This window comes from Bos grunniens, chromosome 6 (assembly GCF_055505025.1).
Source record: "Bos grunniens cultivar Pamir isolate PY7600 chromosome 6, Bosgru_T2T1.0, whole genome shotgun sequence".
NCBI lineage: Eukaryota > Metazoa > Chordata > Mammalia > Artiodactyla > Bovidae > Bos > Bos grunniens.
The window spans coordinates 93,155,133-93,217,527 of record NC_141170.1 but is presented as its reverse complement, the minus strand read 5'-3'; the positions used below and the strand labels follow the sequence as shown (position 1 = coordinate 93,217,527).

Sequence of the window (62,395 nt, the reverse complement as noted above, 5' to 3'; positions counted from 1 at the left end):
AGACTAGTAAAGGATTTCATTGATGAGCCAATGCTTGTTGCCAAGTTTTCACATCCCCTAAATTGTATCCTTGAATGTGTATTAATTAATAGTTGGTATGTAGAAAAAATAAGTAGTGGCCTTGGTGTTAGTAACTTTAGACCCTTAAGGTAATAAATTCTTTCCTTTGTTGTAAACCCATTACACATCCACCCTATAGGAATGCAATTTTATCTTTGGAAGATGGCACCAAACCTTAAAATAATTACTCTTAGAGAAAATAAGTCTTTGTTGATAAGTCCTTGTCAAGAGTCATAAAATGTTAGTAGGCCTTCTGGCCAGAAGATGATGTAAATCACCTAAACCATTTGTATACGATAAATTTGCAGGAAAGAAACCCTGGTTTTTGATAAGAATCAAAGACTGCTGACTTTGCATCCCCTATTATCGTCTATGTGTAACTTAGGGTATATAAGCCCCTATTGAAAATAAAGCTACGGGCCTTGCTCACCAACGCTTGGTCTCCCCATGCCATTCTTGCCTTTAAATTCTGGCTGAAGTCTCCATCTGGAGCACGGAACCCACCATGCTTACTAATTATGCCTGGGCTTCTAAGACCCACTTGAGCAGGTGTCTAGGGTGGGGCACCTTCCGCTATTCGAGAGGGCGCCTGCGGCCTACGTAAGTGGTGCAAACTTCTTGTCTTGAAGTTTTATTGGTCTCCCGCGTAAACCAAGCTACTCAGCCTCTTTTCTCCACTGAATTTTCCTACTGAGCTATCCTCATTCTGTTATTCTTTATATCTCTAATTAGAATATAAATAGTCACCTAGGCCGTCTCTCCTTCGAATACCCTGGATCAGCCGGGACTGGACCCCGGCAGCTTTGGGTAGTATACTCATTTTCACTATATTGATTCTTCCAATCCATGAACATGGTATATTTCTCCATCTATTAGTGTCCTCTTTGATTTCTTTCACCAGGGTTTTATAGTTTTCTATATATAGGTCTTTAGTTTCTTTAGGTAGATATATTCCTAAGTATTTTATTCTTTTCATTGCAATGGTGAATGGAATTGTTTCCTTAATTTCTCTTTCTATTTTCTCATTATTAGTGTATAGGAATGCAAGGGATTTCTGTGTTGATTTTGTATTCTGCAACTTTACTATATTCATTGATTAGTTCTAGTAATTTTCTGGTGGAGTCTTTAGGCTTTTCTATGTAGAGGATCATGTCAGCTGCAAACAGTGAGAGTTTTACTTCTTCTTTTCCAATTTGGATTCCTTTTATTTCTTTTTCTGCTCTGATTGCTGTGGCCAAAACTTCCAAAACTATGTTGAATAGAAATGGTGAAAGTGGGCACCCTTGTCTTGTTCCTGACTTTAGGGGAAACGCTTTCAATTTTTCACCATTGAGGATAATGTTTGCTGTGGGTTTGTCATATATAGCTTTTATTATGTTGAGGTATGTTCCTTCTATTCCTGCTTTCTGGAGAGTTTTTTATCATAAAACGATGTTGAATTTTGTCAAAGGCTTTCTCTGCATCTATTGAGATAATTATATGGCTTTTATTTTTCAATTTGTTAATGTGGTATATTACATTGGTTGATTTGCAGATATTTAAGAATCCTTGCATTCCTTGGATAAAGCCCACTTGGTCATGGTGTATGATCTTTTTAATGTGTTGTTGGATTCTGATTGCTAGAATTTTGTTAAGGATTTTTGCATCTATGTTCATCAGTGATATTGGCCTATAGTTTTATTTTTTTGTGGCATTTTTGTCAGGTGTTGGTATTATGGTGATGGTGGCCTCATAGAATGAGTTTGGAAGTTTACCTTCCTCTGCAATTTTCTGGAAGAGTTTGAGTAGGATAGGTGTTAGCTCTTCTCTAAATTTTTGGTAGAATTCAGCTGTGAAGCCGTCTGGACCTGGGCTTTTGTTTGCTGGAAGATTTCTGATTACAGTTTCAATTTCCGTGCTTGTGATGGGTCTGTTAAGATTTTCTATTTCTTCCTGGTTCAGTTTTAGAAAGTTGTACTTTTCTAAGAATTTGTCCATTTCTTCCACGTTGTCCATTTTATTGGCATATAATTGCTGATAGTAGTCTCTTAGGATCCTTTGTATTTCTGTGTTGTCTGTTGTGATCTCTCCATTTTCATTTCTAATTTTATTGATTTGATTTTTCTCCCTTTGTTTCTTGATGAGTCTGGCTAATGGTTTGTTAATTTTGTTTATCTTCTCAAAGAACCAGCTTTTGGCTTTGTTGATTTTTGCTATGGTCTCTTTTGTTTCTTTTGCATTTATTTCTGCCCTAATTTTTAAGATTTCTTTCCTTCTACTAACCCTGGAGTTCTTCATTTCTTCCTTTTCTAGGTGCTTTAGGTGTAGAGTTAGGTTATTTATTTGACTTTTTTCTTGTTTCTTGAGGTATGCCTGTATTGCTATGAACTTTCCCCTCGGCACCCCTTTTACAGTGTCCCACAGGTTTTGGGTTGTTGTGCTTTCATTTTCATTCGTTTCTATGCATATTGTGATTTCTTTTTTGATTTCTTCTGTGATTTGTTGGTTATTCAGCAGCATGTTGTTCAGCCTCCATATGTTGCAATTTTTAATGGTTTTTCTCCTGTAATTGAGATCTAATCTTACTGCATTGTGGTCAGAAAAGATGCTTAGAATGATTTCAATTTTTTTGAATTTACCAAGGCTCGATTTATGGCCCAGTGTGATCTATGCTGAAAAAGGTTCCGTGTGCACTTGAGAAAAAGGTGAAATTCATTGTTTTGGGGTGAAATGTCCTATAGATATCAATTAGGTCTAACTGGTCTCCTGTATTGTTTAAAGTTTGTGTTTCCTTGTTAATTTTCTGTTTAGTTGATCTATCCATAGGTGTGAGTGGGATATTAAAGTCTCCCACTATTACTGTGTTATTGCTAATTTCCCCTTTCATCCTTGTTAGCATTTGTCATACATATTGTGGTGCTCCTATGTTGGGTGCATATATATTTATAATTGTTATATCTTCTTCTTGGATTGATCCTTTGATCATTATGTAGTGTCCTACTTTGTCTCTTTTCACAGCCTTTGTTTTAAAGTCTATTTTATCTGATATGGGTATTGCTACTCCTGCTTTCTTTTGGTCTCTATTTGCATGGAAAATCTTTTTCCAGCACTTCACTTTCAGTCTGTATGTGTCCCATGTTTTGAGGTGGGTCTCTTGTAGACAACATATATAGGGGTCTTGTTTTTGTATCCATTCAGCCAGTCTTTGTCTTTTGTTTGGGGCATTCAACCCATTTACATTTAAGGTAATTATTGATAAGTATGATCCCATTGCCATTTACTTTATTGTTTTGGGTTCGAGTTTATACACCGTTTTTGTGTCTCCTGTCTAGAGAATCAGATCAGATCAGATCAGTCGCTTGGTCATATCTGACTCTTTGCGACCCCATGAATCGCAGCACTCCAGGCCTCCCTGTCCACCACCAACTCCCGGAGTTCATTCAGACTCACGCCCATCGAGTTAGTGATGCCATCCATCCTCTGTCGTCCCCTTCTGCTCTTGCCCCCAATCCCTCCCAGCATCAGAGTCTTTTCCAATGAGTCAACTTTTCACATGAGGTGGCCAAAGTACTGGAGTTTCAGCTCTAGCATCATTCCTTCCAAAGAAATCCCAGGGCTGATCTCCTTCAGAATGGACTGGACTGGTTGGATCTCCTTGCAGTCCAAGGGACTCTCAAGAGTCTTCTCCAACACCACAGTTCAAAAGCATCAATTCTTCGCTGCTCAGCCTTCTTCATAGTCCAACTCTCACATCCATACATGACCATAGGAAAAACCATAGCCTTGACTAGATGGACCTTTGTTGGCAAAGTAATGTCTCTGCTTTTGAATGTGTTATCTAGGTTGGTCATAACTTTCCTTCCAAGGAGTAAGCGTCTTTTAATTTCATGGCTGCAGTCACCATCTGTAGTGATTTTGGAGCCCAGAAAAATAAAGTCTGACACTGTTTCCACTGTTTCCCCATCTATTTCCCATGAAGTGGTGGGACCGGATGCCATGATCTTTGTTTTCTGAATGTTGAGCTTTAAGCCAACTTTTTCACTCTCCACTTTCACTTTCATCAAGAGGCTTTTGAGTTCCTCTTCACTTTCTGCCATAAGGGTGGTGTCATCTGCATATCTGAAGTTACTGATATTTCTCCCGGCAATCTTGATTCCAGCTTGTGTTTCTTCTAGTCCAGCATTTCTCATGATGTACTCTGCATATAAGTTAAATAAGCAGGGTGACAATATACAGCCTTGACGTACTCCTTTTCCTATTTGGAACCAGTCTGTTGTTCCATGTCCAGTTCTAACCGTTTCTTCCTGACCTGCATACAAATTTCTCAAGAGGCAGATCAGATGGTCTGGTATTCCCATCTGTTGAAGAATTTTCCACAGTTTGTTGTGATCCACACAGTCAAAGGCTTCGGCATAGTCAATAAAGCAGAAATAGAGAATATCCTTTAGCATTTGTTGGAGACCTGGTTTGGTGGTGCTGAATTCTCTCAGCTTTTGCCTGTCTGTAAAGCTTTTGATTTCTCCTTCACATTTGAATGAGATCCTTGCTGGGTACAGTAATCTGGGCTGTAGATTATTTTCTTTTATCACTTTAAGTATGTCTTGCCATTCCCTCCTGGCTTGAAGAGTTTCTGTTGAAAGATCAGCTGTTATCCTTATGGGAATCCCCTTGTGTGTTTATTGTTTTTCCCTCGCTGCTTTTAATATTTGTTCTTTGTGTTTGATCTTTGTTAATTTGATTAATATGTGTCTTGGGGTGTTTTGCCTTGGGTTTATCCTGTTTGAGACTCTCTGGGTTTCTTGGACTTGGGTGATTATTTCCTTCCCCATTTTAGGGAAGTTTTCAACTATTATCTCCTCAAGTATTTTTTCATGGTCTTTCTTTTTGTCTTCTTCTTCTGGGACTCCTATGATTCGAATGTTGTTATGTTTAACACTGTCCTGGAGGTCTCTGAGATTGTTTCTTTTAATTCATATTTGTTTTTTCCTCTCTGATTCATTTATTTCTACCATTCTATCTTCTACTTCACTAATCCTATCTTCTGCCTCAGTTATTCTATTTGTTGCCTCCAGAGTGTTTTTGATCTCATTTATTGCATTATTCATTATATATTGACTCTTTTTTATTTCTTCTAGGTCCTTGTTAAACCTTTCTTGCATCTTCTCAATCCTTGTCTCCAGGATATTTATCTGTGATTCCATTTTGATTTCAAGATTTTGGATCATTTTCACTATCATTATTCAGAATTCTTTATCAGGTAGATTCCCTATCTCTTCTTTTGTTTGGTTTGGTGGGCATTTATCCTGTTGCTTTACCTGCTGGGTATTCCTCTGTCTCTTCATCTTGTTTATATTGCTGAGTTTGGGGTGGCCTTTCTGTATTCTGGCAGTTTGTGGTGTTCTCTTTACTGTGGAGTTTCCTCACTGTGGGTGGGGTTGTACAGGTGGCTTGTCAAGGTTTCTTGGTTAGGGAAGCTTGTGTTGGTGTCCTGGTGGGTGGAGCTGAATTTTTTCTCTCTGGAGTGTAATGAAGTGTCCAGTAATGAGTTATGAGATGTAATCGTTTTGGAGTAACTTTTGGCAGCCTGTATATTGGAGCTCAGGGCTGTGTTCCTGTGTTTCTGTAGAATTTGCATGGTATGTCTTGCTCTGGAACTTGTTGGCCCTTGGGTGGTGTTTGGTTTCAGTGTAGGTATGGAGGTGTTTGATGAGCTCCTGTCAATTAATGTTCACTGGAGTCAGGAGTTCTCTGGTGTTCTCAGGGTTTGGACTTAAGCCTCCTGCTTCTTGTTTTCAGTCTTATTTTTACAGTAGTCACAAGACTTCTCCTTCTATACAGCACCATTGATAAAACATCTAGGTTAAAGATGAAAAGTTTCTCCACAGTGAGGGACACCCAGAGAGGTTCACAGAGTTACATGGAGAAGAGAAGAGGGAGGAGGGAGTTAAAGGTGACCCGAATGAGATGAGGTGGAATCAATAGAGGAGAGAGCAAACTAGCCAGTAATCACTTCCTTATGTGTGCTCCACAGTCTGGACTGCTCAGAGATGTTCATGGAGTTATACAGAGAAGAGAAGATGGAGGAAGGATACAGAGGTAGCCAGGAGGATAAAAGGGGGGAATCAAAAGGAGAGAGACAGATCCAGCCAGTAGTCAGTTCCCTAAGTGTTCTCCACCATCTGGAAAACAGAAATTCACTGAGTTGGGTAGAGAAGAGAGGGGGTAGGGAGGAGACACAGGCGACCTGGTGGAGAAAAAGGAGAGTCCAAAGAGGGAGAGAGCAGTCAAGCCAGTAATCTCACTCCCAAGTGAAATTGGGTACTGAAGATTGGGTTCTTAAAGGTACAAAATTGATAACAAATACCAAAAAGCAAAGATTAAAAATCTAGAGTAGAGTTTGGAATTTCAAAAATACAATATTAAAGAAAAGAAGAAAAAAATAAAAAAACAACAAAGTCACAAAAAATATTAAATATATATATATGAAGTTTGCTTTTGAAAAATAGGGTCTTTTTTTTTTTGCAAAGTAATAGTAGGTTATAAAAATGAAAATTAAAGGAGTAATAGAGGACTTAAAAGTTTTATTAAAATTAAAAAAAAAAAAGAATGATCATAAAAATAGTAAAAATATGTCTAGGACTTTCTCTGGTGTTGTTATGAGCAGTGTGGGGTCAGTTCATTTTCGGATAGTTCCTTGAGCCAGCTTATATTTCTCAAGATCTATAGGCCCCTTCCTATGTAGTTGGTACTAACTACAGGGTTTTAATCTATTGCACCTGTCACTTCCAAGGTGGTTCCCTCGGTTTTAGCTTCTTCTGTTTGCTGGTCTCTTCAGTGTCTGATTTCCGCCCTGACACAATAGGGGCAGTGGTGGACACTTTTTTAGGCTCACTTGTTCAGTCGCGCTGTGGGGAGGGAGGGACACTGCAAACAAATAACACTGGCGTGTGCTAGCTGTGCCTCAGCCACACTGGGCCTGCCCCCGCTCATTGCCTGTGTACCCTCCCTGCCCACACTGCTCAGGCTCTAGGTTGCTCCACTGGGAACCATCAGAGGCTGGCCCTGGGCTGCATGCACCTCCCAGGTCTAAGCTACTCAGGTTCAGGCACTCAGGTAGTCCTCAGAGATGCAGACTCATTTGGGCCTGTGTTTTGTGCCCTTCCCAGGTCTGAGCAGCTCAGGTGATGGGGTGTTTGGCGAGTGCGGTCGCTGCAACTTATCGACTCCCCCGTCCCCGCCGCTTGGTTTTCTGGGTATACAACTGGTGCACCTTCTCAGGTGGATGTTGACCATCCAGAACCCCAAGAAGTCTTAGTTAGCAAAGAAGCCTGTTTACAGTTTTGTAGATAATGTCTCTCTGGGGCTGCGATTGCCCTCTTCTGGCTCTGGTTGCCTGTCACTGGAGGGGTATGGTCTGCAGCCGGCTATCTCTGTTCAGTCCTTTGTTCTGTAGCAGGCCTGGCGGTGTCTTAGGTTAGGGCTGGCTTTTTGCGTGGTAGTTATCCCACAGTCTGGTTTGCTAGCCCAAGTTAGTTCCCTCAGATTGCACTCAGGGCATTCAGGCCAGATCCTTATTCTAAGCAACGCAGCCTGTGCCTCCCTGCCCAGCCCCCGCTTGCTAGTGGCAGGTGCAGGCGTCTGCACTGCTTCTCCACTGGGGGAGTTACCGCTGGGCTCATAATCTGTGGGTTTTAATCATTTATTTATTTTTCCTCCCTGTTATGTTGCCCTCTGTGCTTCCAAGGCTCGCCACAGACTTGGCAGTGAGAGTGCTTCCTGGTGTTTGGAAACTTCTCTCTTTTTAAGACTCCCTTCCCGGGATGGAGCTCCACCCCTCCCTCTTTTGTCTCTTTTTTTGTCTTTTATATTTTTTCCTACCTCCTTTCAAAGACAATGGGCTGCTTTTCTGGGTGCCTGATGTCCTCTGCCGGCATTCAGAAGTTGTTTTTTGGAATCTACTCAGCGTTTAAATGTTCTTTTGATGAATTTGTTGGGGAGAAAGTGGTCTCCCCGTCCTATTCCTCCGACATCTTAGGACCACCCCCTGCATTTTTTAAAGAAAAGGTGATGTCTTTCTCTTATGTTTGATCCTTCCCATCCACTCAGGATTCTTTACAAGCTTTAATGAAAGAGAACCACAGCTCCCAACCTAAACATTTCCTGCACAGACCACTGTATCCCACAAAGACATGCTCTCTGGCAAAGCCAATAGGACCTGCTCTTGTCTTTACCAGCTCTACTTTCATGTTCTTCCCCTTCCTACCTTCCAATTTCACCCCAAAACCCCAGAATAAAGACAGCATGGATTGATTAATGACAAACTGAAGGTGAAAAGAAATATCACTGGAAGAGTACATGAGTTGTTAACCAACAGGGATTTTAAGGAAACCAGAAAGGCAAGCAAAGCAAGCAATGTATACAGGACAAGAGAGGAAAAGATAGCAATCTCATTGTTAACCAGTAGAGCTTTTGACCCCTCTCCAACAACCTACACATTTGATCACATCTTGGCTCCTGTATCATCCTTGGTGACTGTTAAATTCTCCTGCCTTACAGAAGGAAACTGCCAATTTTGCTACACAAACTGACTTCACTATTGCCTCTACAGTTAAAGTCACAGGTCTTTAAACCAGTCATATCCTGATGTTTTATACCTTTTCTAGAAAATTTTTCTACTCCTTAGGTATCAATTTTATTAATATATTATAATATCAATCTTATTAATATATTGGACCAAAGACGACCTAAAGACTTCCTATTGTTTTAATTTTAAAATATTGTTTTAATGTTGTTCCTTAACATACTTTTGTCATCATCCCTCCCCTGATGGTGCTTTCATTCACTCCCTGGTTTCAAATCTTCTGTGCTAATGCCCTCAAGTCTACATCTCCAGCCCAGGCCTCTCTCTGGAACTCTGACCCTATAAGCATATTTGCCTATTTGACACTTCTTGGTATGTAGCTTTCTAAAAAGTCCATAATCCAAACCCAACAACACACTGAAAGGATCATATAACTTGATCAAGTGGGATTTATCTGGGATGAAAGGATTTTTCAGTATCCACAAATCAATCATTGCAATACACCACATTAACAAATTGAAGAATAAAACTATATCATCACCTCAATAGACACAGAAAAAGCTTTTGATAAAGTTTAATATCCATTCATTATTTTGAAAAGCTCTCAATAAAGTGGGCCTAGATGGAAATGGCAACCCACTCCAACATTCTTGCCTAAAGAATCGCGTGGCCAGAGGAGCCTGGTGGGCTGCTGTCCATAGGGTCGCACAGAGTCAGACATGACTGAAGCAACTTAGCATGCATGAATGCATTGGGGAAGGAAATGGCAATCCACTCCAATATTCTTGCCTAAAGAATCCCATGGCCAGAGGAGCCTGGTGGGCTGCCATCTACGGGGTTGCACAGAGTTGGACATGACTGAAGCAACTTAGCAGCAGCAGCAGAGGAAACATATCTCACATATCTCAAAGTAATAAAGGCCATATGTGACAAGTGGGTTTCACAGGTAACATCATACCAAAGGTGAAAAACTGAAAGCATTTCCTCTAGAATCAAGAATAAGACAAGGATGCCAACTCTCATGACTTTGTCCAACCTAGTTTTGGAAATCCTAGCCATAGAAGTCAGAGAAGAAAAAAATAAAAGAAACCCAAATTGAAAAGGCAGAAGCAAAATTGTCACTGTGTGTAGATCACAAGACACTATGCATATAAAGTCCTAAAGACACCACCAGAAAACTGCTAGAGCTTATCAACGAGGTCAGTAAAGTTTCAGGATATAAAATTAACATACAGCAATCTATTGCATTTCTATACATTAGCAATGGACTATCAGAAAGACAAATTAAGGAAACAATCCCATTTACCATTACATCAAAAATAACATACCTAGGAATACATCTACCTAATGGGGCAAAAGACTTGTACTCTGAAACTATAAGACACTGATGAAAGAAATTGAAGACAACTCAAACAGATGGAAAATATACCGCATTCTTGGATTGGAAGATAATTTTAATTACTTCTTTGAAACAATAGCTAATGAGAGTTTCTGTTTGTTGTTATAGAGTTTTGTTATTGTTTGGCTGACTGATTTTTGTTCAAATCAGTATAGTTAAATTTTAATCTACTTCTCAGACTATATGTTTTGCACAATTTCTACTCTTTGGAGCAAATAGGAATCTTGTTTATAGCCTAGTGAGGAATTTTTTATGTCTTCCATAAATGTTCAAAAAAAGAGGTTAACTCTGTAAGCAGAGTATATAGCACATATAACTTTATTATACACACATATAAAATTATTTTATTACTCAAAATCTTTACATATCAAGTATATGTGTGAATATTAATAAGTAACATGTGTTTCAATCAGATGGGGACCTTGTTAAAATGTAGATTCTGATTCAGTAGGTATGGGGTGGGTCCTGAGATTTTTCATCTCTAAAAAACTCCCTGGTGATGCCCATGCTGTTGGTCTGTAGACCTCACATTAATTAGCAGGAGTTAAAGTCATTGTTCATTTGTATTTTGTAATTTGGAGCCCAAGAATTCTCATGGATAAAGAGTTTCAATCTGTATGCATTCCTCTTTCTTACAGCAGATTAGCACTTCCAACTTCTCATTGTTTGCTTCTATCATTTTCTCTATAATAAAACTTGTAAAACATAATATTATTTAATGCCAGGATATTTCTTGATAATTCAGCTTTCCTCTTATCAATACAAGATGATCCTCTTTATCTGGTCTCATGCTTCTTCATTTTGAACTCTATATGATATTTATGAAACCATCTTTATTTCTCTTTGTTTGAATTTGCCAAATACATGCCTAAAACACAACAGATGCTCAATAAAAGATTCCCAGGAAGTGCAGTGGTAAAGAATCTTCCTGCTAAGCAGGAGACATAGGCTTGATCCCTGGGTTGGGAAGATACCCTGAAGGAGGAAATGGCAACCCACTCTAGTATTCTTGCCAGGAAAAACATGGACAAAGAAGCCTGGCAGGCTACAGTCCATGGGGTCACAGAGTCAAACATGGCTGAGCGACTGAGCATGCTCAATAAAAATTAACTGAATGAATAAATCATTATTACCTATTATTTATTCTTTTATTTTTAATCATCATTTGTCTTAAGAAGTTTTATGTTTCTTTTAACCAACTGTAGGGTTTCTTGATGAGTGTCTCAAGTTTGTTCTTTAGGTTACTGATTTACTGTCAAGAGTATCAGTTCTACTCTCTGCTGCTGCTGCTAAGTCGCTTCAGTCTTGTCCAACTCTGTGCGACCCCATAGACGACAGCCCACCAGGCTCCACCATCCCTGGGATTCTCCAGTCAAGAATACTGGAATGGATTGCCATTTACTTCTCCAATGCATGAGTGAAAAGTGAAAGTGAATTTGCTCAATTGTGTCTGACTCTGTGCGACCCCATGGACTGCAGCCCCCCAGGCTCCTCTGTCCATGGGATTTTCCAGGCAAGAGTACTGGAGTGGGGTGCCATTGCCTTCTCCATTCTACTCTCTACTGCTTCCATTTTGAGGGGATTTTTAAACTTGTGTGTGTGCATGTGTGTTAGTAGCAGAGTCGGACATGACTGAATATTCCTGGCAAGAATACTGGAGTGGGTTGCCATTCCTTCTTCCAGGGGATCTTCCCAACCCAAGGATAGAATGTGCATCCCCAGCATCTCCTGCATTGGCAGGTGGGTTCTTTACCACTAGTGCCACCTGGGAAGCCGTTTTAAACTTGTGCGTGCGTGCTAAGTCACTTCAGTCGTGTCCAGCTCTTTGCAACCCTATGGACTGTAGTCCACCAGGCTCCTCTGTCCATGGAATTCTCCAGACAAGAGTACTTGGTGGGTTGCTGTGCCCTCCTCCAGGGGATCTTCCCAACCCAGGGATCGAACCTATGTCTCTTGCGTCTCCTGCACCGGAAGGCGGATTCTTTACTGCTGAGCCACCAGGGAAGCTCTTTAAACTTGTACCTATAGCTTATTGTATAAGTTTCCCACTCACTCAGATACCACTTGGACTCCAACCTTTACCTTAGCCTCATTCTGTAGCTAAAGCTAATTTAGGTGCTTAGCTCCTAGTTCATTTTAGGCAGACTAGCAACGTAACTGCCATGCAGAATGCAGTTTCTATTTGAACAATATTATGCATGGGACTAGACATTTCTGTGAACTCTTCCTACACTCTATCCACATTTGCAACCATTTTGCTTAGGTCACTAAGCACCTAAGGTTGCCATGTGCCTTTTCCAGACCCCTTTCATTTCACACATAGCATTTATGGAAAAGCCTGGGTGGAGAAAGGGAGGCAGTAATGTTGTAGGACCTGTCCAGGACAGTAGAATAATTATAATGAACAAAGTCAACACTTCATACTTCAGGAATGGCCACTTTTCCCAGTCGTCTGTACAGCCCTTCAAGTTGAAAAAAAAGCACAGAGAAGAGAGGTAAAACAAAATACATTCTTATTTCCTCTGTTAAGTTACAATATGGTTCAAAGGCTAAAGTACGAGGTGTGTCTCAAAGTCTACACTTCTCAATACAAACAGGAAATCTACTCTGATTTGATATGACATCTACTCTGATTTGACAGGAAATCTACTCCGACCTTTTGGATTTCTACTGTGGATGACATTTTCTTTCTTTCTTTTTTTTTTTTTTTAATCTTTGTTGGCTTGGTTGTATGGAGGGGTAGCAGGCATGGCTACTTTCTATCATGTTAACCCTATAACTGAACCCAGGGATGCAATGCCTAGACCCCGATATTACTGAGGTATATTAGGAAATGCACGGAGTTCCCATTTCAGATGTTTCATAAACTCTACATGACCTGAGTAAATTGCATAATCTCATGTAGGACCTTCAATTTTATTATATAAAAATAATGTAAACCAAAGGATCCCATCCAACCATTGAATGTTTGTGACAAAACCTCAAAGTAAAATAAGAGTTTTCTTCTTCCTACAAGGTTTTAGAGTCAGAAAGACCTTATAGAGTGGAGGTGCTCAAATTATCAAGAAGCACAGAACTTTAAATTCACCATATTCTTTATGGAATATTATATAATGTTGATATTAAATTCAGAGTCACTAATTATGCAGTTCTGAATTACAGAATAAATATACATGTGGGAAGTTCAAAAGTTTGTTTATGTTAGGGAGAGAAAGCACTATAATCTCTTGCTTAATTCTACTTTCTAATATTACTTCCATGTTCTATTCTTTTCAAGTACTTATTACTTTTGGAAGTTTCACAAACTCACATTATGATTAAGGGCTCAGGAACTTTGCTTAATCCTGCACCTCTTTCCTGTCTATCTTTCAAATTGGATTCTTAACTAGAACTCTTCCCACAAAGTAAACTCCACTTCTAACTAGGGATATTTAGGAAGAATAACAATTTACTCCATAACTTTAGGAAATAGAGGAAGAGGGGACCCATTTTATCGTCACTACTACTCTGACATCTAAGCCAGACAAACATTTTACAGCAAAACTAGAGTTCATAAACACAGACACAAAAATCGTTAACAAAATATTAGCAGATCAATAATATGTAAAAATGATAATGTCATAATCAAGTGGGATTTATCCTAGGAAGGGAGATGCTTTAGTATACAAATGTTGAACGTCCTTGGTGGTGCATTGGAGAAGAATGTTCCATGCAGTGCAGGGGACACTGGTTTGATCCCTGCTGTGGAAGGATTCCACATGCTGCACAGCAACTAAATCCTGTACTATAAAGCCCAAGAGCCATGACTACTGAGCCCACATGCCTAGAGCTTGTGCTCCGCAATAAGAAAAGGCATCGCAATGAGAAGCTTAAGAGCTGCAATGAAAAGTAGCCCCCACTCATTGCAACTAGAGAAAGCCCACATGCAGCAACAAAGACCCAGCACAACCAAAAAGAAATAAAATAAGTAATTTTTTAAAATATATACAAATATTGATGTAATTAACCACAGAGTAAGTGTAATTCATAACAGGGTAAAGGAGAAAACTCATATGACTATCTCAACAGATGCAAGAAAAACCTTTGACAATATCTAACATTCATGCATGATAAGAAAAATCTCTGAGAACTATGAAAAAATCTAAAGCTAGTTCATACTTAGTTTAAGACCATATGCCTATTTGGAACCAAGGCAAAGAACTCCATTCTCACCATTTCAACATTGTGCTGAAGGTCTAAACAAGTTTCTTAAGACCAAAAAAAACAAAAAGCCTCAATATTAGAAAGGATGAAGTTAAACTGCTTGTATTAACAGATATTGTGACTATATACAGAAAACACCCTAAAGGAATGCACAAAGAGCTTCCAGACTTAGGAAGTGAATTTAGCAAGGTTAGTGAATATGTATGTCAATATACAAAAATCAATTATATTTTAATATAGTAATAATTAAACGTTGAAAAATAAATTTCATTTACATATCATTCAATATATGAAATACTCAGGGATAAAATGAACAAAATATATATATAAGAATTATACCCTCAAGTATGCTAAACAGTGCTGTTAGATACTATTGATGATATTAAAAGGAGAGATAAAACCATGTTTATGAATTAGATGACTCAAGTTTGTTATGATATAATTTGACCCCAAATTGATTTATGGAGTTAATACAATTCCAACCAAACTCACAGTGGGCTTGTTTTGTAGAATATGACAAGCTAGTTCTAAAACTTGGATGAAATTTCAAAGGACATAGAGTCTCCAAAACACTTTTGAAAAATAAGAACTTAGTTGGATGACTTATGAATTATCATAATGCTATGTCAATCAAAATAGTTCAGCATTAGCACACCAATAAACAAATAGCCATAGAACATATTAGAGATTCCAGAATCCAAAAATAATACACCCATGTGTGTTTGTGCATGTGTTTAAGTAAAAGTGCCAAAGTAATGTGACAGATAAAAGGAGAGATTTTCAAGAAATGGTGAGGGAATAAGTAGCTTATGAAAACAAATGAAGCCCAGAAAAAAAAAAAAAGGAACCTCAATGTCCTACTATACACACACGAAAAAGCAGAAATAGATGTTTTTCTGGAACTCTCTTGCTTTTTTGATGATCCAAAGGATGTTGGCAATTTGATCTCTGGTTCCTCTGCCTTTTCTAAAACCAGCTTGAACATCTGGAAGTTCATGGTTCACATATTGCTGAAGCCTGGCTTGGAGAATTTTGAGCATTACTTTACTAGCGTGTGAGATGAGTGCAATTGTGCGGTAGTTTGAGTATTCTTTTGCATTGCCTTTCTTTGGGATTGGAATGAAAACTGACCTTTTCCAGTCCTGTGGTCATTGCTGAGTTTTCCAAATTTGCTGGCATATTGAGTGCAGCACTTTCACAGCATCATCTTTCAGGATTTGAAATAGCTCAACTGGAATTCCATCACCTCCACTAGCTTTGTTTGAAGTGATGCTTTCTAAGGCCCACTTGACTTTACATTCCAGGATGTCTGGCTCTAGGTGAGTGATCACACCATCATGATTATCTTGGTTGTGATCATGGCATCTGGTCCCATCACTTCATGGGAAATAGATAGGGAAACAGTGGAAACAGTGTCAGACTTTATTTTGGGGGGCTCCAAAATCACTGCAGATGGTGATTGCAGCCATGAAATTGAAAGATGTTTATTCCTTGGAAAAGGAAAGTTATGACCAACCTAGAGAGCATATTCAAAAGCAGAGACATTACTTTGCCAACAAAGGTTTGTCTAGTCAAAGCTATGGTTTTTCCAGTAGTCACGTATGGATGTGAGAGTTGGACTATGAAGAAAGCTGAGCGCTGAAGAATTGATGCTTTTGAACTGTGGTGTTGGAGAAGACTCTTGAGAGTCCCTTGGACTGCAAGGCGGTCCAACCAGTCCATCCTAAAGGAGGTCACTCCTGGGTATTCATTGGAAGGACTGATGCTAAAGCTGAAACTCCAATACTTTGGCCACCTCATGCGAAGAGTTGACTCATTGGAAAATATTCTGATGCTGGGAGGGATTGGGGGCAGGAGGAGAAGGGGATGACAGAGGATGAGATGGCTGGATGGCATCAATAACTCGATGGACATGAGTTTGAGTAAACTCTGGGAGTTGGTGATGGACAGAGAGGCCTGGCGTGCTGAGAGTCATGGGGTTACAAAGAGTCGGACACGACAGAGTGACTGAACTGAACTGAACTGATACTCACACACAAAAATCACTTAAATTGGATCATAGACATAAATGTGAGTGGTAAAACTGTATAATTTCTAGAAGACTTCATTGGAAAATTTTTTGCATATTGACTCATGCAAATATTTCTTAGAATACAAAACCCTACTTATAAAGGAGCAAATTAATAACTAAGAGATTACTGAAATTAAAAATTTATACTCCTCTAATAACACCACTAAGGAAACAAAAATGCAAGACAAAGAATGGAATTAAATATTCTCAGCACATACCTGGCAAAGTACTTGTATCTAGAATATACAAAGAACTCTTGCCAACAAATAGGATGAAAATAGCCCAACAAAAATAACTAAAAGATTTAAACAAGTCACAAAAGAAATTATACAAATGGTCAATAAGAACAAAAGGCTCAAAAAATTAGTGTTGAAGTATGTGAAAATTTAAACTACATTGGAATAACACTGAACTTAACTAGATTGGCTTAAATTTAAAAGACTGTCAATAGCAAGTGTTGATGAGGATGTGGAACAATTGGAATTCATGTACACGGTTAGTGGGAATGTAAAATGTACTTTGGAAAACAGTGTGGCTATTTCGTTATGAAATTCAACATCTCTCCACCATATGACACAGTGATTCCAGTCCTGGATATTTATCCAAAAGAAAGAAAACATATGTCTTCAAAAACACTTGTCTACAAGTGTTTATAGTGGCTATTTTCACACTAGCCAAAATTGCAACTGAAATGTCCATCCCCTAATGGATGGGTAAACAAATCCAGTAAATCCATACAGTGAGCTGCTATCTCACAATAAAAAGGAACAGAGTACAAATATACACAACATGTTCACATCTCAAAAACATGATGATGAAGAAAGAAGCTAAATGTGTGAGAGTTTGTCCTGGCTTGATTTTATGTATATACGAATACAGAACAAGCTAAACAATCTATACTAAGAGAGAAAGTGGTGGCTGCGCAGGTCAGGAGGGCCTAGAGGAGCTATCCCATGTTCAAGATCAGGAAGGGTGGTGGTGAGGAGATACCCCTCATCCAAGATAGAGAACAGTGGCTGCGTTTTGCTGGAGCAGCCGTGAAGAGATACCCCCCCCCCCCAAGGTAAGAAAAACCCAAGAAAGATGGTAGGTGTTGCAAGAGGGCATCAGAGGGTAGACACACTGAAACCATACTCACAGAAAACTAGTCAATCTAATCACACTAGTACAACAGCCTTGTCTAACTCAATGAAACTAAGCCATGCCCCTGAGGCAACCCAAGATGGCTGTGTCATGGTGGAGAGATCTGAAAGAATGTGGTCCACTGGAGAAGGGAATGGCAAACCACTTCAGTATTCTTGCCTTGAGAACACCATGAACAGTATGAAAAGGCAAAATGATAGGATACTGAAAGAGGAACTCCTCAGGTCGGTAGGTGCCCAATATGCTATTGGAGATCAGTGGAGAAATAACTCCAGAAAAATGAAGGGATGGAGCCAAAGCAAAAACAATACCCAGCTGTGGATGTGACTGGTGATAGAAGCAAGGTCCGATGCTGTAAGAGTAATATTGCATAGGAACCTGGAATGTCAGGTCCATGAATCAAGGCAAATTGGAAGTGGTCGAACAAGAAATGGCAAGAGTGAATACAGACATTCTAGGAATCAGTGAACTAAAATGGACTGCAATGGGTGAATTTAACTCAGATGACCATTATATCTACTACTGCGGGCAGGAATCCCTCAGAAGAAACGGAGTAGCCATCATGGTCAACAAAAGAGTCCATAATGCAGTACTTGGATGCAATCTTAAAAACAACAGAATGATCTCTGTTCGTTTCCAAGGCAAACCATTCAATATCACAGTAATCCAAGTCTATGCCCCAACCAGTAACACTGAAGAAGCTGAAGTTGAACGGTTCTATGAAGACCTACAAGACCTTTTAGAACTAACACCCAAAAAAGATGTCCTTTTCATTATAGGGGACTGGAATGCAAAAGTAGGAAATCAAGAAACATCTGGAGTAACAGACAAATTTGACCTTGGAATACAGAATGAAGCAGGGCAAAGACTAATAGAGTTTTGCCAAGAAAATGCACTGGTCATAGCAAACACCCTCTTCCATCAACACAAGAGAAGACTCTACACATGGACATCACCAGATGGTCAACACCGAAATCAGATTGATTATATTCTTTGCAGCCAAAGATGGAGAAGCTCTATACAGTCAACAAAAACAAGATCAGGAGCTGACTGCGGCTCAGATCATGCACTCCTTATTACCAAATTCAGACTTAAATTGAAGAAAGTAGGGAAAACCACTAGACCATAGGGGTATGACCTAAATCAAATCCCTTATGATTATACAGTGGAAGTGAGAAATAGATTTAAGGGCCTAGATCTGATAGATAGAGTGCCTGATGAACTATGGAATGAGGTTCGTGACATTGTACAGGAGACAGGGATCAAGACCATTCCCATAGAAAAGAAATGCAAAAAAGCAAAATGGCTGTCTGGGGAGGCCTTACAAATAGCTGTGAAAAGAAGAGAAGCGAAAAGGAAAGGAGAAAAGGAAAGATATAAGCATCTGAATGCAGAGTTCCAAAGAATAGCAAGAAGAGATAAGAAAGCCTTCCTCAGTGATCATTGCAAAGAAATAGAGGAAAACAACAGAATGGGAAAGACTAGAGATCTCTTCAAGAAAATTAGAGATACAAAGGGAACATTTCATGCAAAGATGGGCTCGATAAAGGACAGAAGTGGTATGGACCTAACAGAAGCTGAAGATATTAAGAAGAGATGGCAAGAATACACAGAAGAACTGTACAAAAAAGATCTTCACGACCCAGATAATCACGATGGTGTGATCACTGACCTAGAGCCAGACATCCTAGAATGTGAAGTCAAATGGGCCTTAGAAAGCATCACTTCGAACAAAGCTAGTGGAGGTGATGGAATTCCAGTTGAGCTATTTCAAATCCTGAAAGATGATGCTGTGAAAGTGCTGCACTCAATATGCCAGTAAATTTGGAAAACTCAGCAGTGGCCACAGGACTGGAAAAGGTCAGTTTTCATTCCAATCCCAAAGAAAGGCAATGCCAAAGAATGCGCAAACTACCACACAATTGCACTCATCTCACATGCTATTAAAGTAATGCTCAAAATTCTCCAAGCCAGGCTTCAGCAATACGTCAACCGTGAACTTTCTGATGTTCAAGCTGGCTTTAGAAAAGGCAGAGGAACCAGAGATCAAATTGCCAACATCCGCTGGATCATAGAAAAAGCAAAAGAGTTCCAGAAAAACATCTATTTCTGTTTTACTGACTATGCCAAAGCCTTTGACTGTGTGGATCACAATAAACTGTGGAAAATTCTGAAAGAGATGGGATACCAGACCACCTGACCTGCCTCTTGAGAAATCTGTATGCAGGTCAGGAAGCAACAGTTAGAACTGGACATGGAACAACAGACTGGTTCTGAATAGGAAAAGGAGTACGTCAAAGCTGTATATTGTCACCCTGTTTATTTAACTTCTATGCAGAGTACATCATGAGAAATGCTGGACTAGAAGAAACACAAGCTGGAATCAAGATTGCTGGGAGAAATATCAATAACCTCAGATATGCAGATGACACCACCCTTATGGCAGAAAGTGAAGAGGAACTCAAAAGCCTCTTGATGAAAGTGAAAGAGGAGAGTGAAAAAGTTGGCTTAAAGCTCAACATTCAGAAAACGAAGATCATGGCATCCGGTCCCATCACTTCATGGGAAATAGATGGGGAAACAGTGGAAACAGTGTCAGACTTTATTTTTCCGGGCTCCAAAATCACTGCAGATGGTGATTGCAGCCATGAAATTAAAAGACACTTACTCCTTGGAAGGAAAGTTATGACCAACCTAGATAGCATATTCAGAAGCAGAGACATTACTTTGCCAACAAAGGTCCGTCTAGTCAAGGCTATGGTTTTTCCTGTGGTCATGTATGGCTGTGAGAGTTGGACTGTTAAGAAGGCTGAGCGCTAAAGAATTGATGCTTTTGAACTGTGGTGTTGGAGAAGACTCTTGAGAGTCCCTTGGACTGCAGGAGTTCCAACCAGTCCAGCCCATTCTGAAGATTAACCTTGGGATTTCTTTGGAGGGAATGATGCTGAAGCTGAAACTCCAGTACTTTGGCCACCTCATGTGAAGAGTTGACTCATTGGAAAAGAGTCTGATGCTGGGAGGGATTGGGGGCAGGAGGAGAAGGGCACGACAGAGGATGAGATGGCTGGATGGCATCACTGACTCGATGGACGTGAGTCTGAGTGAACTCCGGGAGTTGGTGATGGACAGGGAGGCCTGGCGTGCTGCGATTCATGGGATCCTGAGGAGTCTGACACGACTGAGCGACTGAACTGAACTGAGCTAAAGATAGAAAGATCAGTGGTTACCTGGGGCTGGGTGTGTGTAGGTAGACTGGCTGCAAAGGGGCATGAGGGAATTTTTTAGGAAATTTTCCATACTTTGTTTGTGGTGGTAGATTTAGAGGAATATTAATTGAGCAAGACCTATCAATGTGTAAACTTGAAATGGGTGCATTTTTTGTATAAAAAGTTTATATCAATAAAGTTAATGTCATAATAAATAATGAAATAAATAAATAAAAATGGCTTAAAAATCCTCATACTTGGAAATAATCGGTGACTTGAGTATTATGTACCCTGGAATATCTCTATAAGAGAGGAAGGTTCTGTGTGTCACACAAATAGGTCATGATTCCTCCAAACCCTTCCTGCTATTTATTTTTGTTTGAGCTTTGGTGGGGGCTGGGGGGTTGCTTTTAACTCTCTTTCATAAATAGAGGAATAGACTTCACTCTAGCTTTCTTTTAACTTCTACTTTCCCAGGGCCTGAATTTAGACTGCAGAACTAGTCCTTAAGATATTTTTTGACATTCTTTGGTTGCCCTCCCTGCAATTCACATTACAGACAAAGCATTCTAGGAGGATATTTATTTTTGACATTAGAATAAACAAATACTAATTCTGTTTTGAGGCTCCAGCGATCTACCTTAAGGTAATTGGATACCACCAAGGTTACCTGCAATTTCTGGGGAGTGGTGGAACAAAAACAGAATGCTTACATAAGAAAGATCTTGTTCTTTTTCTGGTTTGCTTTCATTGAAAAGAACATGGCACCCCACTCCAGTACTCTTGCCTGGAAAATCTCATGGACGGAGAAGTCTGGTAAGCTGCAGTCCATGGGGTCGCTAGAGTCGGACATGACTGAGTGACTTTACTTTCACTTTTCACTTTCAAGCATTGGAGAAGAAAATGGCAACCCACTCCAGTGTTCTTGCCTGGAGAATCCCAGGGACGGGGAGGCCTGGTGGGCTGCTGTCTCAGGGGTCGCATAGAGTAGGACACGACTGAAGCGACTTAGCAGCAGTAGCAGCATAATATGTTAAATATCCTATCTAGATAATATTTAACACATATGTGCACACTAGGATTTTTTTTTTAATTCCCCTTAGCATGCAGCTTAGGCTAATAAATAAGTTCTGGTTTTGTAGGGTTGTGTGTGCCAGCAGCACACAGAACATCTTCTGGACTGTAAGTTAAAAAAAGAAAATCAAGTCCACACATAAGACCATTAATCTCATTGAGTTAATCTCAAATTCACACACCAATTTGATAAAGCTACAATATAACTATTGTACTTCTCACACATTTTAATTTCAATAATTTTATCTATTCTCATGCAATGGCCCATTTCCAGGTTATTGCAAGTTTTACACAAATAAAATTGACATACTTCAACACAATCATGACTTTAAAATCTTTCAGTGAATATTTAACAGAGGTTTTGTAATAATCAGTTCCTATCAAAATTGAATATTTTGTAGTTAATTAATATAGACTTTGACTCATTCTAACACAGCTTCTGAGAATAGTTTCCTTATGAGTCTATTTAATTTTTTAAGCTACATTAACCTTTGCTCTTTCTAATCCTACTTAGTTGTATGACTCATAAAATAGTAAAAATTAGTTAAGTGTTCTTCCACATTACTCTTTTTTTTTTTTTTTCAATTTTTACAATATTATTGGAATAGGTCACCACTGTAGAAAATATTGCTCAAATAATTAACATAAACCTCTAACTCTTGAAACTTGAAAAGTTTTCTTTATCCCAAGGAAGGCTTTTGTAACTGACTAAACCTAAATTTACTTTTTTGGGCTCCAAAATCACTGCAGATGGTGACTGCAGCCATGAAATTAACAGATGCTTACTCCTTGGAAGGAAAGTTATGACCAACCTAGATAGCATATTCAAAAGCAGAGACATTACTTTGCCAACAAAGCTTTGTCCAGTCAAGGCTATGGTTTTCCTGTGGTCATGTATGGATGTGAGAGTTGGACTGTGAAGAAGGCTGAGCGCCAAAGAATTGATGCTTTTGAACTGTGGTGTTGGAGAAGACTCTTCAGAGTCCCTTGGACTGCAAGGAGATCCAACCAGTCCATTCTGAAGGAGATCAACCCTGGGATTTCTTTGGAGGGAATGATGCTGAAGCTGAAATTCCAGTACTTTGGCCACCTCATGCAAAGAGTTGACTCATTGGAAAAGAGTTGCTGGTAGGGATTGGGGGCAGGAGAAGAAGGGGACGACAGGGGATGAGATGGCGGGATGGCATCACTGACTGGATGGACGTGAGTCTGAGTGAACTCCCGGAGTTGGTGATGGACAGGGAGGCCTGGCATACTGCGATTCATGGGATCCTGAGGAGTCTGACACGACTGAGCAACTGAACTGAACTGAAACCTAAATTATATCTAGGCATAAGTACAATGACACTAGAACACTCCTGAAAGTGAAAAATGAGCTATCAGTAATAACACTGGGACAACAGTAACTGTCTCTGGCAAACTGAGATCTTTTATTACCCAGCTATAAATGTTCAAGCAGTAACACAAGTCTTAAGTGAACCATAAATTTATCAATCATCATATAAATATCATTCACAATGTATCAGGGGACTAGCTAGGATGGTAAGCAAAAAGTTAGGGCCCCTATTTCCTTGAATATAAGTTGTAACCATTTGGAGGAAATCAATAGAATTTCTTGATCTTGGAAATCAAATTTGTCATTGCTGGAAGCCAGGAGGGTGCTCTGAGATGGTACCCTACTGCATGACGTTACTAAGGCTCTGTTCCAACCCATCTGTGTCCTCACCACTAGAACTAAGAACCAAGTGCCAACATTAGGCTTGTAAATGCCCCCAACCCCTAAGAAGATAGTACCATGCTCTGCAAACCCTGACACTGCCACCTGCACCTTCATTTTAAGAGGGGATTTGAAGCTAGAGGGAGTAAATACACAAAGAGAAAAATGGAGAGAAGGGCAGGGAGAGAGAAAATTAGAGTACCAAATCAAAACATTCAATGTCTGAGTAGTAGGAGTTTCAGAATCAAAGAACAGACAAAGCAGAGTGAGAGGGGGCAGAGAGGGAAGAACATTAACAAAGCAACATAACTAAATGTTATAGAACTGAGGAAGTTAATCTTCATATTTTTAGTAGTCACTGAATGCACCTGAAATAGAGGGCAATGAGGGCATGGCAACCCACTCCAGTATTCTTGCCTGGAGAATCCCATGGACAGAGGACCCTGGTGGGCTATGTGGTCCCTAGGGTCACAAAGAGTCAGACACGACTGACGCAACTGAGCACACATGCACACACTATAATTTGTTACAGCAGACACAAGAAAGCAACCCAACAGATAGACCTGACCCCAGATGCAGAGCACACCCAGGCCATCCTGGAGCAAGTCAACCACTGCAGGAGAGACTTCCCATCAAGACAAAATTCATGGGATTCCTGATGCATCTGTATGTCTTGAGTGGAGAATTAGGCAGCTGGTGATGCTTTGGGCTTTGAGTTAGTTAAGTATAAAGACAAAAACAAAATAGTTTTTTAAAGTCAGTATTTAATCCTAGGAAAAAGCAAAACTGTTCAGGTAAAAAGAAAAAAGGCAGTGCAAACTACATGACTCATGTGTAAGTAGCCTTTACATAGCCGTTATAATATAAATTACCCTAACATCTATTATTTTGTTGGGAAATGGGGGGAAGTATAGTCCTTTTGTGGTAATGATGGCCCCAAATTCTCATCCATCAAAATGGGAACAACAAAAGCCCAAAGAAAAACCAAGTTAGGAATATATGCATGCTCCTTAGAGATGCAGAGAGAAAACACAAAATAGTAAGTTTCAAAAGTTGAAAGCAGTGGCTTCTAGGGAGGAGTAAATGTAGGAAGAAGTGGTAAAGTGAATGCTGTGGTTAGGCTTTGCAGGAAACATTTTTGCATTTGTATATTCCTGTATCACTTTGGTAAAATAAAAATAAAAAAACTGGAAAAATGCTGAAGACAGGAAGAATTGGTTACATTCCAAAATTCATAAAGCATAAAATGAATGTTTTAAAACCAATTTCATAGCATGTACAAAAATAGGTATATGTAGCTGAATGTTATGTTTTCAGTGACTGCATCAAATAAGAATTCAAAAGGCACTATGTTGCAACACCTTGGAAGTATTCAGTTCAGTTCAGTTCAGTCACTCAGTCGTGTCAAACTCTTAGTGACTCCATGAATTGCAGCACGCCAGGCCTCCCTGTCCATCACCAACTCCTGGAGTTCATTCAAACTCACATCCATTGAGTCCGTGATGCCATCCAGCCATCTCATCCTCTGTCGTCCCCTTTCCCTCCTGCCCCCAATCCCTCCAGCATCAGAGTCTTTTCCAATGAGTCAACTCTTCACATGAGGTGGCCAAAGTACTGGAGTTTCAGCTTTAGCATCATTCCTTCCAAAAAACACCCAGGACTGGGTAGTTAGAATAAGAAAAAAGAGTCCAGAATGGTGGTGGATAAAAGACAAAGAAGGGAAAAGCCCACAAAAATAGGACAAAGGAAGGTCCAAGGACCAGAGTGAGAATCTCAGGTGAAAAAAATAGCCCTCCTAGCCCAGTTCACATAGGGCAGGCTCAAGGGGAGGAGAAAAGGGATATAAAAAGAGGAGCCAAAATTAAGCCTTGGGCCCCTCTTCTCTTCGCATCTTCTGGGTGGGGGTTGGGGGTGGGGGTGGGGGTCCACCCTCACACCTCGAGGATGTATTTTCCTTTGCTTGCCAAATAAAACTGAACTGTAATACTGGTCTGTCCGTTGCTTCAAATTTTTACTGCAACGAGAGAGAACTGAAGAAATTACAAACTCCCCTGACATATATGGTGCCATTTCTCAGATTTTGCTTGGCTGAAACAACCACATGACACCCCTGCAAGGCAGAGGCCAAGAACAACAGAAGCCCAACTCAGCAAAAGCTCCCACGGTGGAATCTGAATGCGAAGAAATCCAGTGCAGTGCAAGTGACAAAAAGCCCAGAGTGCTGGAAACTGGAACAGCAAAAACAAAAGAGGTATAAGCTCACACAGCTCAGTCTCAGATTCCAGAAAATCTCTGGTTGGGGTAGGAAGACCTTGCTGCCATGGCTGGAAGGACATATGTCTAACAAAATCTTAATTCCTTACAATCTCTCATTTCCTCTTTCCTCAAACCCCCTGCAAACAGGCAAGTGGCAGTGGGTGCCCTAGGGTGTCCCAAAGGCCCTACTATTTGCTGTGCCTTAGTAGCTGTTGCCCAAGTGGGTGGGGATTCTTCTTTCCTTAATCTTCTTTGTGCCAAGGATTAGGCCAATGAAAACTGTGAGCACAGGTCAGGTATTTAGCAGATTTTCTGGCAGGTTATGAAGGGGATTCCTCAGCACATTTTCCCCACTGCTTTTTCCTCCCATCCTTCAGCTCCTCTCTCCATCTATGCTACTGCTTACAAAGTATTGGTTAGGTCATCATCTTTCCATTTCTGAAAGTTGTGCTTGAAATCATTTACCTAAGTTTGGGACTCATATCCATATGGCAGGGACTCTGTGTTATGCTTAGTCACTCAGTTGTATCCAACTGGGGCTTGAACCTGGCCAAAACCCATGGTGCCTGTTTTCAGGAAGTAACGAAGCTCAGGCTCTTGATGTCTCATTGAAAAAAATTCAGTGAAAAAAACAGTGATAGGTAAAAGAGGTAGATTTGTTCAGATTCAGAGAGAAGCAAACTCCAATCTCTCTAGATAAGCTTTCTGCAACGTGTGCAACAATAGCATTTCTCAGTGAACCCCCTAGGGTAGATGACAGGCACACAATGCCTGCTAGAAGTCCATCTATTGGTGGCCTCCTTCAAGGGCAATTGGGCTTCCAGGGATAATGTTTGCCACTGCAGGAGTTAGCCCTGCAGGCTGTTTGGGCACAAACTCTTGCCATCCTTCTCCTAAAGTTACAAACATACCCCCAGATCAAATCTCCACTCCACTTTTATGGAACATCTGGTCTGTTCCTTCTTATCAATTTGTTCTTAAGCCATTTACTAACTCCTACAACCAGGACCCTGCCCCCCTCTAGGCAATATCGCTCCACCCTGCTTATTATTAAAATACTCTTAATGCCCCTGACAGAACCAGATAACCCACTCCTTTGTCATTACTTCTGTTATGACATGGTAACATAGAGTGGGTCTATGACGCTTCAACAGTACATGAACCATGACCTTCTAGATGTTCAAGCTGGGTTTAGAAAAGGCAGAGAAACCAGAGATGAAATTGCCAGCATCTGTTGGATCATCAAAAAAGCAAGAGAGTTCCAGAAAAACATCTATTTCTGCTTTATTGATTACGCCAAAGCCTTTGACTATGTGGAAAATTCTTCAAGAGACAGGAATAGCAGACCACCTTACCAGCCTCTTGAGAAATCTGTATGAAGGTCAGGAAGCAACAGGTAGAACTGGACATGGAACAATGGAATGGTTCCGAATCGGGAAAGAAGTATGTCAAGGCTGTATGTTGTCACCCTGCTTATTTAACTTATATGCAGAGTACATTATGAGAAACGCTGGACTCGATGAAGCACAAGCTGGAATCAAGATTGCCAGGAGAAATATCAATAACCTCAGAGACGCAGATGACACCACTCTTATGGCAGAAAGTGAAGAGGTCAAAAGCCTCTTGATGAAAGTGAAAGAGGAGAGTGAAAAGATTAGCAAAAAGTTCAGCATTCAAAAAATTCAGATCATGGCATCTGGTCCCATCACTTCGTGGCAAATTGATGAGGAAACAGTGGAAACTGTGAGACTTCATTTTCTTGGGCTCCAAAATCACTGCAGATGGTGACTGCAGCCATGAAATTAAAAGATGCTTGCTCCTTGGAAGAAAAGTTATGACCAAATTAGACAGCTTATTTAAAAGCAGAGACATCACTTTGCCAACAAAGTCCGTCTAGTCAAAGCTATGGTTTTTCCAGTAATCATGTATGGATGTGAGAGTTGGACTATAAAGAAAGCTGAGTGAGCTGAAGAATTGATGCTTTTGAACTGTGGTGTTGGAGAAGACTCTCGAGAGTCCCTTGGACTGCAAGGAGATTTCACCAGTCCATCCTAAAGGAAATCAGTCCTGAATATTCATTGGAAGGACTGATCTTGAAGCTGAAACTCCAATACTTTTGCCACCTAATGCGAAGAACTGACTCGTTTGAAAAGATCCTGATGGTGGGAAAAATTAAGGTGGGAGGAAAAGTGGATAGCAGAGGATGAGATGGTTGGATGGCATCACCAACTCAATGGACATGAGTTTGAGTAAGCTCTAGGAGTTTATGATGGACAGGGAGGCCTGGTGTACTGCAGTCCATGGAGTCGCAAAGAGTCAGACACTACTGAGTGACTGAACTGAACTGAACTGATGACAGTGAAAGGTTTACCAATGGAAAAACCCTAAGCTGTTCTTATGGAGGACCTGGAAGGAAATCAGTGACTTGCTTTCCCTCAGAGCAATAAGAGAATAAGGCTTATCACTGTTTCGCTAGGTTCCCAATCTCAGGACAAAGACTTGGATTGCTTTACATCATGATATCTATTGCTATCTGCGGTTGACAAATCAGCAATGAGTTAAGATTACAACCCCTTAATTCTACCCAGCATTAATCATGCTGGAGATCTTGGGGATGCCCAACTCCAGTCCAGGGGTCCCAGGAGGTCAACCTGCCTTGACTTGCCTAGGGATCTTGTCCTTGGAGGTTATCATGCCTCAATGTGCTCAGGGATCAACCAGTCTGGGGGGCCCAGCAGGTCTACATGCCTCAACCTGCCCAGGGATCCAATTCTCGTGAGGCCTACCTGCCTCGACCTACCCGGGGAGTTGATCTCTAGGAGGCTGTCATGCTTCAGCCTGCCTGGGCATCTGCATCCTAACCCGGGGACGCCTGGCTCTCAGTTGCAATACTCTTGCAACAGTATTGGGTAGGATAAGCTTCAGAAAGACTCACCCCTAAGGAAGTCCACCCATGGAAACAGAAGGAAGCATGTTAGTTGTGGGGCTGTGCCTGGTCTCAGCAATAGCTTTGGAATCCAACCAGAACACCACTGCCTTTCTGAAAAGGCTAAAAGAGGCCCTCCACAAGTTTACCAATCTGGACTTAGACTCTTATGAGGGACAGGTGATTTTAAAGGACAAATTTCTGTCCCAATGTGCATCAGACATCAGGATAAAGTTACAACAGCTACAGCAGCAGGACCCCGCTGCCTCTTTGGATGAGATGGTTCAGACAGCCTCCCATACCTCTTATAACAGAGAACAGGAAAAGCCAAGGCCCAGGAAAGGGAGAAAAGAAAAGAGACAAGGCATGCTCAGATGCTGTCTGCCCTCCAGGAAAGCCCTATCACAAACCCCAACTCCTTGAAGACAGGGCACAAGGCAAATGCCTAGCATGTAGACAGGCAGGACATTGGGCCAAAGAGTGTCCAAACTGTGACAAGTCTCCTAGAATGGCTTGCTACAAATGCCATCAATTGGGACATTGGGTGGCACTCTTCCCTTGGGACCCAAGAGCCTTGAGGTCAAGCACCAAGCCTTCCCTCACGATGGGTTCAACAGAACTGAAGCAGCCTGCTTCAGCCAGCCCGCCTGTCACAGATAAACATGACAGGGCTGGAGCCAAGGGTACAACTGGATGTGGCAGGTGGGTCTGAGAATTTCTTGGTTGACACAGGGGCTCCTGACCTGAACTTCTACTCTGGAAGCTTCTCCTCCCAAGGCAGTACCATTTTGCTACAGGAAAAAAAATTACAAAAAGATTCACCTGAGTACTTCTATGTTGCTGGGATGGACAAATATTTTCCCACCGGGTTCTGGTGGCCTCTGAGTGTCCTACTCCCTTATTGGGAAGAGATCTCACCCTGCCTTTGAAATGTTGCAGCTATTGCAGTCCTGATAGAAGATGGTTTAAAACTCTCTCAGGGGCAAACTAACTATTTTTACCAGTCATCAAGTGAAACAACTCCTGAATGGGAAAGGCCATTTATGGATGTCTGATCAAAGAGTCCTCAGATATAAAGTAGGGCTGATGGAAAATCCAGGCCTTACTATATCTCCTTGTAAGGTTCTTAACCCGCCACCCTCTGCCTACCTCCAAGAGCCCTCTCCCCTTTCAATTTTGCCTAAAAACTTTGGACCACTAGACAAAACCCCGAGGGGTATTGTCAGAAGATCCTCTGACCAATCCTGAGGAAATCTGGTATACTGATGGAAGCAGCTTTGTCTTGGATGAGAAAAGAAGAGCTGGATATGCAGTAGTCTCAAATTTTGAGACCCTAGAGGCTAAACCTTTGCCGCTAGCTACTTCCGCCCAGTTAGCTGACATAGCCCTGACTCGAGATTTAGAGCTGGGAAAAGGAAAAAAAGTAGCCATTTACACTGACTCCAAGTATGCCTTTCTGGTGCTACATGCACATGCTGCTATTTGGAAAGAAACAGGCCACTTGACCACCCGAGGGTTCCATCAATCATATCCTTAGGCTCTTGGAGGCAGTCCATCTGCCTACTGAGGTTTCAGTCTCCCATTGTAAAGGACATCAAAAAGTGAGCATGGAAGGGGCCTGCGGGTACCATGCAGCTGATCAGGCAGCTAAGAGAGCAGCATTATAGAATAATGACTTAATAGGAGTTGCCATCTTAGTTCCACAGACTAATTTTCCAGAAACTCCTTCATATACTGAAGTTGAGACTCTTAAAGCTAAGAGTGAGGGCTTTCAAGAACCACCCCTTTTTTAGGGGTGGTTCCTAAAGGAGGGACTCCTTTTTCTGTCTGAGAACCTCCAATGGAAGTTGGTTAACTCCTTACATGCCACCATTTAGAGAAGAAGGTCCTCCAAAGATTACTAAAAAGGTCCTTCAGAAGAACAGGCCTCCAAATGACTATAAGGCAAGTGGTCTTCTCTTGTCCCACTTGCCAGTTAAACAATTCCCAAGGAGTTCAAAGACCCAGCTGGCCCAGCCCGTCCAATGACATGGGACATACCTAGGAGAGGGCTGGCAGATGGACTTCACCCAGATGTCAGTTTCTCAAGGGTATAAATACCTATTGGTCATGATAGACACATTCACAGGATGGATTGAAGGCTTTCCCACCAGGACTGAGAAGGCTGAGGAGGTGGTAAAAAAAAAAAAAAAAAAAAACTGCTCCATGAAATCATTCTGAGATTTGGTCTCCCCAGGTCATTACAAAGTGACAATGGGACATCATTTACTTCTAAGGTCACCCAAGGGGTCTCGAAAGCATTGCTGCTAAGTCACTTCAGTCATGTCAGACTCTGTGCAGCCCCATAGATTCGAAAGCATTGGGCATTACTTATTATGGACACCACTATACGGACTCTGAGGCCTGAGACTAGCAAGAGGGGGCAGCTCAAGGCCCCTTGCCACCCGAGTTCAGCAGGAAGTAGCCAGAGAGACCTCGATGCCCCTATTCCCAAAGAATTAGACCTCCCATCTCTTGAGGAGGGGATGTCAGGTAGTTAGAATAGGAAAAGGAAGTCCTGAATGGTGGTAGCTAAAAGACAATGCAGTGAAAAGCCCACGAAAAAGGAATAAAGGAAGGTCCAAGGACCAGAGTGAGAACCTCAGGTGAAGCAACAGCCCTCCTGGCTAGCCCAATTTACACAGGGAAGGCTCAAGGGGAGGAGAAAAAAACATATAAAAGAGGAGCCAACACTGAGCTTCAGGCCCCTCTTCTTTTTGTGTCTTTTGGGTGGGGGGTGGAGGCCCACCCTCACACCTCGAGGATGTGATTTCCTTCGCTTGCCAAGTAAAACTGAGCTATAACACTGGTCTATCCATTGCTTCAAATTTTTGCTGTTGCAAGACAGAACCAAAGAAACTACAAACTCCCCTGACAGAAGTGTTCTGGAAAACTTCTACTTGTAGGCACATGGAGGGTGCACAGAACACTGTAAGTCAGGCCCGTATAAATCTGCCATGGGAAAGAGCAACTGGGCCTTGTTAACCCAGTTGCTCCAGGGGCTTCTCTGTTGACAATTCTAGATCTTCGCCTTTCTTCTCACATCCCTTAAACACACTCATCCCAGTGCTTTCTGTTTCAACAAATTAAGACCATAAACATGATATCAACTCAATTGGCATTAACATTTATTTGAGGGTCTGCTTCTGGAACCAATCCTGGTGCCAAAGCTGTATCAATGTGTCCAGTTAGGAAAGCAGAAAACTCTATGTTTCAAATAAAATGGATTTAATTCAGAAAATGGGTTATAGGATAGTCGGGAGCCACAAGGGCATACTGAGATCACAAAGAGCATTAAGCCTCAAAAGGGCTGGGAGAGTGAAAAAAATGCGGCAGGGTAGCCAAAACGGAAGCCTGAGCAAAAGAGCCCCCCAGGGTTGTGACTTAGGCCTCTGAGGACAGGATACAGCACAGTGGTTGCTCAGAAGCCAAAGCTCACACTCACTCTGCCAAGAGAGCGCTCAACTGCTGCCACCGTTGCTTCCTCTGATGCATGAAGCAAGCCTGGAGCCCCGAGCGCCTATAAGCACCTGGCCAGTGGAGCCAACTGTGTGACACGCATAACAGTAATGAGAACTGCAAAGAAAGGCTCCTCCCTTTTTCCTGTGTTCAGATTTCTGTGACAGAAACTTTAGGGAAGCTACATATCAAGGGACTTGGAGAAACTGAATTTGCAAAGGCACAGTCCCAACATCACAGAGCAGACTATGAAAGTGTAAACCATGACAACAGATCAATATTAAGAGCAAAACTGTAGGGAATATGCTATGCACAGACCTGTACTATAATTAACATGGCTTCCTTGAAAAATAAGAATGACTTTCTTATCACCCCCAAGCGAAGGGCTGGGAGCAATAAAAGGGACATCTTGGAAAGACATCTTGAAAACAAGATGTTGAAATACTGATGTGAGTGACAGAAAACCATTACTGACTGTTCCCATAACCAGAGCCTTGAGGGAGTTGCTGAGACAGGAATCACTAGCCGAAGGGCTACAAAGTTATGAAAGGCCTGAAGCTTTGACACTGAGGGCTGTGCATTGTGTATCTTTATCCCCAATCTAAGATTGTAAAGAACAGATATCTCTAGAGCATGTACAGGAAGTAGATGTTAACAAGAAAAGGTATGCTAGGATTAGGATCCGAGCTTTTGCCTGTGAATGGCATCAGCCCCATGATCCCCAGTTTCTTTCTGAGTCTTATTTTTCTTTATTCTTCTGCAGCACAACTCCCTCAGGTCAGTTCATTGTTGGGCTGGTCTCAGCACCAAACATTTATACCTATTTAATGCCAAGCTCCACTCATCCCGACTTCCTTCGAGGAAAGGACAGGGCATCTCTCTGCATCTGCTCTGTCACTGTCCATCTGCTCTTGCGTGCTGTGTGCTTTATCCAGGAGAGACCTTAGCATCTTAATCATAGCTGTTTTAAATTCCCAGTCCAGTAATTCCAGTATCTTTGCCATATCTGAGTCTGCTTTTGAGGCTTACTCTGTTGTTTTTCCTTATGCGAATAGTTGACTCATTGGAAAAGTCAATCTGATGCTGGGAGGGATTGGGGGCAAGAGGAGAAGGGGACGACAGAGGATGAGATGGCTGGATGGCATCACTGACTCGATGGACATGAGTTTGAGTGAACTCTGGGAGATGGTGATGGACAGGGAGGCCGGGCATGCTGCGATTCATGGGGTCACAAAGAGTCGGACATGACTGAGCGACTGAACTGAACTGTTGCTTTTAGTATAGTTTGTAATTTTTTCTTGATATCTGGACATGTTATATTGGGCAAAAAGGAACTGCTGAAAATAGGAATGCAGTGGCGAGGTGTGAGAGAGGGGAAGATTCTATGGTTCTACAGTCTTTCAGTGAGCTTGGGCCCCTGCACCGTGCACTTCATCAGGGCTTCTCAGCCCACCTCTCAAGCCCCCTTAGGTGGGACAAGATGGCTAGAGCTGGCTGGGGTTGGGTGTTTCCCTTTGCCCAGATAATCTAGGCTCTCATGAAAACCCCAGAAGGTTAGGCTTTGGTGAACTAGCTTCTCTGAGGGAAGGCATTGTTGTTGTTCAGTTGCCAAGTTGTCTCTTTGCAACCCCATGGACTGCAGCACACCAAGCTTCCCTATGCCTCACTGTCTCCCAGAGTTTGCCCAAGTTCATGTCCACTGAGTCGGTCATGCCATCCAATCATCTCATCCTCTGTTGCCCTTCTCACGCCTTCAATTTTTCCAGCACCATGGTCTTTTCCAATGAGTCAGTTCTTCACATCAGGAGGCCAAAGTATTGAACTCATTTCCAATGAGTTGGCTCTTTGCACCAGGTGACCAAAGTTAGCTTCAGCATCAGTCTTTCTAATGAGTATTTAGGGTTTATTTCCTTTAAGACTGATGGGTTTGATCTCCTTACTGTCCAAGGGACTCTCAACAGTCTTTTCCAGCACCAGTTCGCAAGCATCAAGTCTTCGGCACTCTGCCTTCTGTATGGTCTGGGTTTCACATCAGTACATGACTAGTGGAACCATCAAAGGCCTGTTAAGAAGAACAAAATATACTGGCCTATTTCCAAAAGGCTCTTCTCCCCTTGCAAGAAGCAGGAGGGGATTTTTCTCCAATAACTGAGAATTTGGTCAAGATCCAGGAGACAAAACTCACAAAAGTGTGGGGGTTTCCTTCTGACTGGATCCCCCCCTGAAGTTGTTTAACTCCCTCAGTTTTTAACTGAGCCTCAGCAATTCATCAGTTACAATTCAGGTCTTATTCAAGGCTGGTTCCTGCAGACGTTGCTACACCAGTAAGTTGTGATGCTTTGTATTCACCTGTTGACTTCTCCAATTTGGAGGAACCATTCTGCCCTGAGACCTCATTTCTCTTATGGATCTATGAAGAGTTGATTTCTCAGTTTATTCAACATTTTACTTGCTGTTAGGATGGTGTGGTGACTTCCAAGCTTCTTGCATGACAGACTGAAAACCAGAAGTTCTCTGACCTCTCTTTGCATACTCTTTAAATCTATACATTGAGTCCTTTTATATTGCTTATTACATTCCCAACTGGACATTCCTCTCAGAATATTTCAAGGTTATCTAGAATTCAACATGTTCAAATCAACTTCTCCTGTTAATCAATAAAACTGATTTCTCCCACTCATTTGCACTGAAACACTGGAGTTTTTCAGATTTTATCACATGTACTTTAATTTTTCCTTTGTAATTTCTCTTTTCGTCCTTTGCTACTTTCACTAAGTCCTGGGGCTAGAGCAGTAAACAGATGAGTGTGGGCTTTGGAGCTCAATTGTTCAAATCCTGATTCTGCCCCATGCTGGCTGAAGAACTTGGTTTTGGGCCTCCATTTCCTCATCTGTAAAAAGGAATACTCTACTGCATCGGATTGATTTGAGAATTTTTGGTAAATATAAAGCACTTAGAACAGTGCCTGGCAGATACAAAATATACATAATTGTTAACTACTAGTATTATCATTATTATTCTTTATTAAAAACTTTGGGGACTTGCTAGAGGTCCTTCCAATGCTGGGGGTGAGGGTTAAGAGTTCCCTTTCCATCCCTGGTTGGGAAGCTAAGATCCCACATGCCTCTTGGCCGAAAACCCAAAAGAGAAAACAGAAAAAATACTGTAACAACCTCAATAAACACTTTAAAAAAAAGAACTTTGGAGAAAACTTCTTAGAAACTTATCACAATCTGTTTTTTAATCTAATATCTTCAGTTACCCATCTACAAAAGGTGATGTATGATAATATTGCACTAATAAAAATTAAACCAATGTAAATAAAGCACTAATAAAGTAATTACTCAAGAAAAGTTGTTATGTAATGTGATGATCAATAAAAATAATTCTATCCTGTGGAAAATCACCATAGTCTTCTTCATCATTAAACAACAGTTTTCAGTGTGTAGATCACATCTTTCCTTGGTACATACTTTCATATTATTGAAGTGTGGAATTCATGCCATTTTGCATTACTTTAAACATTGTATATGATATCTCTTAAATGCAGAATCTAAAAACATGATACAAATGAACTTACTCACAAAACAGAAATAGACCCACAGACATAGAAAATAAACATGGTTACCAAAGGGGAATGGGGAAAGGGATAAATTAGGAGTTTGGGATTAATAGATACACACTACTATATATAAAGTAGGTAACCAACGAGGACCTACTCAATATTTTGTAATAACTTACAAGGGAAAAGAATCCAAAAAAGAAAAGATAGATAGATATGTATAACTGAGCCACTTTGCTGTATACCTGAAATTAACACAACATTGTAAATCAACTATACTTAATTTTTCAAAAATCATTACTTAATATTTTTGTGTCTGTATCATCTCAAAAATTATATTTACATAGCATTTCACCACACTGAACCACAATATTTCACTAAAACACCTATATTCAGTTAAGTTCAGTTCATTCCCTCAGTCGTGTCCGACTCTTTGCGACCCCATGAATCGCAGTACACCAGGCCCCCCTGTCCATCACCAACTCTGGAGTTCACCCAGACTCACGTCCATCTAGTCAGTGATGCCATCCAGCCATCTCATCCTCTGCCGTCCCCTTCTCATCCTGCCCCCAATCCCTCCCAGCATCAGAGTCTTTTCCAATGAGTCAACTCTTCGCATGAGGTGGCCAAAGTACTGGAGTTTCACCTTTAACATTATTCCTTCCAAATAAGTCCCAGGGCTGATCTCCTTCAGAATGGACTGGTTGGATCTCCTTGCAGTCCAAGAGACTCTCAAGAGTCTTCTCCAACACCACAGTTCAAAAGCATCAATTATTCGGCACTCAGCCTTCTTCACAGTCCAACTCTCACATCCATACATGACCACTGGAAAAACCATAGCCTTGACTAGACGGACCTCTGTTGGCAAAGTAATGTCTCTGCTTTTCAATATGCTATCTAGGTTGGACATAACTTTCCTTCCAAGGAGTAAGCATCTTTTAGTTTCATGGCTGCAATCACCATCTGCAGTGATTTTGGAGCCCAGAAAAATAAAGTCTGACACTGTTTCCACTGTTTCCCCATCTATTTCCCATGAAGTGATGGGACCAGATGCCATGATCTTCGTTTTCTGAATGTTGAGCTTTAAGCCAACTTTTTCACTCTCCACTTTCACTTTCATCAAAAGGCTTTTTAGTTACTCTTCACTTTCTGCCATAAGGGTGGTGTCATCTGCATATCTGAGGTTATTGATATTTCTCCCGGCAATCTTGATTCCAGCTTGTGTTTCTTCCAGTCCAGCATTTCTCATGATGCACTCTGCATATAGGTTAAATAAGCAGGGTGACAATATACAGCCTTGATGTTCTCCTTTTACTATTTGGAACCAGTCTGTTGCTCCATGTCCAGTTCTAACTGTTGCTCCCTGACTTGCCAGACATCCTGGAATGTGAAGTCAAGTGGGTTTAGAAAGCATCAGTACGAACAAAGCTAGTGGAGGTGATGGAATTCCAGTTAAGCTATTTCAAATCCTGAAAGATGATGCTGTGAAAGTGCTGCACTCAATATGCCAGCAAATTTGGAAAGCTCAGCAGTGGCCACAGGACTGGAAAAGGTCAGTTTTCGTTCCAATCCCAAAGAAAGGCAATGCCAAAGAATGCTCAAACTACCGCACAATTGCACTCATCTCACACGCTAGTAAAGTAATGCTCAAAATTCTCCAAGCCAGGCGTCAGCAATATGTGAACCGTGAACTTCCTGATGTTCAAGCTGGTTTTAGAAAAGGCAGAGGAACCAGAGATCAAATTGCCAACATCCCCTGGATCATGGAAAAAGCAAGAGAGCTCCAGAAAAACATCTATTTCTGCTTTATTGACTATGCCAAAGCCTTTCACCTACATATTAAGATCATTCAAGTTTGGAACTCAGGGAAAACTGTCAAGAAAATCTGCATGGCTTTGCCTTAACACTTCTCTGAGATTATTTCCTAGCACCTTTCACAAGATCTACAAACAAATATTTTAAACATTCTCTACATGTTTTTTTAGGTCATGGTCAAGAGTCAAAGTTGCCAAAATATTTTCTAATTTAGGGGAAAAAGAGATAACTTTAACTCCTTCACTAACTTAGGCTTCAATGTCAAAGTAAAGTATTAAGTAAATACTTGATTTATGGTATTGGATTTGAGCAGATTAAACATATTGCCATAGCAACTTAAATGTTTGGCTATTACTAATCTTTCTGTTTATCTGCCCAAACCACACAATAGTTGAAGCTGTTAGATTATTTATGCAACCATGGGAAGTATTGGTATCTTTTTCCTTTCCGAATATCTTTTAAGTAAATATTGACCACATTGCTTTGCCAAGTCATTTGGCCTATAAAATAAGGAATTTGAATTGGATTTCTAATCTCCTTGCTAGATAAAGTATTCTTTGTCAAGCCTTATATAATGTGGGGGCTACCTTTGTGGACAGATAAATATCTTACTCAAACCCTGTTCTGCCCTGATTTATTTTTATAAAGTAATGGGGAAAATATAGGCTTCTGAATTGAGCAGACCTGGCTAGAATTCTGCCACTGCCACTTTCTAACTTCATGATACCATTAAAGATGGTATAACTCTACACCTGCTAAACCTCAACCCTCTGTTTTATACTAATTATTTCATGACTGGGCACCTGATATAGACTGATGTTTGCATTTCCCAAAATTCATAAGTTTGAACCTAGTCCCCAGTAGCTGGTATTTAGAGGCAGGGCCTTTGGGACATGATAAGGTCAGGAGGGTAGAGCTAGCATGAGTGAGATTAGTGCTCTTATAAAAGAGGCCCTAGAGATTTCCTTGCTCCTTAACCCATGTGAGGACACAGTGAAAAGATGGTCATCTATGAACAGGAAGTAGGCTCTCACCTGACACCGAATCTGCCAGCACCTTGACTTTGGAGTCTCCAGCCTCCAGAACTGTAAAAAATTAACATTTTCTGTTTAAACTACCCAGTCTATGATATTTTTTATATATTAATAGCAGCTGAGACAGAATAAAATAATATCTGACCCAACTGCTTGACAGAAAGACTTTAATTAAAAGACAGAAGCCAAGGCCAGGCTATGTTCAAACAGAGAGGGAGAATCAAAGATGTGAAATAGTCAGTTAGCCCTGATATTCCATATGCAATTCACTTCCATATGCAAGCCCTTTGATGCTTATGTGATTGTCTATTATATTTACACCCTAACACTCTTATTAATGGGCTTCCCAAGCAGTGCTAGTGGTAAAGAACCTGCCTGCCAATGCAGGAGATGTAAGAGATGCGGGTTTAATCCCTGGCTTTGGAAGATCCCCTGGAGGAGGGCATGGCAACCCAGTCCAGTATTCTTGCCTGGGGAATCCCATGGACAGAGGAGCCTGGTGGGCTATGGTCCGTAGATAGGGTCACAAAGAGTCGGGTACAACTGAAGGGACTTAGCATGCATTCATTCTTACTAACATCAGCCTGAGTATCTTGATGTTCTTGAAGCCAATATTTCTGATCTAGAAAGGATACTTAGGGACCTATAATTTCTGAGCTTCTCTTACTTAATCTATGAAATGGGAATAATAAGAGTATCTTCCTTGTAGGATTGCTCTGAGGATAGTAGGTGAGAATGCATGAAAAACTCCCAGTGGAGTTCTAGAAATATAGTAGATGCTCAGTTAATTGTGGCCTTTAGCTTCCTGCAAATTTATATCTCATAAATAAACCAACAATTTATTAAGAATTTACAGTATTGCCAATACCTTATCCTTCCATTATCCTATAAACAAGTCAACCCAACGAGTCTTTTGAATTGCTTGGAACATATCAGCCCTTTGATACCATCCAGAATCTCTGAGAAGTGGTCAGACTCCCTTTTTTTGCACTGCTGTGCTTCACGAGTCAAGGTGAGTGAGAGCAGTATGGTAGCCATTCAGTAGAAGTGGTGTCTAATCAATGTTTATAAGACCACAGTGAGACAGAAGACCTTTCGACCCTCTCTGCTGGGTGGACAGTGTAGCTGTAGTATGGCTTTCCATGTCTGCATATGTAAATTTGACAACAGACAGTGGTGTTGTTCCCTTGACAATTCTAGAGAAATATACCCTGTTTGTTAACATATGTTGACAGACTAAGTCTAATTAAGTAGTTGAATGAACCATATCCTCCAATTGTTGGTAAAAGACTTGAGATTTATTAAAAATCAAGCTCATATTCTCTTTCTCATACTCACTGCACTGAACAAATAACAATGGAAGTTCACAGTGAGTTTTCTTGAATAATTGCCAAAATGATCATTATTTAGTTTCTAACTGAAAGGTCTACAAAGCCTCCTCTGAGTTCTTCAGACAGGATGCTCTCTCTCTGATATAGAATGTTACAGATCGTCTGACTTGGTTTGCTGTGCCTTTTCCCCCCATAGATTATGAGTTTACTTTTTGGATGATCATTGTAGCTAATATTTATTAAAGGCCATCCTATTTGTCAGGATCCCTAAGTGCTTTAAAAAGATTAACTCATTTGTTCATCAAACAACCTTTCCAGGTGACAATACTCTTCATCTTCATTTTATAGATAAGGAAACTAAGGCCAAGGACAGTTTAACAACAAGTCCAATTCATACAGCTAGTAAGGACAGGGTCGGCTCGACTCCAAGGTCATGCTATAACCACGGCCTCATACTGCCTCTTCGCACGGGTAGACGTCATTTCTTATCCATCACTGTCACCCCATAGTACCCACTTGAATATCTGGAACAGGGAGGGTCTCAGTCAGTTTCGATTGATACTGTATGGAGCAGAAATGCCACTTTTGCTGTCACTGACTGGTGTCTGATTTCTCTGTTGTGAAGAGTGGGAGCGTGCTGGAGCAAACACATCGCTCGGGCTTGTAGCTCTCTCTGTCCTATGCCTTTTGTGCTGCTTTCTTACTCCTCCTTGCTAACTGTGTTATGTTGATTTGAAGTCGGAGCTCAGTTTATACAAAGGGAAAACAGAACTCTGAACATCCTATGTGGGAATGAGAGAGGAGAAATATGTAATCCAGAAAAAAAAAAAAAAAGGTACATGTAAGAAAATATTTAACTAATGAAGTCAAGATGTTATTTGAAATTAGCATATTGCAAACAAAGTTAATATTTGAGTGCTGGTTCAGTGCCCTGTTACTGTTGGTTTTACTAGGTCTAAGAATAAGCTGATGGGCAGGGCTTAAAGATCCCAGATCACATGTGGGTAACAGGATGGTGTTCAAGCATATAAGAATCTGTGCAATCTATCTCTTGTATGTACTTGAACAGGGAAGAGCCTGTAAGTCTGTAATTCACATCTCCTGCCAGCAGAGAAAAGAAGAAACATGAGCACAGCAGGAAAAGTAAGGCAATTTTTTTTTTTTAGAATTATTCTAATTAATGTAATACTCATGTTTGACTGCTCGAGAGACAAGCATTGGCTAGAAAGGAAAGTTTCCTTTATTCAGGAGGCCAGCTGCCGGGAGCCAGCATATTGCATTTTGAGTGCATATTGCATTTTGAGTGCATATTGCATATTGAGTGCAGCACTTTCCACAGCATCATCTTTCAGGATCTGGAATAGCTCAACTGGAATTCTATCACTGCCCATAGCCAGTGTGAGGAACTCCGCCCATGACAAAGGTCATGAGGAAGGAGGCTCGGCATACGCAAAGGCGGGATCAAGCCTCAGGAGTCCCCCATCTACCCCCAAAACCAGAGTCTGCCTACTTTCTGCTTTGTGCTTTCACCTACACCTCTGACTTTATGGGGGGCTGTCCCCCACTACCTCTCTCTGAAAAAAAGAGTTAGCTTACAGCTCCAGTTAATAATTCCTGGGTGTGACAGTGTTTAACCTACAAACTCCTTTGGAAATCCTCTAGCCTGCCTGAATAGGTTTTTCCGGCCACACGTGATTGTTCAGAGCCTCCCAACTGTGAGAGGCATGAGATGTTCTAAACTGTCTAAATACAGATTCCTTTGAGCAGTTAAAAGATTGATTAGAAATTGTATTGGTGAAAGGATTTTCACTTGTTGGGCCAATGTTTGCTGCTAAGTTTCCATATCCCTTATCTGCTGTGTCCCTGGCAGTGTATTGATTAATATAATTGGTGTAAGTAGTAGCTTTAATGTTTGTAACCTGGGACCCTTGAGTTAATTCTTTTTCTTGTTATAGCCCACCACACCTTTGCTCTGTAGGAATGCAACTTTATCTAATGCTTTTTGGAGGCTGGCGCCTGACTTTAGAATAATCACCTTTAGAGAAACAGGCCTCTGGGCCAGAAGATGATGCAAATCACCTAAGCTTTTGCATATGATAAGTTTGCAGGAAGAAAGCCTGGCTTGCTGCATGACTCTACCCCTTCCCCCATTATCCTCTATGCATAACTTAAGGTATAAAAACTACTTTGGAAAATAAAGTGCGGGCCTTGTTCACCAAAACTTGGTCTCACCATGTCGTTCTTTCTCTTACCTTCTGGCTGAATTATTCAGCCTCTTTTCTCCACTGAATTTCCTCACTGAGCTATCCTTATTTCAGCCGCTTTTCTCCACTAAATTTCCTCACTGAGCTATCCTCATTCTATTACTCTTTATATCCTTAATTAACGTTTAATTAAGCAATTGTTTCCTGATCCTCGCCGACGCCGTCCCCGCTTCGAATTCCCTGGATCCACCGGGGCTGGACCCCGGCAGCCAGCAACCTGTGTGTTAGTCGGTCAGTCGTGTCTGACTCTTTTGCAACCCCATGGACTATAGCTTGCCAGGCTCCTCTGTCCATGGAAATTCCCAGGCAAGAATATTGGCGTGGTTTGCCATTTCCTTCTCCAGGGGATCTTCCCGACCCAGAAATTGAATCCATGTCTCCTGCATCTCCTGAATTGGTGGGCAGATCCTTTACCACTGAGCCACCTGGGAATCAACCATGCAATATATAGAGATACACTATTTAATGAATAACAGAATTCATATATAAATTAGAAATAATTTATACTGAAATACAACTTAAGATATATGCTTCAATATACAAAGTATACTAAACTACAATTGAGAAGGGCAATACCTAAATATCTTTAAGAAGTATGTAGAGCATCTATATATATTAAAATCTATATTTCCTATATTAAGTAAATGTGAAATAGTTATAGCCAGTCATGAGTAATTTTCAAGTCTAATGTTAGAAATGAAATGTTTTTATCAAGAAGTTATGTCTATATTAAGATATCATAATATAAATGTGTTATTCTTTATAATATAACTTAATATTATTCTTTATAATATAAATGTTATTCTCTTTGATCATAATCATTCTTTTTATGAATATAGGAAAGTTAAATGTGACAAAACTTTTATTGACCTCAAAGCATTAGAATCATCAAGGCTAAGCAAACCGACTGAGATGCAGACGTTGAGAATGGACTTGTGGACACAGCAGGGGAGGGAGAGGGTGGGGTGACTTGAGAGAGGAGCACTGACGCATATACTGACGCATATCGTGTGTGAAACAGACAGCTGGTGCGACACCACACAGACAGCTGGTGCGACACTGCCGTAAAGCGCAGGAAGCCGAGCTCAGTGCTCCGTGGTGACCTAAATGGGTGGGATGGGGGGGGAAATGCGTAGTAAGAGGGAGATTCAAGAGGGATAGGATATATGTATACGTGTAGCTGATTCACAGTTGTACAGCAGAAACTAATACAACACTGTAAAGCAATTATACTCCAATCAAAAAACAAAAAAAATTTAAAGATAAAGCAAACCAGAATCAACATGCAAATTGTGATTTTAAAGTGTCCTATTATGGCACAATTTAGGGAATTCCCATAGAAATGTTATCTTCATGCAAAAGCCAACGTGATTTTACAAAACAAAAAAAAATAATAATAATACTGATACTGTTGGAACCACTATTTACACTGAGAACAGATATATTTGGTTCTAAGCCTTCCACAGACTCATGTTTATTTGTTCAATGTGCTTACAGGTACAGAGAAATACACGTGGTTGTTCAATACAATCAATTCATGTTGTTTAACTGCTTAATGGCAAAAGCCTGTGCAATTGTTTCTAGTAGGCTTGCTGTGTAAGGAGTGAATTGTGCAATATAATATCTTGCTATAATGGCAGGCCTGTATAGTGTGGCCTATATCAGGCCTATATATATATCAGGCCTATATCAATAAGACTGGTTGGAAACCATACAGATGATCAGTTGGCAGTTTTCTTATTTTAACTTTATTTTCATGCGTTGCTGATTGGCATTTACAGTAGCATATTACATTTCAAATGAAGAATACTTAAGAAAAAGAAAATTTTAATTTTTCAAAACTCAGAGTTCAGAGATCAAAAGGGTAGGCCAAATGCATTAATTAAATTTATGAATTACAGGCAATCAATCCCCCCTCCTCAGGTACAATGTCAATAACTGTTAGCTATATGATAACACTTCACTTATGTTTAACCTTCTGGCATTATATTTTCTTCAAATGCTAAATGACAATAGTAATAATACCTACTTTTGTAAGGTGGTTGTGAGAATTTAATAAACTAATACTGGAAAGCATTTAAAATAGTGCCTGGTACATAGAAATAACTCACTAAATATTAATCACTGCTATTATTGTTATCTAACTTCTAATCTTTTGTTAATCTTTTACTATCATCAAGTAGTGAAAGATAAAATGGTATTCATTCTTCAGACACCCAGGTTTGTAACTTTGGGAAAAGTACTCTCAACTATTGAGTCAGTTGAGCCTCAAGCTTTTCATCTGAAAAATAAGACTAATGATTCAGTAATACTACCCTGTGAAGTTTAAAAGTCAAACTCGTATTTCACCCAACACAGCCACTTGTGCCTGCTACATCATTGGCACCCCAAAATTCAATACCTCTCTACCATTAGTGTATTATATCCAAGCACTCTTATATTTCTTGTGGCATTGGCCATGATGAACACTTTGCAAAGTGGAAGGATTTGGTGTATATATAGTAAAAATAAATTATCAGATAAATTTCAATTGAATTTTTATCATGTTTGTAGTATGTTGTTAATTCTCTTTAGAAAAAACTCTCAATTACACCAGCTTTGCAAAAGTGAGGACAACCCTTATGTTACATTCCCAAGCACTAAACATATATGCTTAACTGTTATTTGTAAGAACATCTGTAGGTAAGCTATGCTAGCTAGAAAGTCAAACACAGTTCTCCCATTTTTAAGTGTGTGTGTGTGTGTGTATGTGTGTGTGTGTTTATGTGTGTGTGTAGTTTTAATCTCTACAATTTTAGGCTCAAATCCAATCTGAAAGAAATTTCTATTCATAAATTATATAACAAAACAGAGCTGCCAAATCTAACTTCCAAATGAGTGATGCAAACAAGGAGCCCATAGAAGAAATAGAGAGAGAAATCAAAAGAGCAGGCAAATAGAGAAAGAAATTCTAGGCTGGGAGGCTTAGGAATTCTAAAGTCAAATCATTTTGGCTTAAGTGGAGAATTGAGCAAGAGGGAAATGAATTTCATGTCAACAGACACTGAATCTGGTAGTAATATGATAGTGATTTAGAACTTCATGGACAAGACAACAGCTTTGGATAAACAACCAATTTCAGAACCACATTAGGAAATAGAACCTTCAGAGGGAAAAACAATGATGATCTTTCTTCATAGAAGAATATATTACATTTTTATCTCAATGTCTCCCTACAGTTAATTCTGTTTCTCTTTCCTTGTGTTACTGCCTTACACATTTTTATAAAAAGTCACTATTATTCTTTTTGCAAATCAGAGGTTGTTCATGTTCATGGAACAATATTAAGTTTCAGACATGGGGCTAGATGGTACATGTAAAAAGATTAAAGGCACATTCCCTGAATTCGAGGCTAGGGGGACAATGGTGTCATCTCTCTGCTCAATTTTCAGGTAATAAAATGCAAAGCAGCTGTGCTGTGGGAGCTCAATAAACCATTTTCCATTGAGGAGGTGGAGGTTGCACCCCCTAAGGCCCATGAAGTTCGTATTAAGGTAAAATTTTTTCCATTTCTATTTAATCTTAGGTTTAAATTTTTCAGAATGTAACAATGAAAGTAACCAAAGCACTTGTAATACAGTCATCCAGATAGTGGAATTACATTTGTTGTCAAGGGAAGCTGTAAATCAAAATTGTTAAATTTTTTAAAAAGAGACCAAAGAGTATGTACAGTATAATCCTAGTGAAACGAAGAAGAATTTATGTGGTGGCTCAGCAGTAAAGAATCTGCCTGCCAACACAGGAAACGTGGGTTCGATCCTTGCATTGGGAATATCTCCTGCAGAAGAAAATGGCAACCCACTCCAGTATTCTTGCCTGGAAAATCCCACGGACACAGGAGCCTGGTGGACTACAGTCCATGGAATCGCCAAGAGTCAGATACGACTTAGCAACTAAATAACAACAGCAACAACAAAAAAAAGTGCAAACGAATATATATCATTTAAAATCAATTAGCATTATGTGGTGGCACTTAGGTAACTTTATTTTCTTATCTGCATTTTCTATTTCTATCAAAAAGGCTGCATATTATATGACTTCAATAGTTCAGAAACAATTATTTCACAGATTACTCTGCATAAAAGGAAAGTGGAGTATTACCAGGCTGAATAACTTCAGGTATAATTTGAAACTGTATTTGGAAGTGTAGGAATTATTAGCAAAACGCTTTAAAATTCTTCAATGCAAATTCAGGAAAATGAGTATGTTAAGTCAATCTGAGGGTCATAGTCTTATCTGAATCTAATCAACCCCCCTTTACCCTATAGATGGTGGCCACAGGAATCTGTCGCTCAGATGACCATGTGGTTAATGGATCTCTGGTCACACGTCTTCCTGTGGTCTTAGGTCATGAGGGAGCCGGCATTGTGGAGAGCGTTGGAGAAGGGGTGACTACAGTAAGACCAGGTACAGAATTCACACTTAGGAAATGTGCCTTGGCTCAGGGCCCCAAGATGATGTAGCCTGGATAATGACACTGAAGCAATGAGAGATGACGTATTTAAGGCTGAGCTGGGACAGAGGTCTCTTTCTTTACCCGCTTCCTGCCTGACTCAGGCATATATGCATCCATGCACTACTGTATTCTCTACATCAGCAAGTATTTCTTGAGGACCTACTAGATGTCAGGCACCACGTTAGATCCTGGGAATACATGAGGATTGAAAGAGACCCAGTGTCTGCCAGGGTAGAGTTCATTATCAGTTAATTCCCATGTTAGTGTTGCCAAGCACTGTCTTCTACCAGGTCCAAAGAAAACTACTGATGAGACAGAAAAAACATGTCTAGACATAGTGGGGACAAACATAATCAGTGTTTTGAACCTGTTCAGGGCTGACTTCACACAGTGGGGATTGTGAGCTCTGGACTGAATCAACATAATCTCTTCTCAGGTGGGACGTGGAGCCCATTCACAGGTTTCCCCTTTGAATATATGGCCACTTTTCCTTCAGTTCAGTTAAGTCGCTCAGTCGTGTCCGACTCTGCGACCCCATGAATCACAGCACACCAGGCCTCCCTATTCATCACCAACTCCCGGAGTTCACTCAGACTCACATCCATCGAGTCAGTGATGCCATCCAGCCATCTCATCCTCTGTCATCCCCTTCTTCTCCTACCCCCAATCCCTCCCAGCATCAGAGTCTTTTCCAATGAGTCAACTCTTCACATGAGGTGGCCAAAGTACTGGAGTTTCAGCTTCAGCATCATTCCCTCCAAAGAAATCCCAGGGTTCAGAATGGACTGGTTGGATCTCCTTGTAGTCCAAGGGACTCTCAAGAGTCTTCTCCAACACCACAGTTCAAAAGCATCAATTCTTCAGCACTCAGCCTTCTTCACAGTCCAACTCTCACATCCATACATGACCACTGGAAAAACCAAAGCCTCTACTAGACAGACCTTTGTTGGCAAAGTAATGTCTCTGCTTCTGAATATGCTATCTAGGTTGGTCATAACTTTTCTTCCAAGGAGTAAGCGTCTTTTAATTTCATGGCCGCAGTCACCATCTGCAGTGATTTTGGAGCCCAAAAAATAGTCTGACATTGTTTCCACTGTTTCCCCACTTTTCCTTAAACGATGATTAAACGTGACTGGTTACCAATTTTCTTGAATATTTACTGTATCCTATTATTATATATTAATACAAATATTTTTAGAGGTAAACAGTGAATAAACAGAAAATTTCCATGCCATCATTGCATATAATCTCTTAAATGTTATTTTTCTGAGTCTTTTGGATAAGTAGCATAGATGATTAAAAATAAAAATTATGTTTAATTCTAAAAAATCACTTTAGCTAGTAGATTTGACCTCCCGACTTACAAAACATTTAATTGACCTGTAAACCAAAAACAATAAAATAAGTTGTCTGGTTTGAGTTTCAGCTCTTAATATTTCCTTTAGTTAGAAATCTATTAATAACAAATGACACCCCTACTTTTCACCCTGCTCCCTCCACCAGTAAAAATAAATTATCTACAAATCATCAGCTACAAACATTTGAAAGTCAGTTCCTATCCTAAAAGAAAGTATCTAACTCATTATTGACGGTTGAGGTTTTCAGAAGACTGTCTTAAATTCTTACTTGTCCTTTTTTTGTTTGTTTTCCTTAAAAAAGAATTAATTTTTTAAAAGAAGGATTCATTTCATAATAGAGATAAGGATAATCACTTTGAAAAGCCAGGAAATGGATGTTGAGGTTCTTATTTTTACTGTATTATTACTATTACTATTACTGTACTATTACTATAAACTATTAACAGATTATCTAGTGGAACTATGGCAGACTGCTCACAACTGAAATATATATTTATACTTATATTAGTAGTAAGACTATTTAAGGTTTAATTACTAAATATTAAATGAGATCATATCTATAAAATCCCTAAGAGAAAGGGCACACAATAAAAGAGAACTATCAACACAGTGGAACTACTTTTAAAAATCATGTTTTCCACATTTGCAATTTCTTTGGGCGTCTTCAGTATATATAAACTCAAACCGATAACAATACTGACAGCCAATGACCAAGACATAATGCTGACAGGACCCTATTCTTGGAGACTTCTCAAAGTCAAGTGCCTCTAATACATATGTATAAGCTTTAAGTTAACCAGTCCATTCTGTAGGAGATCAGCCCTGGGATTTCTTTGGAAGGAATGATGCTAAAGTTGAAACTCCAGTACTTTGGCCACCTCATGCGAAGAGTTGACTCATTGGAAAAGACTCTGATGCTGGGAGGGATTGGGAGCAGGAGGAGAAGGGAACGACAGGATATGAGATGGCTGGATGGCATCACTGACTCGATGGACATGGATGTGAGTCTGAGTGAACTCCGGGAGTTGGTGATGGACAGGGAGGCCTGGCGTGCTGCGATTCATGGGGTCGCAAAGAGTTGGACACAACTGAGCAACTGAACTGACCGAACTGAAGCTTTAAGTTCTTACTTAATTTCTTAATTCCTGTGTAGAAATTTAAGAAGAATCTGTTTTATCCTCATCCCCAGGTGATAAAGTCATCCCACTCTTTATTCCCCAGTGTGGAAAGTGCAATGTTTGTAAACACCCAGAAGCCAACCTTTGCCTGAAACACCAGTGAGTATCTGTTACTCTCCTTGGCAGTGAAGGAAGCTGCACGCTAGTTTTGCTCCTGTCTTATACCCGCTTGTGTTTGTGTGTTGCACTGACCAGGCTGAAGGAGCCTCAGGGGACCCTTAATGATGGTACCTGCAGGTTCACCTGCAGGGGGAAGCCCATCCACCACTTCCTCGGCACCAGCACCTTCACCCAGTACACAGTGGTGGATGAGATGTCAGTGGCCAAGATCCATGCAGACTCACCACTGGAGAAAGTCTGTCTCATTGGCTGCGGATTTTCTACTGGTTATGGGTCTGCAGTCAAAATTGCCAAGGTAGGAATAACAATGAGTGATAAAACCAGCTACACTCAGACTGTCACGAGCTAAAAGCAAAGCAATTTCTCACAGGAATCTGAGATCATTCTTCACATTTATTGGAAGCTTTCCCCTCTTCTACCATAATAGCATTGCTATGCTCCACAGAATTGAGGATGTTGATTAAAAGTAGAAGATACCCTCAGAAGGAATTCAGGGCATGTCCTAGAAAATGTATCTGTTACCACAAATGAAAAGCTATTGATAATTAGTTAAGAACAAGTAAAGGTGTTTTCCATAATTATTCTTCTGTACGTGTTCTTTGTGGTATTACTAAGTTTTAGACCTAGGAGTTCATTTTATCATTCATTTAGTGCCTACATGAGCCATGAACAATAGGTTCTGCTAAGTTTTGAGGAAGCAAAAGTAAACAAAATGAAGGGGCTGACTATGAGTTTAGTTCATGGATCCTCTACTCCCAGAATTAGGATCAACAGGAGATTCCAGAGCCTGACCTGATATCCTGATATACCTCCAAACTGAGGGTCACCAACATGCCCACTCCCTGTATCTCTACGAGGAAAGCAATAAGGCTTCGATGATGCATGAAGCATTTATTCCACTGCTATACTTCCTCCCCAGCCATGAACACACACACACACCCAAACTTCAATGTGGCAGGTTTTAAGGAGAAATTCTTTAAAGTCTTCTCTTCCTAAAAGGTTGGAAATCTAGTAGTATCCTTTTGTTTTATGGACTGACACCCAGAGACATAAAGCCATTTGCCCTACATCTTACAGGTAGTTAACATGACAACTGCGACTAGCCTCCTCAAAACTCCTGCTGAATGACAAACCACAGTAGATATTTACCAACACTTTTAAATCACAATCACAAGCCTCATCTTTTTCTAAGGTAAAAAAGTGGTGTTGTACCCCCACAGAATGTTTTCTTGGTACAGGAGGAACATTTTATCCACAGTGAAGTCTGACTATAACAGACTAGGTTTATTAAACAGTCCCTTAGGTAAGTTAAGCTATTGTGAGTGCGTGTTTTCCAAATTTCTGTGACCTTAGCACTAAGTCCCTTGTGCAATTGCATCATCTGAACAGATTGTCTAATTGAACCTGCGCACAGAGTGGAAGCCAAGGGTACTTGTGATAATGGATTTCATCCATTATTAAAATATAAACCAGCTTTTCATTGCATTATTTTTCATTTGTGTATTTTTTAAAGCAGAGATAAAGACCCATTAAGAACACATTGATCTCAAGCTGTATTATCTTAAAATTACCTGTTAAATTTCCCCTGTTGTTAAGTTTGCTTAAGCTGGGGATAACTCTTCTCTACTTCACAGCTTCTTTCTGCTCTCATTATACATCATGACTACTGAAAGTTTTTGAACCAAGGTGTTAATTATTGAGGGTTCAGTTGGATTATTTTCTCAGTCTCCTCTCTTCCATTTATTATTAATTTCCCTAGAATTGTGTTTGTGTATGTGTGATGGACTGAAGCTGGCATCAACAGATTTGAGGCACTAGATTTTCTTCAAGAGGGGAGTCACTAGCATCTAGAGCTCAATGGTCATCCAGTCCACTGGCTCCCAGCCTGGGTTTCCCGCTGGAGTCACTTGGAGACTTGGTCTTGCCTGCAGAGTTGTTGTCGTTGTTTAGTTGCTAAGTCGTGTCCTACCCTCTGTGATCCTATGGACTGAAGCTTACCAGGCTCCTCTGTCCATGGGAATTCCCAGGCAAGAATACTGGAGTGGGTTGCATATCTTTTTCCACTTACCGGCACAGAGTCTGATTTAATTGCTTATGGGCTGTGACCTGGGTATTGAGATTTTTTTTAAAGCTTCCTAGGTGAGTCTAACGGAGAAGGCAATGGCACCCCACTCCAGTACTCTCGCCTGGAAAATCCCATGGGCGGAGGAGCCTGGTAGGCTGAAGTCCATGAGGTCGCTAAGAGTCAGACACGACTGAGTGACTTCACTTTCACTTTTCACTTTCATGCATTGGAGAAGGAAATGGCAACCCACTCCAGTGTTCTTGCCTGGAGAATCCCAGGGATGGGGGAGCCTGATGGCCACCCGTCTATGGGGTTGCACAGGGTCGGACACGACTGAAGCGCCTTAGCAGCAGCAGCAGCAGCAGCAGGTGAGTCTAATGTCCAGGAACATTAGAGAAACACTAATCTAATTCAAACCCGTCATTTCAAGTGTGAGGTAGCTAAAGTCAAAAGAGGTTTTTACAAAAGGTTGGACATAATTTGAGTAACTTCTGAAAAAAACAAAGCATGGCGCTTTATACAATTTAGGCCCTTTCTAACAATTGTTGTTGGTGGTGGTGGTTGTTGAGTTGCTAAGTCATGTCCAATTCTTTGTTAGCCCATGGACTGTAGCCCACCAGGCTCCTCTGTCCATGGGATTTCCCAGGCAAGAATACTGGAGTGGGTTGCCATTTCCTTCTCCAGGAGATCTTCTGACCCAGGGATTGCACCCGCATCTCTTGCATTGGCAGGTGGATTCTTTACCACTGAGGCACCTGGAAAGCCCTTAACAATCATTACTTAATCCATTTTCACATTTTCTGAAAACACAGGTCACCCAGGGCTCCACCTGTGCCGTGTTTGGCCTTGGAGGAGTTGGCCTGTCTGTTATCATGGGCTGCAAAGCAGCTGGAGCAGCCAGGATCATTGCAGTGGACATCAACAAAGACAAATTTGCAAGGGCCAAACAGGTGGGTGCCACGGAGTGCATCAACCCTCAGGACTACGAGAAACCCATCGAGGAGGTGCTGAAAGAAGTGAGTGGTGGAGGTGTAGATTTTTCATTTGAAGTCATCGGTCGGCTTGACACCATGGTATGTATTTTGAAATGTGTCAAGACATAAGCTTCTGCATTCTAGAGTTTTCTTTAATGTGGCAGAATATAAGCATTATATAGAAAGAATATTTTTAAAACTATGATGATTTTCCATTTCCTATTTGTTACCTGGGTTGCTTAATTTATTATGATGAGGAATCTCATTCCATCAGTCAAAAACAAACAAACAAACAAAAAAAAAAAACCTGTCACGAGTACGAGTATCATGTCCTGTTTAGAGAGGGAGGGGGGGTTTACTGAGCCATCATAAATTTAATTTTTAGTTTTAAAAATTCAAACTCAAGTACATATAAAGAATATAAATTCTGTTCTCAAGTTGGCAAGTTTGATTTTTCAACACATTCTTAACAAAAAATGATTTAACAATATTTGTATGTTTTAATGAATTCTCTTTTTTCAAGACCATACTTGGACCAAAAAAAAAAAAAAAACCAATGAGAAACTTTAGGCTCCTTATCATTTTATTAACAGAAAATATGCCCCATTTATCACAGCAGACAGCACAGTGCCTGGTACATAAAAAGCATCCAAATCTGTGTGCTGAACTGAATAATTTAAAAGGTCAACAGGTTTTCCCACCAAAAAATTTTAAGTGATATGTATCTTGTAGTGTTGTTTGCGGATTACATGAGATGACACATGTAATATATTTAGCAACTGCCACCTGTCAGTGGTAAGCTCTTAATAAATGTTATCTGGTGTTGTCAAAAGGAAGTACCATTTCCAACTGTGCAAAACTTACATCATCTTTAAAATATACATGATATTTCCCTCCTCCAGGGGATCTTCCCAACCCAAGGATCGAACCCAGGTCTCCTGCACTGCAGGCTTTCTTTACTGTGTGACCATCAGGGAAACCCCATACATGATACTACTTTCAAATAATTACAGATATCATCAATTGCAACAGAGAACACATCTCTAGCTACATTCGCCCTAAGCAGAGTTCTCTAGAATCCTAGTGAATAAACCCCCAGAGACCAACACAATCACTCTCTTTAGGTTCTCCAGTAAGTCCCAGCAGTGCTGCTAACAGGAAGCAGCACCTTAAGAGTAAAGCTCTTTGCAGCCTTGACCAGGAACAGTTATTCCATAGACGACTGATGTTCCAAGGCTGTCGCTTTCCAAGGCTGTCACTTGCTCCTTATGCCATTTTTAATATGGTTTTTCCTCCATTTTCTCTTGTGGAATTGGATTATTTTAAGTATCTGATAGCCACATGTCCTGAGGTTCTCTGATCGTCCAAGTGTCATACTCCAAAATCAAAGGGTCAACTACTATATATTTCTAGGGTGGGGGGTGTTTTCCTAAACAACTTTCTTACTACACACATGTCTAAAAACCTGACTGGAGGGAAAAGGCTTTCTTTTTAAGTTACAGAGTAAAAATAAATAAAAGCTCACAGAAGGTCAAAGCACATTTAAAATATGCCCATTTTCACCAACAGCTATATGGCTTTTTTGGCCAACAGCTTGCTCCTTGGAAGAAAAGCTATGACCAACCTAGACAGCTTCTTAAAAAGCAGAGACATTACTTTGCCAACAAAGGTCCATCTAGTCAAAGCTATGGTTTTTCCAGTAGTCATGTATGGATGTGAGAGTGGGACTATAAAGAAAGCTGAGCGACGAAGAATAGATGCTTTTGAACTGTGACGTTGGAGAAGACTCTTGAGAGTCTCTTGGAGTACAAGGAGATCCAACCACTCCATCCTAAAGGAAATCAGTCCTGAATATTCATTGGAAGGACTGATGCTGAAGCTGATGTGAAGAACCGACTCATTAGAAAAGACCCTGATGCTGGGAAAGATTGAAGGCAGGAGGAGAAGGGGACGACAGAGGATGAGATGGTTGGATGGCATCACCGACTCAATAGACATGAGTTTGAGTAGGCTCCGGGAGTTGGTGATGGATTGGCATGCTGCAGTCCATGGGGTCACAAAGAGTCAGAAACAACTGAGCAACTGAACTGAATTAAACATCATTAATTAGAAGGCAAAGCAGATCAAAATCACAAAGGGATTATTACCTCATACCTCTTCAAATGAATATTATAAAAAAAAAAAAAGCAATAGCAAGTGTTGAAGAGGGTGTGGAAAAAAGGGAATTTTGTGCACGGTTGGTGGGAATATAAAACAGCCATTATGAAAAGCAGTGTAAATGCTCCTCAAAAGATTTAAGATAGATCTTTTATCATGTGATCCAGCAATCCCACTTCTGGAAATATATACAAAGAAAATAAACTCACTATCTTAGACATGTGCATCCCCATGCTCATTGCAGCATTATTCATAATAGCCAAGATATGGAAACAACCTAAATGTCCATATGGATGAATAGATAGAGAAATTGTGAGGTGTGTGTGTGTGTATAATATACATTTGTGAACTGTATATATGTATATATATGAATGAATATTATTCAGCCATAGAAAAGAAGTACTGACATTTGCAAAAACTTGGAAAAATCTGGAGGACATTATGCAAAGTGAAATAAGCCAGACACAGAAGGACAATTATTGTATGATCTTTCCTATATGTGAAGTCTAAAAAAATTCAAATTCTTAGAACCATTGAGTAGAACAGTGGTGGCCAGGGGCTGGAGGAAGTAGGGGAGGAATAATGGGTAGATGTCAGACGGTACAAACTCTCAGTTATGAGCAAGTTCTGGAGACATCCATGTACAGCATGGTTACTATAGTATTATTAACTATAGTTAATAATACTGTTAATAATACTGTTTTATATAACTCCAATTTGCTGAGAAGGAAGATCTTAAATGGTCTCACTGCAAAAAAAACTAGTAACTGTGTGAGATTATAAATGTGTTCACTTAATTGTGGTAATTATTTCACATGGCATATGTATATTAAATCATCACACTATACATCCTAAAAACTCATGGCGTACAACCTAAAAATAAACGATTTTTGTCAATCATACTTCAAAAAAACGGGAGTTCAGTTCAGTGCTCAGTCATGTCCAACTCTTGGCAACCCCATGACTGCAGCACACCAGGCCTCCCTGTCCATCACCAACTCCTGGTGTTCACCCAAACTCATATCCACTGAGATAGTGATGCCATCCAGCCATCTCATCCTCTGTCATGCCCTTCTCCTCCTGCCTTCAATCTTTCCCAGATTCAGGGTCTTTTCAAATGAGTCAGCTCTTCGTATCAGGTGGCCCTAAAGTATTGGAGTTTCAGCTTCAACATCAGTCCTTCCAAGTGAACACCCAGGACTCATCTCCTTTAGGATGGACTGGTTGGATCTCCTTTCAGTCTAAGGGACTCTCAAGAGTCTTCTCCAACACCACAGTTCAAAAGCGTCAATTCTTCTGCACTCAGCTTTCTTCACAGTCCAACTCTCACATCCATACATGACTACTGGAAAAACCATAGCCTTGACGAGATGGACCTTTGTTGACAAAGTAATGTCTCTGCTTTTTAATATGCTGTCTACGTTGGTCATAACTTTCCTTTCAAGGAGTAAGCGTCTTTTAATTTCATGGCTGCAATCACCATCTGCAGTGATTTTGGAGCCCAAAAAAATAAAGTCTGACACTGTTTTCACTGTTTCCTCATCTATTTGCCATGAAGTGACAGGACCAAATGCCATGATCTTAGTTTTCTGAATGTTGAGCTTTAAGCCAACTTTTTCACTCTCCTCTTTCACTTTCATCAAGAGGCTCTTTAGTTCCTCTTCACTTTCTGCCATAAGGGTGGTGTCATCTGCTTATCTGAGGTTATTGATATTTCTCCTGGCAATCTTGATACCTTATGCTTCTTCCAGCCCAGCGTTTCTCATAATGTACTCTGCTGCTGCTGCTGCTGCTGCTGCTAAGGCGCTTCAGTCGTGTCCGACTCTGTGCAAACCCAGAGACGGCAGCCCACCAGGCTACGCCATCCCTGGGATTCTCCAGGCAAGAACACTGGAGTGGGTTGCCATTTCCTTCTCCAATGCATGAAAAGTGAATAGTGAAAGTGAAGTCACTCAGTTGTGTCCGACTCTATGTGACCCCATAGACAGCAGCCTACCAGGCTCCTCTGTCCACGGGATTTTCCAGGCAAGAGTACTGGAATGGGTTGCCATTGCCTTCTCCAATGTACTCTGCATATAAGTTAAATAAGCAGGGTGACAATATACAGCCTTGATGTACTCCCTTTCCTATCTGGAGCCAGTCTGTTGTTCCATGTCCAGTTCTAACTGTTGCTTCCTGACATGCATACAGGTTTCTCAAGAGTCAGGTCAGGTGGTCTGGTATTCCCATCTCTTTCAGAATTTTCCACAGTTTGATGTGATCTACACAGTCAAAGGCTTTGCCATAGTCAATAAGCAGAAACAGATGTTTTTCTGGAACTCTCTTGCTTTTTCCGTGATCCAGCAAATGCTAGCAATTTGATCTCTGGTTCCTCTGCCTTTTCTAAAAGCAGCTTGAACATCTGGAAGTTCACAGTTCACGTATTGCTGAAGCCTGGCTTGGAGAATTTTGAGCATTACTTTACTAGCGAGTGAGATGAGTGCAATTGTGCGGTAGTTTGAGCATTCTTTGGCATTGCCTTTCTTTGGGATTGGAATGAAAACGGACCTTTTCCAGTCCTGTGGCCACTGCTGAGTTTTCCAAATTTGCTGATATCTTGAGTGCAGCACTTTCACAGCATCATCTTTTAGGATTTGAAATAGCTCAACCAGATTCCATCACTTCCACTAGCTTTGTTCATAGGGATGCTTCTTAAGTCCCACTTGACTTCACATTCCAGGATGTCTGGCTCTAGGTGAGTGATTACACCATCGTGATTATCTGGGTCATGAAGATTTTTTTTTGTACAGTTCTTCTGTGTATTCTTGCCACCTCTTCTTAATATCTTCTACTTCTGTTAGGTCCATATCATTTCTGTTCTTTATTGAGCCCATCTTTGCATGAAATATTCCTTTGGTATCTCTAAAATTCTTGAAGAGAACTCTAGTCTTTCCCATTCTATTGTTTTCCTCTATGTCTTTGCATTGATCATATGTTTATATCTTTCCTTTTCTCCTTTGCTTTTCATTTCTCTTCTTTACACAGCTATTTGTAAGGCCTCCTCAGACAGCCATTTTGCCTTTTTGCATTTCTTTTTCTTGGAGATGGTCTTTAGGGTAAATGTATATAAATTAGGAAAAAGGTGCCCATTTAAATGGGCAGTAGAAATATGGATCCATTAAAAAGGAAGACCATCAAGAGGAGAAGAGAGAAATATTGATGATATAACTGACCATATATCTGGTTCACCATCAAAATACCTGGTTCAAAGTACTTAGTGCAAGATATCTACTTAATAATTAAATGAACTAACCATTTCAGATTGCTCTGGGGTCACATGATGATAAACGTTACCTTTATTTGAAGAATCAGATTATATATGTGTAATGGTATTTTCATCTTTATTATTTTCTAAAGAAGATTTATGTACATAAAACATACAATTTCATTCATCTACCGTTTCATTCAAAATATTTTCTGGGCATCTTCTAAAGCCACATGTAGTGGCTTTAGGAAATAATGGGAAGTGAAGAAAAAGCCAATCTCTTCCAGCCACACACTCACAATTTAACTAGATCCATAGCACATGATACTGTGTTTCACAAATGGGGACTACCAGAGAATCCACTTTAATGATGCTACATATTAATTTTATTCCAGATGTCTGCCTTGCTGTGCTGTCAAGAAGCATATGGTGTAAGCGTCATTGTAGGAGTATCTCCTCATGCCCAAAATATCTCTGTGAACCCCATGTTGCTGTTGACTGGACGTACCTGGAAAGGAGCTATTTTTGGTGGTACGTGGCAACCTACTCCAGTATTCTTGCCTGGAGAATCCCAGGGACAGAGGAGCCTAGTGGGCTGCTGTCTATGGGGTCGCACAGAGTCTGACACGACTGAAGCGACTTAGCAGCAGCAGCAGTTAGGCTTGAGCGCTAAATTCTTACTAAGGTCAGGAATTCTTCCCTTTTGCAAGTGACAAGGCAAGGGTTTAAAATGCAATGTAGTTAAAAATACACTAAGATTCCTTTGTATCTAGAGGCTCCAAATCAACTAGATGTGGAACTAATGTACCCAAAAAGTCCCAAGGTAGACTTTAGTGGTGTCCCCATAAACTGACTAGGATCTTTCAGCATCATCTCTTTTGACACTGGTGACTGCATAATGCACTGAGATGCCTAGGAGGATCCAGGAAACCCATAGCAACAATTTATGTCTGCACTCACTGCCCAGATGTCGACAACTACTGAATCTCTTCTTGACTCTGAGAACAACCATCTACACTATAACTTCTCTATGAGGGAACTAATAACCAAAGGCTCTGGTTTGTTGGGCGGGGAGATTTTTTTAAAAGTCAAATCACTTCAAAAAGATATTGAAACATACACTCTTATTAACCTCAGCAACAGTAGTCTGTGGACACTTTATAAACTTTCATTTAAATTTTATGTAGAAAGTCTTGTCTCTAAACCTCTGCTTATATCTGGATGAATCTAACATTGATGTCACTTTCTTTTCAGGCTTCAAAAGTAAAGAATCTGTCCCCAAACTTGTGACTGATTTCATGGCTAAGAAGTTTTCACTGGATCAGTTAATTACCCATGTTTTACCACTTGAAAAAATAAATGAAGGATTTGACCTGCTTCGCTCTGGAATGAGGTAGATTTTAAGTTTTGGTGGGGTTTGACTAACAGAGAAAAAGAGGTTGAAGGATGAGAGAAAGGCAAGGATGGATTGCCTTGGTTTTCCATTCCCAGTTCAGTCTCTGCATGTAGAACACATAAGATTATATTGCAAGAAACTAAAATGCTTTGTATTTCTTGTTCTGCTGAAGCTAAATTATGTTGGTCACAGCAAATCTGAATGATCAGACCCTCTGCCATCTTCACAAGAATATTCTCTGCTTTGCAAGGAAAAAGAATCAGAGACATATAGTCATATAACATGGAGTTATCCCAGTCCCTGCCTGGCCACTTAAAATGGTTGACTATTAATAGCTACAAATTTAAATTACATTCCAGACATCCAAAAAACTCATTATGGAAGTCAGTGGAGCTATACAGGCATCATTTTCTATGCATATATTACTTTTTTCAAAAAATGCTGACTATTATTTTTACTCTTATTTTTCCATCTACAATGGATTTTTCACAAATAAAAATTATTGCAAAGAGGAAGGGTACAAAATGCTATTTTAAATGTTTAAATCTACATTTTCTTCAAAACTTACAAAACAAAGTCAGTTTCATTTTCTACCTTTAATATTAATCTTTTACAAACACCTAAAAAGAAGAATTTCATCACTTGCATTTATAAATGAGACACAGTTAGTTATAGGTAGTTTTACCTAACTCCCACCTTCTTGTTCCACAGTCTCTGCTTTCTCTGTGACTTCACACTTCTGCTCATCAGGTTTTTTGGTTTTAAACACTATTTCTTGAGCAGCTATACACATAATATATACTAGACACTTAGTCTGATAAATATAATTGAAGAAGGAAAGAAACTAGCATCCAAACAGTACCAGATCACATCCTTTCTAAAAAGCAGTTTGGTCATATGTATAAGAAACCTCAAAAAAAGAAACGTAGATCCTATGTCCCAACAGTTACATTTCTCAGAATCTATTCTACAGAAATTATGAGATATGCAAATGAACATATCTTTAAGCATGTTTATTATCTATAACAGCAAAAATTGGAAACATCCTAAAAGTTGAACATTAAAAGAATATTAAATAAATTCCAAACATTACTAGAAATTAATTAAGCCATTTAAAAGGAAATGATTTCATTAAATTGGGAAATTCTCCTGATGTAATTTTAGGTTATAGAGTAGAGAATACAGAACTTATATATATAATACTGTTCCAAGTTTTCAATCAGAGCAATAAAAACTTAACATATGTTTAGAAAAAAGATAATCAAAATTCAAGAAAATATTAACATTGATTATTTCTAAGTTGTGGGATTACAGGTTATTTTTACTTTCTTCTTTATATTGTTCTTTAGTTCCTAAATTATCTATATACATTTTTTCATATATATGTATATATATACACACACATATATACATATATACTAATAATTTTTTAAGATACATAGATCATCTTTTTCTAAACCATTTATCCATCAGAAGATGGTTTTTAGAAAGGACATTAGTTCCAGTAAAATGTTACATTTCTGATCTTCCAAAGAATAAAGTCTCTCCAAACACAAATCAACTTTTTTTCTACTTTTAAGTTTTCTTAAGCATTTCTTTATCTAAGCTCTGTTAAAATTTTAGCATGGTCTTAACTTTATTACATTATCAGCACTTTTAGGCACATTATCTATCATCTTGTAATTTGTGCAACTTTCTATTTGGATTTAAATCCCAGGAGCCCACACTAGATGTATGTTTTAAAGTAAGGTACAAGTCTCTCTAAATCTCTGCATCTATCATCTCTACAATGGAAATAATATTAGAACCTGCCACATAGTGTTGTTTAAATAGAGGTTTAAATGATTAAATACATGATGAGGCTCTACAGAGTGACAGATAGCATGAACTTATTACATGTAATTATCAATTGTTATTTTGTATTTGTTATTGTATAAGGAATGTAGACTCTCAAAAATGATATTTTGAAAATCTAATACACAATGAAGCCTAAATGATAGTCACACTCAGAACGTTATAATTGAGATTCAGGTTGGAGAAAGACAACAGAAAGAAAAGATGAGCTGACCTTTTACTTGACTTGAGTGCATTAGGAATGGGAATGGAATAGCAGGAAACAAACACAGCTTTTCAAAGAGACAAACTGAATGCTCTTTGTACTCTCCCATGGAAGAGTGTATATTATCTAAACACTAAAACAATTTCTATCTTTTATTTTCGGTTTCAGTGTCCGTACCATCCTGACATTTTGAGACCATACACACACCTTCACTTCTGGCAGTCTTCTGCCTCCTCTATCATCTGAAACATCAGCCAAACATCATCAATAATTCTGTCCTTCAGAGGTACTACCAATAAATTGCACATGGGAGCTTTCCAAAAGAAATAAAAATCAATGTGAAATCATTTTTCAAGCAAATTTTAAAAATTTAAGTGAGAGCTAGATAAACCATCATATGTGTAATTGAGTCTAATAAAGTCTTCTTAATCATTCTGCTCATGTTGAATCATGTCACCTTTCAGACTAAGGAATGGTATTTCTTTTGACTTCTTGTACTTTTTGTGTCTTTGCCACCCTTAGTCTTTTAGCCGTAGTCATTGAGAAGGACCTTATTATACTTCCCCTCAACATATATGTGATGGTGTATTGTACTCAAAATTGTCTACCTGTATGTCCACTGTCTGTATTTTCCTCTTTAGGAAATGTAGCAAAACCCTACAGTAAAAACTATAGTTTGAAAAAGAATACACTCTGATTTATAAGTGGAGAAGGTCCAGAAATTCTAAATGAAGGAAATTTTTTAAGGTAAATATCACACGTTTAAGGTGAAGGGAAGTGTTTTTATACTACATTTTCACACTACATGTGATAAATGTGAAGTTTGAATACTAAATCTGAAAACTGAACTATTCTTAGAATCATATTCCAAAAAGTCTAATTTTTACTCAAGAAAGAAGTTTATTGGTTAAAAGATCTTAATTATTATCATTGCAACTGTAGTTAACTGAAAATGAGCCATAAGGTAGCTAAAAAGTAATATGGCAACTTGAAGTCTAGGGATGGGAATAAAGCAGCTGTGGACACAGCATGTAAAATGGGTAACTAAGAAATGGCACAAACATCCAAAGCAATGGATTTTCTATGCACATACACATATAGATGTATGTTTTTGCAAAAGTATTTTTGAACGAGAACTTTTCTATTAACTACCATGGCTTAAGTCTGCAACCCCGAAATATTTAATCGTTTTGAACTTGTGAAAGCCTATGGTACCCACTTGTTAATCCT

General features: G+C 40.0%; 1 protein-coding gene across 2 annotated transcripts; it reads left to right on the top strand.

Annotated features, from left to right (window-relative positions):
* Positions 1–40,912: 40,912 nt before the first annotated feature.
* On the top strand, positions 40,913–61,604 carry LOC147371013 (alcohol dehydrogenase E chain). 2 transcript variants are annotated; one of them, XM_086406706.1, is made up of 9 exons: positions 40,913–40,998; positions 45,551–45,652; positions 46,427–46,565; positions 49,162–49,249; positions 49,346–49,565; positions 52,148–52,408; positions 58,106–58,241; positions 58,965–59,103; positions 61,334–61,604. In XM_086406706.1, exons 1-9 carry the CDS (start codon positions 40,981–40,983, stop codon positions 61,356–61,358), a joined length of 1,128 nt encoding a protein of 375 aa, XP_086262832.1. In that variant the 5' UTR covers positions 40,913–40,980; the 3' UTR covers positions 61,359–61,604. The 2 variants fall into 2 exon arrangements, with proteins under 2 accessions (XP_086262832.1, XP_086262833.1); XM_086406707.1 differs by lacking the exons at positions 46,427–46,565; positions 49,162–49,249; positions 49,346–49,565.
* The last annotated feature ends 791 nt before the right edge of the window (positions 61,605–62,395 follow it).

Coding starts and splice junctions, on each gene's coding strand:
- LOC147371013 (XM_086406706.1), top strand. Junction 49,566..52,147: donor CTGCAGTCAAAATTGCCAAG/GTAGGAATAACA, acceptor CTGAAAACACAG/GTCACCCAGGGCTCCACCTG. Junction 58,242..58,964: donor GAAAGGAGCTATTTTTGGTG/GTACGTGGCAAC, acceptor CTTTCTTTTCAG/GCTTCAAAAGTAAAGAATCT.